The sequence below is a fragment of the Gopherus evgoodei genome, unplaced genomic scaffold (genome assembly GCF_007399415.2).
Source record: "Gopherus evgoodei ecotype Sinaloan lineage unplaced genomic scaffold, rGopEvg1_v1.p scaffold_94_arrow_ctg1, whole genome shotgun sequence".
NCBI lineage: Eukaryota > Metazoa > Chordata > Testudines > Testudinidae > Gopherus > Gopherus evgoodei.
Genome location: NW_022060115.1, coordinates 178 through 70,200, shown reverse-complemented (window position 1 = coordinate 70,200; position 70,023 = coordinate 178). Strand labels below are relative to the sequence as shown.

Sequence of the window (70,023 nt, the reverse complement as noted above, 5' to 3'; positions counted from 1 at the left end):
TACCAACTGGAAGAGGCTAATTAATTAAGAGAAGCTATTATCATCAGGGGAGAAAAAGTGATAAGCAAGATGGCCCGCTTCGGACAGTTGACACGAAGGTGTGATGATACTGTAATATGGGGGAATAGGTTCAATTAGTGTAACGACCAAGCCACTCCCAGTCTCTGTTCCAACCTAAATTAATGGTATCTAGTTTGCATATTAATTCAAGTCCAGCAGCTTCTCATTGGAGTCTGTGTTTTTGAAGCTCTTCTGTTGCAAAATTGCCACCTTCACGTCAAGTTTAAGGATCACCCCGGGACCCGTGTGTAATAGAAACCTCTCAGAGCTACACAATGGGAACTGTTTGACCCAGGTCACCACAAAAAAAGCTTTCCAGCAAAGAGGGACCATGACAAAATGAAGGGGCCTCACTCGCCCTACAACAAGACACCTGGAAACACTGGAGGAACAAAGACTGACCTTTGGGAAGGGACGGTCCCAGGCTGGAAGGATTTTCAGCCTGTGTATGAAAACCTGGGAACACCAAGGCAGCTTGTGCCTTAAGAATATGCCAGCCTGTTTATCACTCAGGGTGAGAATTTGCTAATTTGCATCCTAACTGTCTAGTGTGTTATCATAACATCATAGAACTGGAAGGGACCTTGAGAGGTCCTCTAGGCCAGTCCCCTGCACTCAAGGCAGGACGAAGTATTATCTAGACAATCCCTGACAGGTGTTTGTCCAGCCTGCTCTTAAAAATCCCCAGTGATGGAAATTCCACAACCTCCCTAGGCAATTTATTCCAGTGCTTAAACACCCTGACAGGTAGGAAGTTTTTCCTAATGTCCAACCTAAACCTCCCTGTGACGGGTTGGATCACTGGAACCCCCCTGGGAGCTGCCACCTGATGTGCCAAGACTACCTCTGCCCCCTGCATTCCCTGCCAGCTCGAGGCCCCAGCACCCTGTCTTGCTGAGCCAGACACTCCCGTCTGCTCCAGCACAGACCCAGGGTCTGAATTACCTGCCCCAAAGCTGCAGGTTTACCGGAGAGCAGCTCACAGAAATGTGCTTGTCCTTAGCACTCAGACGCCCAACTCCCAGTGGGGTCTAAACCCAAATAAATCTGTTTTACCCGGTATAAAGCTTATGCAGGGTAAACTCATCAATTGTCCGCCCCTATAACACTGATAGATAGAGACACACAGCTGTTTGCTCCCCTAGGTACTCAGACACACTCTGGGTCAATTTATGAGTAAGAAGTGATTTTATTAAATACAGAAAGTAGGATTGAAGTGGTTCCAAGTAGTAACAGACAGACCAAAGTAAGTCACCAAGCAAAATATATATCTTTTGCATAAGGCGGGAACCTTTGTCCCTCTGGGTTCCCACCCCCTCTTCTCAGTGGAAAGGCACCAGGTTAAAGATGGATTCCAGTTCAGGTGACATGACCTTCATTCCTCCTGCCCGCAAACGCAGCCATCCCGTCAATCTCCCCGGTTAATGGGAGCCATCAAGATTCCAAACCACCACTAATGGCCCACACTTTGCATCATTACACCAGGCCCTCAGAGTTATAGTTTATACTTCTAGCTTCAGCTACAAGACTGGTACATTTATACAAATAGGATGACCACACTCAGTAGGTTATAAGCTTTGTAATGATACCTTACACGAGACCTTTTGCATGAAGCATGTTCCCATGACATTAAATTCACTCATTAGCATATTTTTATAAAATCATATCAGCTGCAACGTCACACTCCCTTGCTGCAATTTAAGCCCATTGCTTCTTGTCCTGTCCTGAGAGGTTAAGAAGAACAATTTTTTTCCCTCCTCCTTGTAACAACCTTTTATGCACTTGAAAACTGTGATCATGTCCCCTCTCAGGCTTCTCTTCTCCAGACTAAACAAATCCAGTTTTTTCAATCTTCCCTCATAGCTCATGTTTTCTAGACCTTTCATCATTTTTGTTGCTCTTCTCTGGACTCTCTCCAATTTGTCCACATCCTTCCTGAAATGTGGCCTCCAGAACTGAACACAACACTCCAGCTGAGGACTAATCAAGATTACTTCTCGTGTCTTGCTTACAATACTCCGGCTAATACATCCCAGGAGGATGTTCACTTCTTTTGCAACAGCGTTACACTGTTGACTCATATTTCGCTTGTGATCCACTATGACCCCCCAATCCCTTTCTGCAGCACTTCAGCCTAGGCAGTCATTTCCCATTTTGTATGGGTGCAACTGCTTGTTCCTTCCTAAATGAAGCACTTTGCATTTGTCCTCATTGAATTTCATCCTCTTTACTTCAGACTATTTCTCCAGTTTGTCCAGATCATTTTGAATTTTAATCCTCTCCTCCAAAACACTTGCAACCCCTCCCAGCTTGGTATCGTCTGCAAACTTTATGTGTCCTCTCTATGCCGTTATGCTCAGCGGTCCAGCTTTTGTTTATTGACTAAGGTAATCTGCTTTGTTCTCTTTGCTATCCCTTGAAATCTACCTTTTGTAGTTAATGCATTTATTTTGTTTATTATTAAACCCAGTTTATGTAATTTCTAATTGGGGAGGGAGGGGGATGAAGTCATGCATGGCTCTCTTCACACTGAGGAAGAGGGCAGATTTTTATGAGCTTGCGCTGTGCAGATTTTTCTATGCAGTGCAAGACAGCATTATTTTGGGTGTATCTCCCAAAAAGGGGAGTACCAGGGAAGTCCTCTCACACCGAGTCCTCACACTTCAGTCTGTGTTTGCAGCTGGGTGTGGCCCTACCTGCGTGTGAGGGCTGCTAGAGGCCAGCGTGCTTACTTCAGCAGGAGTGGGAACCCAGGCTGGTGCAGCAAGAGAGGCTCAGTGAAATCCCAGTACATCAGGTGGTGCCCCAGAAGCGGGGCTCCAACCCGTCACAGATGTGTTTGTTTTAAGAAAGCCTCTGCTGATGGGCATTTGCCCTGTTTCCTTCCCAACTATCTAGCCTTGCAGTAGGCCTTAATAGCTGGTTAATATCCAGTTGGCACGCAGGACCTCCCCTGCTTCTACTAATTAAAGGTCAAAAAACTTGGTCAATGCCTAGCTGAGTTTGCCTGGTGAGATGTTGTTCCTTTCAGAACCTCATCTTCAGCAAAATCCAAACTTTTGAAATCCAGCAAATGCACAGTTAAGGTTGTCCACATAACCTTAACTCTGCCTTTTTTCAGAAATGGCCCGATATGCTCTATTAACACATATTCATTTACTTTACCAGCACCATATTCACGGAACCGTACAAGCTCTTCACCTCCATTAACAACTCTTCAGATAAGACCTTCAACATCAGCTGGGCCTGACCAGGCACAGTCAGCCAGCCAGGGCCACAGGCTGGGCCTAGCTATGACGGAGACTGCAGAGAAGCCACCATCACCTGCCACTATTGACAGACTCTTCCCACCTCACTCATCCACATTACCCCACCCAAAAACCTGGGAGAGGGAGCTCATTTTCCCGTGGGATGCCCACAGCTCCTCCAGTTGCAGCTGGAGTGGAGATGGATGGTCGCTTAGGCCGCTCCCCTGTGAGAACCAAAAGGTTAATTGAGATGGAAATTCAAGGTCAACCCGCTGATCTCCACCCTGATTTTCGGCCGTTCTGGCCCACGTTGCTTATTGAAATATACGGCTCCAGATTCCCCCTTTTATACATTTTATTAAAATGAAAAAAAACCAAAAATCAGGAAGACGCATCCCTAAGACTAAACTACCGTATTCATGACTAAACTAACCGCTGGGTGAACACGCTTACGTTAAGGTCAAACCCAGTATGTTAACAATCCTAGTGCATTGCAATCATGTTGTCAGTTTAGCCAATACAAGGGATCATCACCCTTATAAATCCTAAAACGGGAAGCCAAAGACGCTGGTGTCCATTTAGTTGTAAACCTCAGAGAACTTCACCCCGGCCGGGCAATTCACGCTGAGCTTGGTAGCTATTTCAATACTGAAACCAAAGGATTGTTTGTGCAACCTCAAACCCAATCAAAGCTTCCTCCTTCGACTGAACTCTTGTGTGGTAATTCCTTCTCTTTCACCCCCCTAACACTGACACAGCCCTTAACGAGGCTTAACCGCATCCACGTGTGCCCACCTACTAGCCGCCGGACAAGCAGCCGCCGAAACGTGGCAACGTCAAGAAACGCTACCGCCTAAATCCCGCTGAATTCTGGCGGCATTTCAGCGGCGACGCCTCTTGCTGACTATTCTTCATGGCAGGATTTCGGTGGCAACGTCTTTTGACGATGCCGCATCACGGCGGCATTTTGGCGGCTGCTTGTCCGGCAGCCGTGGTCCTCGGCAGCTAGTCGTCTGGCGCCTGCCTCACTGAAAAGGTTGGGGACCACTGGTCTAAACAGATCTCAATGAACAGTTTATAGCATCTAAGGATGTGCTGTTGATCAGAGTTTCAGAGTGGAGATTTATAACCACTAACTCTTTCTCTTTGTGAGCAGAGCCAATAGCTTGGAGCATTCCCTCAGGTTGATTGACCTGCACTTGAATTTTCTCCACGTCATCATGGCAGGATAGGATAATAGCCAAAGCAAAAATAATAATAATTAAAACTAAATAGAGACTATTTTACCAAGTGGTCATTTCGCTCAAAGTCCCCGGTAAATCGATCACATTCAATCAAACAAAACCAATATCCATTTATGTAACCAACATCTTTGGGAGAGAGAGAAACCCACCTCCCACACAACTGTAAGACAATTTTGATGTCACAGAAAGTTAAATTCCAGAGCAGGATACACCTGATGACTCAGAATCAGGACAACAGATTCTCCCATCCGCTTCGCCTCTCATCCTTTGAAACCTGCTTCACTCCATGTTGTCTCACAAATACTGAGTCATGTTTCTTAGGAAAGTTTTAACATCAGCGTAATGCAAAAAAAACCCAGCCAGTTTTCCCATCCAAAACCAGTCCCAACTCAGAAGGAAAAAGACAGGAAGTGGCTTTGCCAATAGACAAAAAAATGGGGTTTAAACTAAGAATGATCCACTGAACATTCTCCTTCTGGGTCTGGGACTCTTTCACCTCCAAACCTAATGACTCTGATTTAGGCTCAAACAAATCATACCATGGTTTCCAAGCAGGGAGAGCTCAAAACCCTATGTCTTGGGGAACTACAGGAGGTGGAAGGATAGATTGTGAAGAAGATAAACTCTACACAGCTGAGACAGAAGGAAACAATGCTGGGATGATGGAAAGGAGGGAATCCCTCTGACATGCCCTACTGTCTTTGGGCATCACCGAATTTGCTATAATTCAATATTTTTTAAGTGTGAGAATGGTACAAAAAATAACTGAGGTTCAGCACACCCCCCGGCGATGCGAGAACAAACGGGGATGAGGGAATCAGTGCCCAAAGGGGAAATTGGTGACTCTAACAATCACGTTGCAGCGGGAGCCACAGTAGAAATGTGACCCTACAGGTTTGTTTAGACAAGGAAAACTGATGAAGCACCGGTGAAGGGCAGAGTAAACCTGTTAGATACCCCTAGAGACTTTTCATACATGAGATATGTCTCTACTGCAAGAACAGTTGTTGTTTTACATCAAGCCAGTCATGGAAAATCCAAGCGGAGACGCGGTCCTGGTAATTTTATATCGACGGAGCTAGTTTAGGTCACCTGTGTCCCCTGGTGCTCATGGACGTTCCTGGTAGGAGGGAGATGTGCTCCCAAGACTCAGAAGAAAGGAGGTGACAGAAAGCGGCGCCGGATTCGCTCCAAAGAACCTCAGCTACAAAAGAGAAAATCAGGCAACTCACCCAGGGGACCCGAGAGACCACGTGATGCAAATACCATATACACTCGTTCATTAGCCCGTTCGTTTATAAGCCGACCCCCAAGATGGTTGGGTAAAAACAGCAAAAACTGTCTGACCCTTACATAAGCCGACCCTATATTTCAGGGGTTGGCAAACTTTGCTCCCAGCCGTCAGGGTAAGCCGCTGGCGGGTCGGGACATTTTGTTTACTTGGAGCTTCTGCAGGCAGGGAGTCTCTCAGCTCCCTGCGGCCGTGGTTCGCCATTCCCAGCCAATGGGACCTGCGGGAAGTCTGCAGCCACGGGGAGTCGAAGGGCTCCATGCCTGCAGACCCTCCAGGTAAACAAAACGACAATCTATTAGATATTCAATTCTATCATTCCATAGAGTTTAAAATCCTCAAATTTTGGTGTGTAGACCCATCAATAAGCCGACCCCCATTCTTTGATGTGTCACTTTTTTACCAAAAAGATTCAGCTTGTAAACGAGTATATACTGTAGTTCAAAAAGTCTTTAAGAGGGAATTAGGAAAAAAAAATAACTAAGAACAGTCAGCCTTAAATAAGGTTTTATGGCGTTTGTTTCCCTTGCAAATTCTCCGGTGAGAAGTAAGGGCTGAGTTTTCCCACACTCAGAGCATCGAGAGCGTCTCTAGGCCGGGTGGAGCCTCTGATGTCTAATGAGGTTCGAGCTGCGAGTAAAGGTTTTCCCGCACTCACCACACTGATACGGTCTGGCTCCAATGTGGATTCGCTGATGTTCCCGGAGCGCTGAGCTGACAAAGAATCTTTTCCCGCACTCCCGGCACCCATAGGGTCTCTCTTCCGTGTGGAATCTCTGATGTGTGATTAGGCTCGAGCGCCAAATGAAGGCTTTCCCGCACTCGCCGCACCGGTAGGGCCGCTCGCCCGTGTGGATTCTCTGATGTTTAATGAGGTCCGAGCTCTGAGTGAAGCTTTTCCCGCACTCGCAGCATTCGTGGGGTCTCTCGCCCGTGTGGATTCTCTGATGCGTCATAAGGGCTGAGCTGTGAGTGAAGGTTTTCCCGCACTCGCCGCATTCATAGGGTCTTTCCCCTGTGTGGATTCGCTGATGCTTGGTAAGGTCTGAGCTGTCCATGAAGCTTTTCCCGCACTCGCCGCATTCATAGGGTCTCTCTCCCGTGTGGATCCTCTGATGCTTGATAAGGTCTGAACTATCCGTGAAGCTTTTCCCACACTCACCGCATTCATAGGGTCTCTCTCCGGTGTGGATTCTCTGATGCGCGATGAGGTGCGAGCTGCGAGTGAAGGTTTTCCCGCACTCACGGCATTCGTACGGTCTGGCTCCCGTGTGGATTCGCTGATGTTTCATTAGCGAGGAGCTGTTGGTGAAGTTTTTCGCACACTCGCAGCATTGGTAGGGTCTCTCTCCGGTGTGGATTCGTTGATGTACGATCAGGTTTGAGCGTCGGGTGAAGTTTTCTCCGCATTCAGCGCACGTGTAGGATTGCGCCCCTGTGTGGATCCTCTGATGTGTAATGAGGGATGATCTCTGAGTGAAGCTTTTCCCACACTCACAGCATGCATAGGGTCTCTCTCCTGTGTGTATCCGCCGATGTTTAATAAGGGTTGATCTCTGAGTGAAGCTTTTCCCACACTCACAGCACCCATAGGGTCTCTCTCCCGTGTGTATTCGCCGATGTTTAATAAGGGACGATCTCTGAGTGAAGGTTTTCCCACACTCATGGCATTCATAGGGTCTTTCCCCTGTGTGGGTGCTCTGATGTTTAAGAAGAACTGAGTGCCTACTGAAATTTTTCCCACACTCAAAGCATGTGTTGTTTCTCAATCCTGCCTGGATTTTCAGCTGGGCTGTGGTTTCCTTGACGTATTTGTGAGGTCCCCAACTATTAATGGATTTATTCAATTTCTTCCCTGGCTGGTTTTCCTGCTTCCTCTCTGGCCTGTGTTGACTCTGACGACCTTCTCTCTGCTCACGACTCCTGGAATTGTCCTCCTCAGATATTTGCAATAATGTCCTGTGTGGTTCATCTTGCTCAGCATCTTCCAGCTGAGGTTGGTGCTCCTCCTTCTCACTCGGCATCCCATCACCTGTTGGCAGAAAAAGGGGAGAACCAACCATGATGCAAACTAGCTGCAGTGGAAGAGGCCAGAAGCTCCTCATGTTCTGGCAATCCCTGTTCCCTAGAGTTTCAATGAGACCACTCACATAGAATCAGACTTGTCGAATCTCAGGGTTGGAAGGGACCTCAGGAGGTATCTAGTCCAGCCCCCTGCTCAAAGCAGGACCAATCCCCAACTAAATTTTTAATGTGCTTTCAATTAAGCACATACTTCGGTGGATTCAGGCTTGGAAGGATTAGATTTTTATCAATAAATATCAATTTCACTGCAAACACACAAACCAACCAAAAATATTTCCATCAACAATCAAACTTGCAGCTAGGAAAAATAAGAAAAATGCTGTTGGAGAACGCAGAGCTTTGTTTAAGGACTGAATTTATATAATTTTGACGTGTGATGGTGACAGTTTGTTTTATCGGTTATAAAGCTGTAACGTTTTGGATCTCAACATCTCCTGCCATTATAGAATTGTTGTCTGACTTCCCCGCATAATTTCCTGCGACTGAAAATGTAAATCGATAAAAAATTGAAAAAAAAAGAGTCAAACCTTTAATTTTGTACAATTCTGAAAATCCGAGCGGAGATGCTGCCCAGATAATTTTATATCGATGGAGCTAGTTCAGGTCACCCGTGTCCCCTGGCGCTCATAAAAATTGACCAAAAAAAAGCTTAAATAATTTGAAGTTATGAAAAATAATGAGAGCTTTCAATTGCAGTTAACTCACACAATTAACTCAAAAATATTACTTGCGATTAACCACACTGTTAAATGTTAGAATACCAACTGAAATTTAATTAAATATTTTTGGATGTTTTTACTACATTTTCAAACATATTGATTTCTATGACAACACAGACTACAATGTGTACAGTGCTCACTTTATATTTTTATTATAAATATTTGCTCTGTAAAAATGATCAAAGAAATGGTATTTTTCAATTTGCCTCGTACAAGGACTACAGTGCAATCTCTTTATCGTGAAAGTGGAACTTACAAATGTAGATTTTTTTTGGTTCGTTACATCACTGCGCTCCAAAACAAAACAACGTAAAACTTTAAAGCCTCCAAGTCCACTCAGTCCAACTTCTTGTTCAGCCAATTGCTAAAACTAACAAGTTTGTTTACATTTGCAGGCGATGCTGCTGCCTGCTTCTCATTTTACTATGTCACCTGAACGTGAGAACAGGCACTCACGTGGCACTTTTGTAGCCGGCGTTGCAAAGTATTTATGTTCCAGATATGCTAAACATTCGTATGCCCCTTCATACTTCAGCCACCATTCCAGAGGACATGCTTCCCTGCTGATGATGTTCGTTAAAAAATGAGTTAATTAAATTTGTGACTGAACTCCTTGAGGGAGAACTACATGTCTTCAGCTCTGTTTTAACTGCATTCTGCAATATACTTCATGTTATCGCAGTCAGATGATGACCCAGCACATGTTCGTTTTAAGAACACTTTCACAGCAGAGTTGACAAAAACACAAAGAAGGTCCCAGTGTGAGATTTCTAACAATAGCTACAGCACTCGACCCAAGGTTTAAGAATCTGAAGTGCCGTCCAAAATCTGAGAGGGACGAGGGGTGGAGCATGCTTTCAGAAGTCTTCCAAGAGCAACACTCAGAAGCTGAAACGACAGAACCCGAACCACTAAAAAAAGAAAATCAACCTTCTGCTGGTGGCATCTGACTCAGATGATGAAAATGAACATGCATCGGTCCGCTCTGCTTTGGATCGTTATTGAGCAGAACCCGTCATCAGCATGGACACATGTCCCTTGGAATGGTGGTTGAAGCACGAAGGGACATGTGAATCTTTAGCGCATTTGGCATGTAAATACCTTGCCACGCTGGCTACAACAGTGCCATGCAAACGTCCGTTCGCACTTTCAAGTGACGTGAGCAAGAAGCGGGCAGCATTATCTCCTGCAAATTGTAACCAAGATTGGTTTTTTGCAGTGCAAATATTTGTAATAAAAAATAAATACAAAGCAAGCACTGTCGACGCTGTATTCTGTGTCGCAATTGAAATCAATATATTTGAAAATGTAGGCAACATCCACAAATAGTTAAAGAGATGATATCCCATTACTGTTTAACAGCGTGATTAATTACGATTAATTTTTTCAATCGCTTGACAGCCCTAATAAAAAATCAAATTCTGCCAAGCCTACAAGTTAACGACCTAAAGGTAAAGTGCCTTTACACCAGGGGTTCTCAAACTAGAGGTTGGGACCCTGAAGGGGGTCGTGAGGTTATTATGTGGGGGGTCGCGAGCTGTCAGCCTCCACCCCAAACCCCGCTTTGCCTCCAGCATTTATAATGGTGTTAAACATATTAAAAAATGTTTTTAATTTATAAGCGGAGGTCACACTCAGAGGCTTGTTGTGTGAAAGGGGTCACCACTACAAAAGTTTGAGAATCACTGCTTTATACCATTGCTAATCATCTGAGCTGTCTAGTCATGTACCTTCATAGTTTAATACATTTTAACTTGTGGTTTATTCATCAAATTCTAGACCACATCCCTCAGCGTCTAGAATATTTTAGAGTGACGTGGGAGGCATGTAAAACACGTTTTCCCTCTTTCAGTCCTTTTCTAAGGGTACATCTATACTACCCGCCGATCCGGGTAGTGTTCAATGTATCGGGGATCGATTTATCGTGTCTAGTCTGGATGCGAAAAATCGATCTGCTAATCAATATCCGTACTCTACGTCGGCAGGAGGAGAAAGCGGTGTTGACAGGGGAGCTGCGGCAGTCGACTCACCGCTGTGAGGACGGCCAGGTAAGTCGAACTAAGATAGTTCAACTTCAGCTACGTGAATAGCGTAGCTGAAGTTGCATATCTTAGTTCGAACCCCCTCCCTTGCTAGTTTAGCCCAGGCCTTAACCGTTCTGGCTCTGAGTTTTCTTCAGAGATCCCAAATTTTAGATTTAAAAAAAAATGTTAATCCAGAGATCTTGTTCTATATATAACTTTATATCGCAATGTGACACTTTTTTTACCTTCAGTCAGCACCCGGGAACCCCCATAGTCACCACTGGCGTGTCATTCTGATCTGTTTTGTACGAAATATGCCTTGTAAGATATCACAGGAAAGGTCATGACCCGCTGAAAGCCACTGCTCTGTCAAAGGACGGACGTTGCCAATGTGTATCAAGTTATGAAATTTTGCTGTATGTTTGTTTGTTTAAAAAAAACGGCAAACGACTCCCAACAGGAAAGTTGTAATCAAGGGATTTACAAGTCAGTGAGGGCTGCCCAACAACCACACAGTGGGAACTGCCCAACGGGGTGGGAGCGATCGCTCAGTGGTTTGAGCATTAGCCTGCTAAACCCAGGGTTGTGAGTTCAGTCCTTGAGTGGGCCATTTAGGGATCTGGGGCAAAAAATAGTTGGAGATTGGCCCTGCTTTGAGCAGGTGGTTGGACTAGATACCTCCTGAGATCCCTTCCAACCCTGATATTCTATGATTCAGCTGCACAAGACCACACCAGGGGGATTGCTCAACCCTTTAATTCAGCAAAGACCACCCAGCCACATCTGGGCTCATATTTTCCAGGCATATGGACTGAGGGTATAAAATAAGGGACAGTGGAATCATTCCTTGACCTTCCACCAACGCTAGAAACAACAAGAACTCTGAGAAGATGAAGGCTTCATGGGAGCAGACTGGGCCAGGCTCCAGGGAGCAGGCTATTTATTAAGAACTGTAATTTTGGTGACAAAACTTTCCAGTGTAGACAACAGGATGACCAGACAGGAAGTGTGAAAAATCAGGACAGGAGGGTGGCGGGGGAATAGGAGGCTATATCAGAGAAAGACCCAAAGGTCAGGACTGTCCCTATAAAATCAGGACATCTGGTCACCCTAGTAGACAAGGCCTAACTTTTTCTGGTGTGTTTAGGACTTAACTGTCTGGAGTAAATTTGTATCATCTGGAAATCTTGGCAACTTGCTGTTTATCCCTTTTTCCAGATCATTTGTATGTCTGCTGAACAGTGCAAGTACAATACAGACCTTGGGAGGGCACCACTATTTACCTCTCTCCATTCTCAAAACGGAACATTTATTCCTCTAGTTTGTTTCCTATCTTTTAACCAGTTGCTGATCCATGAGGTGCTCTTCCCTCTTATCCCCTGACAGGTTACTTTGTTTAAGAGCCTTTGAGGGACTTTGTCAAAGGCTTTCTGAAAATCTAAGCACATTATATCCAATGGATCCCCTTGGTCCCCATATTTGTTGACCCTGTCAAATAAATCTAGTAGATTGGTGAGGCGTGATTTTCCTTTACAAAAGCCATGTTAACTGCTCCCCAACAAATTATGTTCATCCATGTGTCTGACAATTCTGTTCTTTAGTAGACTTTTGAAACAATTTGCCTGGTACTGAAGTTAGGTTTACCAACTTGTAAATGCCAAGATTGCTTCTGGAGCCTTTTATAAATATTGACATTGCATTAGCTGTCCTCTGATCATCTGGTACAGAAGCTGATTTAAATGATAGCTTACAAACGATAGTTAGCAGTTCTGCAATTTCACATTTGAGTTCCTTCAGGACTCTTAGGTGAATCCCACCTGGTCCTGGTGATTTATTACTGGTTAATTTGTCAGTTTGTTCCAAAATCACTTCTAATGACACCTCAATCTGGGACAGTTCATCGCATTTGTCACCTAAAAAGAATGGCTCAGGTTTGGAAATCTCCCTCACATCCTCAGCCGTGAAGACCGATGCAAAGAATTAATTTAGTTTCTCTGCAATGACCTTATCAGCCTTGAGTGCCCCTTTAGCACGTCGATCGTCCAGTGGCCCCACTGGTTGTTTAGCAAGCTTCATGCTACTGAAAAATTTTGTTCTGGTTACTTTTTGAAGCTTTGGCAAGTTCCTCTTCAAATTCTTTTTTGACCTGCCTGATTGCACATGGCTTTCTACCATTTTGCACATGGCTTTCTACCATTTCTGTTCCTTTCTATTTTCCTCAGCAGGATTTAACTTTCAATTTTTAAAGGATGCCTTTTTACCTCTAAACGCTTCTTTTACTTGGGGTTGAGCCACGGTGGCACATTTTGGGCCTCTTACTATGTTTTTTAATTTGGGATCTACATTTAATTTGAGCCTCTGTTGTGTTGTGTTTTTTTTTAAAAAAGCTTCCATGCAGCTTGCGGGGATTTCACTTTTGAGGTTGTTTCTTTTAATTTCTGTTTAACTAACATCCTCATTTGGGTGTCGGTCCCCTTTCTGAAATTAAATGTTACTGTGGTGGGGTTCTTTGGTGTTCTTCCCCTTCCGCAGGGATGTTAAATTTAATTATATTGTGGGTGCTATTAGCAAGCGGTCCAGCTACATTCACCTCTTGGACCAGATCCTTGGCTCCACTTAGGACTAAATCAAGGATTGCCTCTTCTCTGGTGGGTTCCAGGACTAGCTGCTCCAAGAAACAGTCATTTATAGTGTCCAGAAACTTTATCTCTGCATACCTGTCCTGTGGTGACATGGACCCAGTCAATATGGGGATACTCGAAATCCCCCATTATTATTACAGTTTTTATTTGTATAGCCTCTCTAATCTCCCTGATCATTTTATGGTCACTACCACTATTGTGGTCAACGAAATAAGTGCTAGAGAAATGGACATATATCAGGGGCTGAATTTCCCCAAATTCTGTCCTTCAGAGGTAAGGGGATCAATTCTGCCTGTAAATCCCGTCCAAACACTCAGGGGGAAGGGAGGTGAAGGAGGGAGCTACTGCCAGGTATCACGATGGGTAGGAACAGGGCCGACGATTGGGGGGAAGCCGGGATAAATTACGGGGGCCCAGCAGTCTGGAAGGGAGCCCGGGGCTCGACTATGTTGCATATGTTTTTGTCTTTCTCGGTAGTATTATTTGTTGATTGTTTTTTACATCCATTGTAAAAAAATCGGTGAATTTCAAAGAAAATAATAATGATATGCAAAATTCTGTCTATCGGCCAGTATAGACTCTAATCAACCAAAGAACTACCGTAGGAAGTCATGAGCGACATCTGCCCTGAGGATACACACCTGCTGAGGACAATCCTGAACTCGGAGAACTCACAAGGTCTCTGTCGCAAATCCCAGCTGTTTCCTTCAGACACGGACAGGTTTCAAATTGACTGAATGATTCCTCCCTTGTGCAGGTACCTCCCAGGATCTCTGAGTCATGGAGATCTGGGACCCACGGGTCTTTGTCTTGTTCCAGATGGGAGATCACAGCAGGTGTGAAAACTGGAAACTCTGCATGGGGAAAGAAAAGCAGGTGGGTTCAAGGCGATTTCTCACCATTTTTTTTAATTTTATTAACCCCAGCCTATTTTGACACAGCAATACGCTGAGGGTAGCTCCCCAGATGTTCAAATGTGTAGGACATTCTGCTTCAAGGTTTTTTGACAGCCGCTGCACGTTGAGTGGATGTTTTCAGAGAACTATCCACAATGACTCCAAGATCTCTCTCTTGAGCGGTAACAGCCAATTTAGACCCCATCATTTTATATGTAAAATCGGGATTAGGTTTCCCAATGTGCATTACTTTGCATTTACCAACATTGAATTTCGTCTGCCATTTTGTCGCCCAGTCACCCAGTTTTGAGAGATCCTTTTGTAGCTCTTTGCTGTCTGCCTGGGACTTGAGTGGTTTTGTATCATCTGCAAACTTTGCCAACTCACTGTTTACCCCTTTTTCCAGATGGTTTATAAATATGTTGAATAGGACAGGGCCCAGTACATAACCCTGGGGGACACCCCTATTTACCTCTCTCCATTCTGAAAACTGATAATTTATTCCTACCCTTTGTTCCCTGTCTTTTAACCAGTTACCGATCCATGAGAGGACCTTACCTCTTATCCCATGACAGCTCACTTTGCTTAAGAGCCTTTGGTGAGGGATCTTGTCAAAGGCTTTCTGAAAATCTAAGTACACTATATCCACTGGATCCCCCTTGTCCACATGTTTGACCCCCTCAAAGAATTCTAGTAGATTGGTGAGGCGTGATTTCCCTTTACAAAAACCATGTTGACTCTTCCCCAATAAATCATGTCCGTCTCTGAGTTTGATAATTCTATTCTTTACCAGAGTTTCAACCAATTTGCTTGGTATGGAAATCAGGCTTCCCGGCTTGTGATTGCCAGGATCGCTTCTGGAGCTTTTTATAAAAAAGGGCATCACATTAGCTATCCTCTAGTCATCTGGTACAGTAGCTGATTTAAATGACAGGTTACATACCACAGTAAGTAGTTCTGCATTTTCACATTTGAGTTCCTTCAGAACTCTTGGGTGAATCCCATCTGGTCCTGGTGACTTGTTACTGTTTAATGTATAAGTTTGTTCCAAAACCACCTCTAATGACATTTCAATCTGAGAAAGTTCCTCAGATTTGTCACCTAAAAAGAATGGCTCAGGTTGGGGTACCTCCCTCACATCCTCAGCCCTGAAGATTGATGCAAAGAATTTGTTCAGATTCACTGCAATGGCCTGATCTACCCTGAGTGCTCCATCAGCATCTCAATACAGAGATTCCAGAAGAATGGAAAAGAGCAAATATGGTGCCAATCTATGAAAAGGGGAATAAGGCCAACCCGGGGAATTACAGACCAGTCAGCTTAACTTGTCTACCCAGAAAGATAATGGAGCAAATAATTAAGCAATCAATTTGCAAACATCTAGAAGATAATAAGGTGATAAGTAACAGTCTGCATGGATTTGCTGAAAACAAATTGTGTCAGACCAACCTGATATCTTTCTTCGACAGGGTAACAAGCCTTGTGGATGGGGGGGAAGCAGTAGACGTGGTATATCTTGATTTTACTAAAGCTTTAGATACTGTCTCACATGCTCTTCTCATAAACAAACTAGGGAAATGCAACCTAGATGGAGCTACTATAAACTTATTCAAAAACCATTTCCAGAGAGTAGTTATCAGTGGTTCTGTGCCATGCTGGAAGGGTGTAATGAGCGGGGTCCTGCAGGGATCAGTTCTGGGTCCAGTTCTGTTCAATATCTTCCTCTATGATTTAGATAATGGCATAGAGAGGACACCTACAAAATTTTCGGACGATACCAAGCTGGGAGGGGATGCAAGTGCTTTGGAGGAGAGGATTAAAATTCAAAATGATCTGCACAAACTGGAGAAATGGTCTGAAGTAAATAGGATGAAATTCAATAAGGACAAATCCAAAGTACTTCACTTAGGAAGGAACAATCAGTTGCACACATACAAAATGGGAAATGACTGCCTAGGAAGGAGAACTGAGGAAACCGATCTGGGGGTCAGAGTGGACCACAAGCTAAATATGAGTCAACAGTGTAATGCTGTTGCAAAAGAAGCGAACATCATTCTGGGATGTATTAGCAGGAGTATTGTAAGCAACACACAAGAAGTAATTCTTCCGCTCTACTCCACGCTGATTAGTCCTCAGCTGGAGTGTTGTGTCCAATTCTGGGTGCCACATGTCAGGAAGGATGTGGACAAACTGGAGAAAGTCCAGAGAAGAGCAACAAAAATGATTAAAGGTCCAGAAAACAAGATCTATGAGCTGAGAGTCCCTAAGGGTGCGGACATTCCAGGTGAGGAAATTCATTGTCTTGTATCTCTTGTTTCGGGCATGGCATTGAGCGATCCCACTGGACGCGGCCCTCCAGTTGGAAGAGTGTGAGACCGCCGATGTTTGGAGCACCTTTTCCGGCGAGCAGAAGAGATCCTAAAAGAGGCCCGCTCTGTCACAGCCGCTGCTGCCGAAATGGACTTCTGTCTCATCCAGATGCAAGACGGCCATCATGCAGCTGCCACCAGCTTGCAGTTTTGAGACGAAAGACTCCCAGAGCTCACGGCTCCTGTCTTCTCTGCCACTCACACGTCACCACACGGCTCTATGCGGCTGTGAGGCCTGCGTGTGAAATCGTTTTAACATGAGGAAACCAGCATGCAGGCGGTAACCGCACGAGACTTGACAGGAGGAAAACCCTGACCCAGTGGCAAGGAGATCCCAGACCACCAGGGGCCTTCTTCTTGCTGCAGCCCCCATCCGTCTTCACAGCTGCACAGCACTAGAAGATCTTCTATATGTGCCTGACCCATCGCTGGGGTCTAGGTGATGTTTGGGCCATGGTAAGTCAGGAGCCTTGCCTCAGACCTGCTTGCCAAGGGGGAACCCTACCAGGAGTAGGAAAGCTCAGAACGACGTCGTTCTGAGGGTCTTTACACCCCCGCAAGCCTTCCCACCGCGGCGAGGTGGCGGTCCATAAGAGAGGGTGGAGGGATTCGTGGACAATAAACATGTAGAAAGCTGTGTTCTTACCATGAGCATTGTTGGCACTCATGGATAGCCATCTCCAGGGTTTAGAGAAGGGTAATCGAAGGCAACGGCTCCGAGGGACTCACTCGCCAGAGGCTGGAAATGGGCGGCAGGGGATGGATCACTTGACTGTGACCTGTTCTGTTCACTCCCTCTGGGGCACCTGGCATTGACCAGTGATACTAGACTTGAGGAATCTTTGGTCTGACCCAGTGTGGCTGTTCTTAACCCTCAGGGGCGAAGAGGTGGGGATATTTTGCAAGTCTGTGATGGTTTGTGTGGCACTGGCTCCATCTGAGGGCCGGCCAGGTGTCAGAAACTTCTCTTCGCCACGCCGGACCTAAACCCAAGTTTCGCCTGAGCAAAGAGAAGACGTTAGACTTTCTGAAGGACTGCTCTGTTCCCAGAGCGTTGTGTAGCGGGGAGAGCAGAGGGCTGGTGTGTGTGTCGCTGGCATGTCGGGGTGTTGCTGAAACAGGGCAGAGTTAAGGATACATCGCAGGATGTGGTGAACCTTAACTCCGCATTTCCCCTTCCAAGAACCGAGGGGACGGGAATCCTTACCCAGCGAGGTCACATTCTCATAGTTTTCCTGCATGACGTCTCTGTAGAGGGCTCTCTGAGCGGGGTCCAGCAGAGCCCACTCTTCCCTGGTGAAATACACAGCCACCTCCTCGAAGGTCACCGGCCCCTGAAAGAGCAAGAGTCCAATATTCAGTACCTGCTGGCCCACTGACAGCCCCACTATTCCTGGGGTAGCAGGGCCAATCACATGGCTACACAGTCAGCAAAGACCCACCCGTCCTCTGCTCAGCGCATCCAGGAGGCATTAGGGTGAGGGGAGATAGACAGAGCCCCTCGTCCTTCCCAGCAGGTAGCGGGGAAAGGGTCTTCCCTTTCATCACACACCAGCTAGTCAGCGGCTGAACTGGAGATAAAGCCCTTCCTTGTAGGAATCCCAACACCCTCCCCACTGCCAGCAGCTGGAGGACAGGGGATGGGGGCATCTTCCCTAAGCGTCAGTGGTGGGTGCCTCCTTCATAGGTCAGAGCAACCTCTGGTTAGTGGGTTCACGCTCCAACACGGGGAGTCTGGGAAGTTTTCACAGGTTTGTTTCCTGTTCTGTTCCACAAACAAGGGAATTTCCACACCCAGCCCCTAAGGGTCTATTCCTAGAATCTCGGCCCCAGGTTTACCAAGTCCCAGCAGGTCCATCACACCTCGTCCCCCTCCCTTTCTCCACCCCGTGCACGGCCTGCATCCTTAGATCAAACTCCCACTTCCCGTGTCTTCCCTGTCCCTCTGGCTCCTGCGGGAACCTCCCAGCACATCCTCAGCATCCTTACCTGAACCAGGTCTGCTGCCTCCATTTCCCTTCCCCGGGCAGGCTGGGAGAATCTGGAGGGACCCGGGGATATTATTCTGCAGCCTGTCGGGGGGAGAAAGGTTATTGGGGGGAGTTTGGATCAGACTTTGTCATTTCACATTCTCACTGGCTTTTTCTCGGCATAGACATAGACTCTCATGGTGGGAAAATGCTCAGCGTAGACCCATCCCCTCCCACCAGGATTAAACCCCCCATATCTCAAAGTCGCACCCTGTACACCCCAGACTCACAATTCATAGGGGGCTGTGATATTTCATACAAAGCAGGCCACGTAAGTGATCATCGGAAAGCTCACGATCTGCCAAAACCCACTATGCTGTCCCAATAGGAATATTTGTTCGTGGGTAGGAAGTGACGAACTTTGGTTACCGAAATACGCCATAAGTTTGAGCATACAAAGGGGAGGGCTCTCCGCCCAGGCGGGTGTTCAGTGATCACTAATCAGCTGGAGAGCGGTTAGCAAGGGATTTACAAGTCAACGAGCACCACGCAATGGGGACCGCTCCACTCTCTGACTCAGTTGCTCAAGACCACACTGGGGGGATTGCTCAGCCCTGTGACTCAGCAAAGCCCACCAGGAAATGTCTGGGCTGGTATTTTCCAGGCACATGGACTGCAGGTATAAAATAAGAGACAGTGGCATCGTGCCTTGAACTTTCTCCTCCCCGACCTACGCCGGAAGCAACAAGAACGCCGAAAGGACAAAAACTTTATCTGAGGGGATTGGTCCCAGGCTTCAGGGAGAAGTCTGTGTATTAAGATCCATAACATCTAGTGGGGTGGAAAAAAATTGCTAGATTGAAATATTGTCTAGTGGAGTAAGGTTTAAGATTTTGATTGTGCCCCTATGTTTTATTTTCTTTGGTAACTAGCTCTGGCCTTTTATGACTCTCACTTATAACCGATCTTTCTGTAGTTAATAAATCTGTTTTACACTTTCCCTAAAACGGTGCATTTTGCTTGAAGTGCTTGGGCAATCTCAACTCAGTTTACAAAGGCTGCTGCCTGCCCTCTCCACATCGAGGAAGGGGAGATTGGGTAACAAACGTACATGGGTCAGACTTCTGACCAGGGCAAGACGGTACAGCTCTGCGGTGTAAGGCTGGGGAGAACTGGCTGGTGCCTTTCTCTGTGTGATTCTGGGAGTGTTCATGCAATAGAGCTGAGTGATCGCAGCACCTGGAGGGGTTTGCTGCTTGTCACTAGCAAAGCATTGAGAGAGACAGCCCAGGCTGGAGAGACAAAGGGTCACTGTGGTACCCCAGTTCCAGGTTCTACACCGGGAGGAAATGCCCCGCTTGCTGTTTGGAGGGAGGTTTGCACTTCAGACACTGGGACAGAGATTTTAAGTGTGGTGGCTGAGAGGAGGATACGGGTTGTTATTTTCTGTCTGCTTATTTTGGGAAAGGGAAGCTCAAAGATGAGCGAAGGCAGCGAAGCAATTGCAGAACTGGAGCGGCACAGACGGCAGGTGGCAGAAAAAGAGAGTGTGTGTGAGCGTCCGCTGAGAATGGAAGAACTGGAGCTAAGAGAGGAAGAAGCAGCACATCAGGGAACCTCAGACCCGAAGCAGCGGCACAGGCAAGGAATCTGAGGAAACAGAGGGAAAGCAGAGACACCAACTGGAACTGCTAGAAAAGGAGAACCAGCAGCCACCCACCCACCCCCCTCTGATTCGCACCTCCACAAAAATTCACAATTGGGCTCACCTACGTCCTGCATCCAACAAAGCAGGTGATATTACTGAATATCTTTCCACGTCTGAAAGGCTGCATGCAGGGCAGGAAATCCCAGATGCCAAGAGAGTTTCTACCCTGACTGCAAAACTAATTGGTAAAGCTGAAAACGTATTCAATGCAATATCAGTCGAAGATGCTTTAGACTCCTGTAAATTTAAAAGCAATCTTGTTCTGTAAAGGTTTCAAATTAACCCTGATGCATACAGAGTGGAATTTAGAAATCTTAAGAGGGGGTGAGTGAATATTTAGACAGAATGAAAGATTTACTGGGAAAGTGAGTGAGAGGCAAAGGGGTGGGAATTTCTGAACCAATCTTTGCTCGAGAACAGTCCTTAAATATACGTAAAGATGAGGCCTGGGATAAAAACGTGACGATGGTGGAAGAGACGGCGTCTCGAGCAGCTGCTTTCTTTCAGCAGCCCCAGGCATCTATTGTGAATAAACCAGAGAATGAGGGGTTTTAAAGCTGGTGGGAAGCGGGGTTCCTGTTTGACTCCTGGGGAAGAAAGAGGGTGGCTGGGCTGCTGGGCCCTCACCTCCCCCAAAACCATTCCTCTAATCCTCGTCCCAAATCCCCCGTGAAAACGGAAGAGCCCAAAAAGGTTCCATCGCCGTAATTCCACTGATCACCTGAGGAATAAATGCCCTCCGCTGGGAGGAACCGGGCAACAAAGCACTCACGTAGGTTCTGCTGCCCTCAACACAGGAATCTCCCAGGCAACTGAGACATAGTGTATTTGTTTTTGTGGGATTCGCATCTGCAGGGCCAGACACAAAGCACGTTTTGGCAGGATTAACGGCAGGGAACCCCTTGGGTGGGAAGACACAGGTGCAGAAATCTCTGCGATCAAGTGGAGTATAATTCACGGTGACATACTGCCAGGACAGATAGAAAAATATTAGAATATATGGAGAGGTACCTATCTCACAGAGCTGGAAGGGACCCTGAGAGGTCATCGTGTCCAGCCCCCTGCCTTCACTAGCAGGACCAAGGGCTGATTTTTGCCCCAGATCCCTAAGCGGCTGTCTCAAGGATTGAACTCCCAACCCTGGGTTTAGCAGGCCAGTGCTCAAACCGCTGAGCGATCCCTCCCCCTGGAGCTTTTAGTAACAGGATTCTTGTGCCTTCGGCAAAAATGCACCTAGAAACGGGTGGTTTTGAAAGTTTATTAACGGGGGGTGGATGACAGAAGGAATGAGAGAGTCTCATGCTTCCAGCTGGGAATGTGGCATCTCCTCAGGGAGGGAGGAGCGCGTATCGCCCGCAGTCCGTGAGAGAACTGTCCCGGTTGCTAGCTGGCAGCCTTTTGCAGCTGAACAGGGGACAGATCTCCCTCTAGAGCAGCGGTTCTCAAACTTTAACATCCCGTGAACCCCTTTGATTAAAATGTCAAGTCTCAAGAACCCACTCCTAAAAATGAACATTTACAGGGATTTTTTCCTTTACCGGAGTATAAATTATAAAAGCAGCGAGCTTGGAAATATAAACTTTGTTTTTATGACATGCTTATCACACATTATTTAATATTAATTACTATTTTTCACTACAGTATTTTTAGTCCATTATGAAAACGGCGACACTCTGCCAAGATCTCACTTTCGTAGTTTGTATCACTGTGATTAAGCCTGTTACAAGACAAGGCTCCTACGTTTCATCACGGAGTATCAGCCATGAAACAGCAAGAAGGGATTTAAGAAGCTGACTCATAGAAGGGACCATTATAATCGTCTAGTCCAGGGGTAGGCAACTTATGGCACGGGTGCTGAAGGCGGCACGCAAGCTGATTTTCAGTGGCATTCACACTGCCTGGGTCCTGGCCACCGGTCCGGGGTGCTCTGCATTTTAATTTCATTTTAACTGAAGTTTCTTAAACACTCTAAAAACCTTATTTACTTTACATACAACAATAGCTTAGTTTTATATTACAGACTTATAAAAAGAGACCTTCTAAAAACGTTAAAACGTATGACTGGCATGCCAAACCTTAAATTAGAGTGAATAAATGAAAACTTGGCACCCCACTTCTGAAAGGTTGCCGACCCCTGATCTAGTCCGACCTCCTGCACAATGCAGGCCGCAGAATCTCACCCACCCACTTCTATAACAAACCCCTGACCTATGTCTGAGTTATTGCAGTCCTCTGATTGTGGTTTAAAGACCTCAAACTGCAGAGAATCCTCCAGGAAGAGTTCCTCCTACTCAAACATTCAGGGCTTGCGCAGCCCAGGCAAACAACGCGCCTCACAACAAAGCTTAAACTTCTTGTTCATCATTATTTTAAAAACAATCCTCACTGCCTATTTAATTTTAAAAACAGCCACAAATATCCACCTCCTTTTCCATGTCGTATAAGCAGCCTTGAAGTTGAAATCTCCTCAGTGTGACAGAGATGTTTGCTTTGATCTGTTTAGCTCTTCGAAGTCCAGGGGCTGCAGGCTGCTGGCCCCAGGGTCCCTATGGACAGCTCTGTCTGCCATTAGGGAATTTTTTCCCGAGAACCCCCTGGAACTTTTTGCAAACCCCAGTTTGGGAACCTTTGCTCTAGAGGGGCTCCAGAGGGGGAAACCAGGGAAGGAATAGTGGGAATACAGCAGGTAAGTATGCTCAGTGGTCTGCGATGGGATGTTAGATGCGATGGGATCTGAGTTACTACAGAAAATTCTTTCCTGGGTGCTGGCAGGTGAGTCTTGTCCACATGCTCAGGGTTTAACTCATCGCCATATTTGGGGTCGGGAAGGAATTTTCCTCCAGGGCGGATTGGCAGAGGCCCTGGAGGTTTTTCGCCTTCATCTGCAGCATGGGGCACAGATCACTTGCTGGAGGATTCTCTGCACCTTGAGGTCTTTAAACCACAATTTGAAGACTTCAATAACTCAGGCATAGGTTAGGGGTTTGTTACAGGAGTAGGTGGGTGAGATTCTGTGGCCTGCATTGTGCAGGAGGTCAGACTAGATGATCATAATGGTCCCTTCTGGCCTTAAAGTCTATGAGTCTCCTCACAGGTCACTTGGGAGAGGATGTCCAGGACAGAATGGCTGATTCAGCCTCTGTGCACCCAGGCATTCAGGTTTTGAGAGGGAAAGGTGGAACTGACATCCCGGAGGGCAGCGGTCACACAACTGACCTCTCGAGGAGAGAGAGAGGAGTAACGGAGGGTACCTCAATCCAAGTCCCAGTTTTTTTGGATGTTGTTCCTGATATTAAAATTAAAAAGGTTGTAGAGTAGTTTTTCAACTAAGGGCTAGGGGAAAACCGACAGGTGTGGAGGAGCACGTGGTTTGGACAGAGACAGCCCTTAGGGGAGGACCTATTAATGGAGATTCTCTCTATCCTAGTAAGGAGGAGAGGATGGAAGATGATAAAATACAGGTAGGATCTGATGAGAAACAGTGAAATGAAAAACAATCCCATTCAGACAGCTAAAAAGTGACACGTTTTTAAAGTACTTACAGGTCTGTCACATCTTACGCACATTTAACCTGCACAATTTCAGCTTTACATGGTCGGCAAAAACCAGAGAAAAATAACAATTTTAACACTGTACCTGTAGTGCAGGTGATTGTGCCCACCGTTCCACTCAATGTAATTTTGACTCTACGCGATTTTCGCTCTACGTGCTGACTGCGGAACGTAACCCCAGCGTAAGATGCGACAGACCCGCATATACCAGTGCTAGGGTGAACTCGAGTGCCTCGTATTCAATGAGGAGATTGATATAACGAGCATCACAGAAACTTGGTGGAATGAGGATAATCAATGGGACGCAGTAATACTAGGGTACAAAATATATCGGAAGGACAGAACAGGTCGTGCTGGTGGGGGAGTGGTATGATACGTGAAAAAAAGTGTAGAATCAAATTAAGTAAAAATCTTAAATGAAGCAAGTGGTACCATAGGATCTCTATGGATAGTAATTCCATGCTCGAATAATACTACAGCAGTGGGGATATATTACCGACCCCCTAACCAGGATGGTGATAGTGACTGTGAAATGCTCAGAGATTAGAGAGACTAATAAAATGCAAAACTCCATAATGGGGCATTTCAACTGGACGATCGAGGTGCTTAAAGAGCACTCAAGGACGATCAGGTCATTGAGGAGAAACTAAATGAATTCTTTCCATCAGTCTTCACGGCTGAGGATGTGAGGGAGATTCCCAGATCTGAGCCATTCTTTTTACGTGACAAATGTGAGGAACTGTCCCAAATCGAGGTGTCGTTAGAGGAGGTTTTGGAACAAACAGATAAACTTAACAGTAATAAAAACCACCAGGTCCAGACGGGATTCACCCAAGAGTTCTGAAGGAACTCAAATGTGAAACTGCAGGACTGCTAACTGTCGTCTGTAACCTATCATTTAAATCAGCTTCTGTACCAAATGGAGAACGCCAATTTTTAAAAAGGGCTCCAGAGGTGATCCCAGCAATTACAGGCCAGTAAGCCTCACTTCAGTACCGGGCAAACTTGTTTGAAATTATAGTAAATCACAGAATTGTCAGACACATAGATGAACAAAATTTGTTGGGGAAGAGGCAACGTGGTTTTGTAAAGGGAAATCATGCCTCACCAATCTACTAGAATTCTTTGAGGGGCTCAACAAACATGTGGGCAAGGGGGACCCAGTGGATATAGTGTACTTAGATTTTCAGAAAGCCTTTGACAAGGTCCCTCACCAAAGGCTCTTAAGCAAAGGAAGCTGTCATGGGATAAGAGGGAAGGTTCTCTCATGGATTGGTAACTGGTTAAAAGGTAGGAAATATAGGGTAGGAATAAATGGTCAATTTTCAAAATGGAGAGAGGTAAATAGTGGTGTCGCCCAGGGGTCTGTACTGGGCCCCGTCCTATGCAACATATTCATAAATGATCTGGAAAAAGGAGTAAACAGTGAGGTGGCAAAATTTTCAGATGATACCAAACTACTTAAGATTGTTAAGTCCCAGGCAGACTGCGAAGAGCTACAAAAGGATCTCACAAAACTGGGTGACTGGGCAACAAAATGGCAGATGAAATTCAATGTTGATAAACGCAAAGTAACACACACTGGAAAACATAATCCCAACCATAGATATTCGATAGGGTCTAAATTGGCTGTTACCGCTCAAGAGAGAGATCTTGGAGTCACTGTGGACAGTTCTCTGAAAATATCCACTCAGTGTGCAGTGGCCGTCAGAAAAGTCAGTGTTGGGAATCAAGAAAGGGATAGATAATGAGAGAAAATATCATGTTGCCTCTCTATAAATCCATGGTACCCCCATACCTTGAATACTGCGAGCAGATGGGGTCGCCCTGTCTCCAAAAAGATCTGTTGGAGTTGGAAAAGGTTCAGAAAAGGGCAACAAAAATGATTCGGGGTCTGGAACAGCAGTTGTATGAGGAGAGATTAACAAGACTAGGACTTTTCAGCTTCGACAAGAGAGAACTAAGGGGGGATATGATAGAGGGCTATAAACTCATGACGGGGGTGGAGAAAGTAAATAAGGAAGTGTTAGTTACTCCTCACAACACAAGAACTAGGGGTCACCAAATGAAATGACTAGGCAGCAGGTTTAAAACAAACAAAAGGAAGTATTTCCTCACACAACATACAGTTAACCTGTGGAACTCCTTGCCGCAGGATGTTGTGAAGGCCAAGACCATAACAGGGTTCAAAAAAGAGCTAGAGAAGTGCATGGAGGACAGGTCCATGAGTGGCTACTAGCCAGGCTGGGCAGGGATGGTGTCTCTAGCCTCTGTTTGCCAGAAGCTGGGAATGGGCGACAGGGGATGGGTCACTTGATGATTCCCTGTTCTGTTCATTCCCTCTGGGAATTGGTCACTGTCGGCAGACAGGACACTGGGCTAGGTGGACCTTTGGTCTGATCCAGTCTGACCGTTCTTATAGGTTTGTGGAAATTAACTGTGTCTTTTTCAGAGAGGATGCAGCTCCTACTGAAGGACTGGCTGTCTGTGAGAATGGAGATGACCCCACTGGCAGAAGGAAGGAGGGATTTCCCCAAGCTGGTGAGACACAGAAAAACTATGGAACAGTTTCTGGGACAAGGTGAATCTGAATCAAGAGTAGACATTCTTAACCCAAAGAGAATAAATCAAAACCCTTTAGGAAAAGCAGGTGGGGAAGGACTCCGTGCTGGGACTGGGGAACACAGGGTAACCCCCCAAAAGGGTTACAAAATAATGAAGCATTTCTCACCCCTGAGATCTGGATTCACTCTGAATCCCCGTCACAGCAGGAGTGAATCAGTCACAGGGGTCACCCGGCTTCACATTGTTCCACCATTTCCAGCTGCACATGGGGGCTGGAGGCCGTGATGCCCCGTCGTTAACATGGTTATGGGGCTGAAATCTCCCCCTGGCCGGTCAGAGACAGACACGTACCTGTGTCGCTCCCCAGCTCCCGTCGCAGCGTCTCTAGGGGAAGGAGAAGATGGGAGAGGTGAGAATTCAGGCCCTCGCATTCATGGAGAAATCCCCATTGCTTATTAACGGAACTGCTGTTAACTACGAGATGGTGACAGAGATCAGACAGAGCCAGCCCCACAGGGCTGCTCCATGGGAAGGGCGACTCGCTGAGCTGGGCTGTGGGAGGGAGCCCATGATCAGTGAGATCACTCGAGCCCCCGACTCCTCCCCAGGGTCTGGAGAGGCCCCCCCTAGACTCCAACTTACCTTTGAATCCCAGCAGCACCTCCTGCAGCATGGCACTTTTCAGAGAGAAATCGCTGAGTCTCTTCTCCAGCTCCGCAAACGACGGCTCTGGCTTCCGAAACGTCCCGTCCTCCCTGCTGGGGGAAGGAGGGGTGAGAAATAGGCCTGAGCCCCCGACCCTGAGCCCAGCAGCCCCCAAACTCCAGGATCCCTGGATCTGAGCTTTGCAGCCTGAGATTGTCTCTGTTACGGAGAGTCACCTGCCCTCAGCCCCGTGCTCGCCATGGGACCAGAGAGACGGGACACTGGGGAAACTCGGGGGCAAGGAACAGAGACGGGCTTGGGAGCTTTCTGTGGGACGCTCTGGTTCTGTGGGTTCTGACTGCGTGCAGATGTGCTCGCCCGATCTCGGAAAAAATATACTGGAATAGGAAAAATGCAACAAAAACGACGAGGGGTCTGAGACAGGATCTGTACGAGGAGAGAGATGTAAGATTGGGACTTTTCAGCTTGAGAAAGACAATGAAGAGGGGATCTCACAGAGGTCTGCGAAAGCATGACTGGTGTGGAGAAAGTAAATGAGGACGTGTTAGTTACTCCTTCTCATACCACAAGAACTAGGGGTCACCCCATGAAATGAATAGGCAGCAAGTTTAGAAGGAAAAAAAAAGAATTATTTCCTCACACAACCTGTGGAACTCCTTGCCACAGGATGCTGTGAAGGCCAAGACTATAACAAGGTTCAAAAGAGAGCTAGAGAAGTGCATGGAGGACAGGTCCATCAGTGGCTACTAGCCAGGCTGGGCAGGGATGGTGTCTCTAGCCTCTGTTTGCCAGAAGCTGGGAATGGGCGACAGGAGATGGGTCACTTGATGATTCCCTGCTCTGTTCATTCCCCCGGGGCACCTGGCACTGGCGGCTGGCGGCAGACAGGACACTGGGCTAGATGGACAGTTTGATCTGACTCAGTCTGGCCGCAGTTATGTTCGCAGCCACCTCCCACTCTGGGATATTCCAGCAGCCAGGGGCCCCGGCACCGGCATTACGTGGAAAGGGAGGAGACGCAGACCAAAGAGTGGGCAGGTCCCAGCTGCTCAGACAGAGCCCAGGGCTCCGGCAGAGGACGAACGTGGGCCCTGAACACCAAAAGCCCTGAGCCCTTCCGCAGGAGCAGCAACCGGGGGTGCCTGGCTCAGATGGGGGGTGGGGGGACGTCCTCCACTTTCTGGTACATTCAGGAGGCCAGGGCATCAATTTAAGACTCTGCACGCCACCTCCCTTCACAGGACACCCACATATTTCAGTGGGACAACAAAGGGGAGACTCGGGGACCAAGCACACACACACACCCCCTCCCGGGAACAAAGGAAGTCAGCGTCTATGCGGACGCTCCAATGAGATTAACGGAGGCCGAGGGCCTTCACACCCCTCTGAGCCGCTGTTTCAGGCTGTCTGCAGACTCAGGAAGGCGCCGCTGTCTCCCCGTGTCCATCGGGGAGGGTTTCTTTGCAACCAGGAGGGCTAGAAACTTACTTTAAAAAATATAAATGGAAAGCTGAGATTCTGCACACCCTGAACACATGAGGTGGCCACGTGAATACGTCAGCCAGGCCCGGCCTGGCCCCTGGCCCACGTCTGACAGCCCTGGGGGGACCGTATCAGCTGTCCGAGAGGAGGCAGAATCCCAGGCTCGGAGCTGGCGGGTCGCACGGCAGGGGCAGGGCCCAGCGCCGAATTCAGCCCTATCGCACCACGAGGGGAGCGAGACGGAGCCCAGCACTCACCTGCCCCCACAGCTCCCGGCGCCCTAGAGAGGGAGAGAAAGATGAGGCCGTCAGAGGACGTGTCCCAGGCTGGGGGAGCCTCCTGCTCTGCAGGGGAATCGCCAGGGGAGCCTCTGGGGTTTAGGGGAATTGCAGACACTCAGGCTCTTGTGCAGACAGCAGGGGCCAGTTTTGTAAATTGTATAGAGGGCTGGTTAGGGGAGGGTGTCGTGGCCTGGCCCGCACCTCCTATCTGCCGCCCCCGGACCCCTGCCCCATCCACACCCCCCGGCTCCCTGTCCCCTGACTGCCCCCAGACCCCTGCCGCCCCATCCAACCCCTCCTCCTTCCTGACTGCCCCCTCCCCCCCAGGACCCCTGTCCCCATTCAACACCCTGTTCCCCCCCCCGACCACCGTCCACACCCCCGCCCTCTGGCCACCACCCCAAACTCCCTTGCCCTCTATCCAAGCCCCCCTTGCTCCCTGCCCCCTTACTGCCCCCAGGAGCTCACAGCCCCGCCGCCCCATCCAACCCCTCCTCTCATTCCTGACTGCCCCGCTGGGACCGCTGCCGCCCCATCCTACCCCTCCTGTCATTCCTGATGGCCCCCCAGGACCCCTGCCCCATCTAACCACCCCTTCTCCCTGTCCCCTCATCACCCCCAGAACCCCTGCCCCTGACTGTCCCCCGTCGCCCCATCCAACCCCCGTCCTTCCTGACTGCCCCCCCAGGACCCTTGCCCCCACTCAACCCCCTGTTCCCACCCCAACCACCCCGAGCCCTGTCCTCACCCCTGCCCTCTGACCACCACCCCGAACTCCCCTGCCCCATCCAACCCCCCCTCCTTCCTGACTGCCCCCCCAGGACCCCTGCCCCCATTCAACACCCTGTTTCCCCGCAACTCCCCTGCCCCCGACCACCACCCCAAACTCCCCTGCCCTCTTTCCAACCCTCCCCCCCTGCTCCCTGCCCCCTTACCGCGCTGCCTGGAGCCACCCCCACGCAGCCGTGGGGCGAGCGAGCTGAGGCTGCGGGAGAGGGGGGGCAGCGGGGGAGGGGCCGGGGCCAGGCGCTCGGGGGGCCGAGCAGGACGGTCCCGTGGGCGGCTGCAGTTTGCCCGTCTCCGTCTCTGTCCCTTCTCCGGACGATGGCTCTCTCCAGCTCCTGCAGCCGGGCCAGCAGCCGCTGCTCCTGCTCCTCCAGAAACCCTCGCAGCTCCCGCCACTCCCAGCCGATCTGCCGCCTCTCGGCTGCCCCCTGCTCCTGCAGCCACAGGGCGAGGGCGGCTGGGCAGCGGGGAGACCCGGAAAGGCACCGCCCGGCGGGTGCGGGATTTCCTCCCCGCTGCGGGACCTCCTGTGCGGGGGGACGTGGGGTCATTCACCCCTGGAGGGGAGGGGGGTCAGGGCCGGGGTGAGCGGGACACGGCTCACGGGGGGGGACTGTTCTCCCCAAAATCTCATCAACCTGCACCGAGCCAAACCCTCCATCTCTGCAGCCCCCAGTTCATCTCCTTCCCCCCCATCCCCCTGGTCACTGCGACGTCCAGCCAGCCCGTGGGCAGGGGCTCTGGGCTCATACAGCCGGACCCTCTCCTGCCCGGCAGCCCCCTGCCCCCTAAGGGCATCGCACCCCCGTGTCGGACCCTCTCCTGCCCAGCAGCCCCCTGCCCCCTAAGGGCATCGCACCCCCATGTCGGACCCTCTCCTGCCCGGCAGCCCCCTGCCCCCTAAGAGCATCGCCCCCCCGTGTCGGACCCTCTCCTGCCCAGCAGCCCCCTGCCCCCTAAGAGCATCGCCCCCCCGTGTCGGACCCTCTCCTGCCCAGCAGCCCCCTGCCCCCTAAGGGCATCACCCCCCCGTGTCGGACCCTCTCCTGCCCAGCAGCCCCCTGCCCCCTAAGGGCATCACCCCCCCGTGTCGGACCCTCTCCTGCCCAGCAGCCCCCTGCCCCCTAAGGGCATCGCGCCCCCGTGTCAGACCCTCTCCTGCCCGGCAGCCCCCTGCCCCCTAAGGGCATCGCCCCCCCCGTGTCGGACCCTCTCCTGCCCGGCAGCCCCCTGCCCCCTAAGAGCATCACCCCCCGTGTCGGACCCTCTCCTGCCCAGCAGCCCCCTGCCCCCTAAGAGCATCGCCCCCCCGTGTCGGACCCTCTCCTGCCCGGCAGCCCCCTGCCCCCTAAGAGCATCACCCCCCCGTGTCGGACCCTCTCCTGCCCAGCAGCCCCCTGCCCCCTAAGAGCATCGCCCCCCCGTGTCGGACCCTCTCCTGCCCAGCAGCCCCCTGCCCCCTAAGGGCATCGCCCCCCCGTGTCGGACCCTCTCCTGCCCGGCAGCCCCCTGCCCCCTAAGGGCATCACCCCCCCGTGTCGGACCCTCTCCTGCCCGGCAGCCCCCTGCCCCCTAAGAGCATCGCCCCCCCCGTGTCAGACCCTCTCCTGCCCGGCAGCCCCCTGCCCCCTAAGAGCATCGCCCCCCCGTGTCGGACCCTCTCCTGCCCAGCAGCCCCCTGCCCCCTAAGAGCATCGCCCCCCCGTGTCGGACCCTCTCCTGCCCAGCAGCCCCCTGCCCCCTAAGAGCATCGCCCCCCCGTGTCGGACCCTCTCCTGCCCAGCAGCCCCCTGCCCCCTAAGGGCATCACCCCCCCGTGTCGGACCCTCTCCTGCCCAGCAGCCCCCTGCCCCCTAAGAGCATCGCCCCCCCGTGTCGGACCCTCTCCTGCCTGGCAGCCCCCTGCCCGCTAAGAGCATCGCCCCCCCATGTCGGACCCTCTCCTGCCCAGCAGCCCCCTGCCCCCTAAGAGCATCGCCCCCCCGTGTCGGACCCTCTCCTGCCCGGCAGCCCCCTGCCCCCTCAGGGCATCATCCCCCCATGTCGGACCCTCTCCTGCCCAGCAGCCCCCTGCCCCCTAAGAGCATCGCACCCCCCCCATGTCAGACCCTCTCCTGCCCGGCAGCCCCCTGCCCCATAAGAGCATCATCCCCCCATGTCGGACCCTCTCCTGCCCAGCAGCCCCCTGCCCCCTAAGAGCATCACCCCCCCGTGTCGGACCCTCTCCTGCCCGGCAGCCCCCTGCCCCCTAAGGGCATCGCACCCCCATGTCGGACCCTCTCCTGCCCACCAGCCCCCTACCCCCTCAGGGCATCATCCCCCCATGTCGGACCCTCTCCTACCCAGCAGCTCCCTGCCCCCTAAGGGCATCACCCCCCCCCCGTGTCTGACCCTCTCCCGCCCGGCAGCCCCTTGCCCCCTAAGAGCATCACTCCCCCTGTGTGGGACCCTCTCCTCCCCAGCAGCCCCCTGCCCCCTAAGAGTATCGCACCCCCTATGTTGGACCCTCTCCTGCCCAGCAGCCCCCTGCCCCCTAAGAGCATCACCCCCCCGTGTCGGACCCTCTCCTGCCCAGCAGCCCCTGCCCCATAAGAGCATCGCACCCCCATGTCGGACCCTCTCCTGCCCAGCAGCCCCCTGCCCCCTAAGAGCATCACCCCCCCGTGTCGGACCCTCTCCTGCCCAGAAGCCCCCTGCCCCCTAAGGGAATCGTGCCCCACCCTGTGTCTGACCCTCTCCTGCCCAGCAGCCCCCTGCCCCCTAAGGGAATCGTGCCCCACCCTGTGTCTGACCCTCTCCCGCTCGGCAGCCCCCTGCCTCGTAAGGGCATCACCCCCCTGTGTCTGACCCTCTCCCACCCAGCAGCCCCCTGCTCCCTAAGGGCATCACCCCCCCATGTCTGACCCTCTCCCGCCCGGCAGCCCCCTGCCCCCTAAGGACATCGAACCCCCCATGTCAGACCCTCTCCTGCCCAGCAGCCCCCTGCCCCCTAAGAGCATCGGACACCCCCCCTTGTCGGACCCTCTCCTGCGCAGCAGCCCCCTGCCCCCTAAGAGCATCGGACACTCCCCCCTTGTCGGACCCTCTCCTACCCAGCAGCCCCTGCCCCCTAAGAGCATCACCCCCCGTGTCAGACCATCTCCTGCCCAGCAGCCCCCTTCCCCCTAAGAGCATCGCATCCCCATGTCGGACCCTCTCCTGCCCAGCAGCCCCCTGCCCCCTAAGAGCATCACCCCCCCATGTCTGACCCTTTCCTGCCCAGCAGCCCCCTGCCCCCTAAGCGCATCACCCCCCTGTGTCTGACCCTCTCCCGCCCGGCAGCTCCCTGCCCCCTAAGGGCATCACCCCCCCCGTGTCTGACCCTCTCCCGCCCAGCAGCCCCCTGCCACATAAGGGCATCACCTCCTCTGTGTGGGACCCTCTCCTGCCCAGCAGCCCCCTGCCCCCTAAGAGCATCACCCCCCCCGTGTCTGACCCTCTCCTGCCCAGCAGCCCCCTTCCCCCTAAGAGCATCGTCACCCCCGTGTCAGACCCTCTCCTGCCGAGCAGCCCCCAGCCCCCTAAGGGCATCACCCCCCCCATGTCGGACCTTCTCCTGCCCAGCAGCCCCTGCCCCCTAAGGGCATCGCACCCCCCATGTCGGACCTTCTCCTGCCCAGCAGCCCCCTGCCCCCTAAGGGCATCGCACCCCCCATGTCGGACCTTCTCCTGCCCAGCAGCCCCCTGCCCCCTAAGGGCATCGCACCCCCCATGTCGGACCTTCTCCTGCCCAGCAGCCTCCTGCCCCCTAAGGGCATCGCGCCACCCCCGTGTCGGACCCTCTCCTGCCCAGCAGCCCCCTGCCCCCTAAGAGCATCGCACCCCCCGTGTCGGACCCTCTCCTGTTCACCAGCCCCCTTCCCCCTAAGGGCATCACCCCCCCATGTCCGACCCTCTCCTGCCCGGCAGCCCCCTGCCCCCAGGGGCATCCTCCCCCTCCCGTGTCAGACCCTCTCCTGCCCGGCAGCCTCCTGCCCCCTAAGGGCATCGCGCCCCCACCCGTGTCGGACCCTCTCCTGCCCGGCAGCTCCCTGCCCCCTAAGGGCATCAAACCCCCACGTCGGACCCTCTCCTGCCCGGCAGCCTCCTGTCCCCTGAGAGCATCACCCCCCGTGTCTGACCCTCTCCTGCCCAGCAGCTCCCTGCCCCCTAAGCGCATCACCCCCCTGTGTCTGACCCTCTCCTGCCCAGCAGCTCCCTGCCCCCTAAGGGCATCACCCCCCCCGTGTCTGACCCTCTCCCGCCCGGCAGCCCCCTGCCACATAAGGGCATCACCCCCTCTGTGTGGGACCCTCTCCTGCCCAGCAGCCCCCTGCCCCCTAAGAGCATCGCCACCCCCTGTGTCTGACCCTCTCCTGCCCGGCAGCCCCCTGCCCCCTAAGAGCATCACCCCCCCCGTGTCTGACCCTCTCCTGCCCAGCAGCCCCCTGCCCCCTAAGAGCATCGCACCCCCGTGTCAGACCCTCTCCTGCCCAGCAGCCCCCAGCCCCCTAAGGGCATCACCCCCCCCATGTCGGACCTTCTCCTGCCCAGCAGCCCACTGCCCCGTAAGGGCATCGCACCCCCCATGTCGGACCTTCTCCTGCCCAGCAGCCCCCTGCCCCGTAAGGGCATCGCACCCCCCATGTCGGACCTTCTCCTGCCCAGCAGCCTCCTGCCCCCTAAGGGCATCGCGCCACCCCCGTGTTGGACCCTCTCCTACCCAGCAGCCCCCTGCCCCCTAAGGGCATCACCCCCCCGTGTCCGACCCTCTCCTGCCTAGCAGCCCCCTGCCCCCTAGGGGCATCCTCCCCCCCCCGTGTCAGACCCTCTCCTGCCCGGCAGCCTCCTGCCCCCTAAGGGCATCGCGCCCCCACCCGTGTCGGACCCTCTCCTGCCCGGCAGCTCCCTGCCCCCTAAGGGCATCAAACCCCCACGTCGGACCCTCTCCTGCCCAGCACCCCCTGCCCCCTAAGGGCATCGCACACCCCGTGTCTGACCCTCTCCCGCCCAGCAGCCCCCTGCCCCTTAAGGACATCGCACCCCCCGTGTCGGACCCTCTCCTGCCCAGCAGCTTCCTGCCCCCTAAGGGCATCATCCCCCCATGTTGGACCCTCTCCCGCCCAGCAGCCCCCTGCCCCCTAAGGGCATCACCCCCCCGTGTCGGACCCTCTCCTGCCCAGCAGCCTCCTGCCCCCTAAGGGCATCGCCACCCCCTGTGTCTGACCCTCTCCCACCCAGAAACCTCCTGCCCCCTAAGGGCATCGCGCCCCCCGTGTTGGACCCTCCCCTGTCCAGCAGCCTCCTGCTCCCTAAGGGCATCGCGCCCCCCCCATGTCCAACCTCTCCCACCTGGCAGCCCCCTGCCCCCTAAGGGCATCGCGCCCCCTCATGTCAGACCCTCTCCTGCCCAGCAGCCCCCTGCCCCCTAAGGGCATCGCACTCCCCCGTTTGACTCTTTCCTGCCCAGCAGCCTCCTGCCCCCTAAGGGCATCACCCTCCCCCATGTCAGACCCTCTCCTGTCCACCAGCCTCCTGCCCCCTAAGGGCATCACCCCCCCCATGACTGACCCTTTCCCGCCCAGCAGCCCCCTGCCCCCTAAGGCCATCGCGCCACCCCATGTCAGACCCTCTCCTGTCCACCAGCCTCCTGCCCCCTAAGGGCATCACCCCCCCCATGACTGACCCTCTCCTGCCCAGCAGCCCCCTGCCCCCTAAGGGCATCACCCCCCCCCCGTGTCAGACCCTCTCCTGCCCAGCAGCCCCCTGCCCCCTAAGGCCATCGCGCCCCCCCACGTCTGGCCCCGCCTCTCCCTGGGCTCCCGGGGGGTGGGTCCCCGGCTGAGGCCGGCAGGTTGGGCCCTGCATTCACCGGCACTCGGGGCTCTGGGACCCCCGGCAAACCCCAGGGGTGGGGGGCCCTGGGCACCTACCAGCAGCTCCTCGCTTAGCCGCTGCCCCTCGGCTTCGGCGGCTTCTCCCTGGGCTCGCAGGGGGGCCGGACGCTCTGCTGGGGGGGCCTGGAAGAGGCAGGAGGGGGTTACAAACCGCTGCAAACCCCCCCAGCTGCCAGATTTCAGGGTCCCCCCCACCCTGCAGAGCCCCCAGGACCCACAGAGACTTCCCCCCCAGGTCTAGTTCAGTCTCAGCCAGGACGATGTGGGAGCTGATGGTGAAGGGGGGGCAGGTTTTCCCGAGAAAACACAGAACCCCCCGGGGAAGGGACGGGGTGCAGCCCCCTGCCCCCCCAAGCCCCCAGCTTTGGGTATTGGCTGACTCCATCCAAATCCTAAGCAACCAACTTCAGACACTGCCCCCCCCCACAGACCCCAAGCGCCAGATGTGAACATGGAGCCCCCCAACTGAATATCCCCCAAACCCCAGCTCTGATCCCCCATGGACACCCCCAAACTCCCTGCTCTTCCCCCCCACTTACACCCTGAAACTCCTCACATGTCCCCCCCGACACCCCCCAACTCCCCGCTTGTCCCCCCAGTGATACCCAACACCTCCCTCTTCCCCCCACTGACACCCCCAAACTCCCCGCTTTTCCTCCAATCTCCCTGCTTTGCCCCCCCACTGATACCCGCAAACCACCAGCCTTGCCCCCCAACCGCCCCACGACCCCCCCCAGCCCCGCTCTGACCCCCCAGCCCCGCAGGCTGCCCCCCTCCCGGGCCCCGCCTGGGCTCCGAGCTCCGCAGCCGAGCCGCGCTCCGGGCCCCTCCCCGCGTGTCCGCACCACGCGTGTCCCCGGCCCACGCGCGTCCCCGGGCCCCACCGCGCTGCCCCGCGGGCTGCAGGGCTGGAGCAGCCCCCGCGCTGCGCTCCCGGCCCCGGCCATGGCCCCGCTGCCGGTGCAAAGAGCGGGGGCCGGGCCAGGGGGGGCAGGAAGGGGCGGCTCCTCCCCGGACCTGGCCCCGCCCCCGCCCCCGCCCCCGGGTCCCACGCAGGGGGTTTGGGACACGCAGGGAACCCAGCTCTGGGCTGGCTGGGAACCGCCCCCCCCGCAGCCTGCAGGATCAGACCGGGATGCAATGGGATTGGGGGGGGCTGCTTGCAGAAACTGGGGGTGTCTGAGGGGGGGAGAGGCGGCAGGGGGAGGCTGCAGTGGGAGAGTGAGGGGGGGAGCAATGGGAGGCTGTCTTGGCTCCGCTGACCCCACTCCAAATTTCAAGGCCTTTGTCCCGCAGAGGACCTGGCCATGGGGTGACCAGACCCCAAATGTGGAAATTCAGCACAGGGGTGTGGGGGGTAATAGGAGTCTATATAAGAAAAAGACCCCAAAATCGGGACGGTCCCTATAAAATCAGGCCATCTGGTCCCCCTAGATGCCCCAGTTTTAACACATGGGGCTGGGGGGAGGGAATGTTTGTTATTAGAAAGACTTGAATCGTAAAGCAAAGTTTAGGGTGACCAGATGTCCTGATTTTATAGGGACCGTCCCGATATCTGGGGCTTTTTCTTATAGAGACGTCTCTTACCCCCCACGCCCTGTCCTGATTTTTCACCCTTGCCATCTGGTCACCCTACCAAAGGCCTGAAAATGTTTCGCTCGTTTGTCACAACCAATCTGAATACCCTTTGCCAATGCCAAGTTAAATTCAAGTCTGAAAACAGTTGCCTGGAAGTGTCAAGTTGACATTTTCTTTTTTTTCTACGTCCTTGCTCCAAAGCTCAAGCCGTGTCTACACCAGCACTTTTGTCGGTATAATTTAGCTCACTCAGGGGTGTGGAAACCCCCCCTCTGCATGACGTAAGTTACACCTAGGGTGACCAAATGTCCCGATTCCATAGGGACCGTCCCGATTTTGGGAGCTTTTTCTTCTATAGCCTCCTATTACCCTCCCACCCCCGTCCCAATTTTTCACACTTGCTGTCTGGTCACCCTAGTTACACCAACCAAAGCGCTGGAGTAAACAGCAGCCTGTGTAGACATGGCTTTAGATGTCATTGATTACATCAGGGGTCGGCAGCCTTTCAGAAGCGGTGTGCCGAGTCTTCGTTTATTCACTCTAATTTAAGGTTTCGTGTGCCAGTCATACATTTTAACCTCTTTAGAAGGTCTCTTTCTATAAGTCTGTAATATAGAACTAAACTACCGTTGTATGTAAAGGAAACAAGTTTTTGTAAATGTTTAAGAGGCTTCATTTAAAATTAAATTAAAATGCAGAGCCCCCTGGACTGGAGGCCAGGACCTGGGCAGTGTGAGTGCCACTGAAAATCAGCTCGCCTGCCGCCGTTGGTACACGCACCATAGGTTGCCTACCCCTGGATTAATTACATCTTGCTTGGAGGTTATTTTTACGTTAGACCAGGGGTGGGCAACCTATGACGTGGCACAGGAGAGGATTTTCAGTGGCACTCACACTGCCTGGGTCCTGGCCACTGGTCCGGAGGGGCTCTGCATTTTAATTTAATTTTAAATGAAGCTTCTTAATCATTTTAAAAACCTTATTTACTTTACATACAACCATAGTTTAGCTCTATATTATAGCCTTATAGAAAGAGACCTTCTAAAAGCGTTAAATTGTATTACTGGGCACGTAAAACCTTAAAGCAGAGTGAATAAATGAAGACTCAGCACAGCACGTCTGAAAGGTGGCCGTGCTTTGATTTTATTTGTCATGTCATGCGCTAGAAATCTAAACAGTAGGCCCCGGGGTGTGTTACTAAGACACAGCTTTGTGTGTGTTTGTGGAACAGGGACACTTGCGTTGCGGAAGAGGTTTCTCTGGATTCTGGACCTTGACCAAGCAATCTGAACCTTGACCAAAAAATAATAATTGACTACCTCTCGTCCTCTCCCCCCGCACCGCTTCTCCTTTGTTTCCACAGACGTTTAAATTTGCTTTCAAGTCTGAGAACTCCCCATCACTAGCTTTATTGCATGAATGAGAGAGACGTTTTCTTCTTTTTCACTATTACATTGCTATTGCAATCAACACCTAGAATGGAAACTCCCCATGGGCACTGTGCACCTTGATGCTTTTCAATACAGTTTTTCAGAAAAGAGAGCTAATAAATACAACCCTGAACACCCAGGGACCACACACTGGTAGCGGATTGTGGTCGAAACACGGCAGATTTCACCAGTTAGCTAAGGTCCCATCTTGGCCTAAATTCCAGGGAACCAGGAGCTTGCCCGAAATCATTCACGAGCTTAAAATAGTTCAGCTGCTTTAGAAAAGTGGAATTGCCCATTGGAAAAATATCCAATAATCAGTGAACTCCCTTTGGACGCTCTGGGATTGCATTTCACGGAACAAAACTGGCTCTGGAAAAATCGACAGGCCTATGTAAAACGCTCAGCGCTCTCTCGCTGAGCGAGGTATTGACACTTGGCCGCAAACCGGCTTTTGGAATCCGTTGTCGGAAGCCAGAGTTGGTTCCAACCCAGATGAGCTGAAGAAACACGTTTTAAATGTTTCCTAATAAACGACATAAAAACGATTCACGCTTCGTTCCCGTTCAGCACAAGGTTTTCAGCCAGCTGAATGTGTCTTGCCCACAGAAAAGCGAGGGGGGGATAGGATGTTTGTTAGCCTGAAGCAAACAGCAATTGGCTGCAATCGGAGCGGATTTCAGTTCCTTAGTTTGTAGCTGAAAAGAATCCGTGCAAAATGACCTGCTTGAAAAGATTGTACAAGTCCCTTGTGATCTCCTGTCTGTCACCAGTTCAGGGCTCACATGCACGGCAGAGCAAAGAGGAACCTTCTGAACACGTCAGATTTGAAAAAAAGCCTCACCCAGCAGAGTGGCGCAGCGGAAGCGTGCTGGGCCCATAACCCAGAGGTCGATGGATCGAAACCATCCTCTGCTAGTTACCATTTTCCCCCCCCCCACACGTGTAGCCCTGGAAATAATTCATGCGGCTTTTACTTTATCCACCTAGGAAAGAGGAACCAAGTCTCTTGCATTTACTTTTTCACAGCGATTCAACAAAGGGAGAAAGCCCCAGAGCGGCCCCTCCTCTAAGGAGACAGAAGTGCTGGGACCCCCATCACATACAACCGCAGGACTGGAAGGGACCTCCAGCGCTCAGCTAGTCCAGTCCCTGGCACTGTGACAGGACTAAGTATTATCTAGACCTTCCCCGACAGGGGTTTGTCCAACCTGCTCTTAAAAACTCCTATGATGGAGATTCCACATCCTCCCTGGGCAATTTATTCCAGTGCGTAACCGCCCTGACAGTTAGGGAGTTCTTCCTAATGTCCAACCTAAACCTCCCTTGCTGCAAAGTGCTTCTTGTCCTATCCTCAGAGGTTAAAAAGAACCATTTTTCTCCGCCCTTCTTTGAACAACCTTCTATGTACTTGTATATTGCCATCATGTTCCCCCCCCACCCGGCAGCCTTCTCTTCCCCAGACTAAACAAACCCAACGTTGTTGGTTTTTTTCCCCCCACCTGCCCTCACAAGTCATGTGTTCTACAGCTTTAACCATTTTTGTTGCTCTTCGCTGGCCCTTCTCCAGTTTCAGCATTACAATCAATATCTAGCATGGAAACGCGTCATTTCAAATCAACATTCACTCTTCCTCCCTTATCAGCGCTCTTTTCTTAAACTCGACCTATTAGCCTTAACTTTTGCAGCACGTGTGGGTAGGTCTTGTCCCACCCTGACTTCTGCGAAACCAAGGGTTAAGGATTGTCGTCAGTTTAACAATGTCTTAAACTTGTTATTTTCTCTATTTTTTGACAGGGGAAAATCCACGTAAAGAATGGACAGACCAGGGGTCATCAACCTTTCAGAAGTGCTGTGCTGAGTCTTCATTTATTCACTGTAATTTAAGGTTTCACGTGCCGGTCATACAGTTTAACGTTTTCAGAAGGTCTCTTTCTATAAGTCTATAATATAGAACTAAACTACTGTTGTATGTAAAGTAAATAAGGTTTTTAAAATGTTTAAGAGACTTCATTTAAAATTAAATTAAAATGCAGAGCCCCCCAGACCGGTGGCCAGGACCCGGGCAGTGTGAGTGCCAGTGAAAATCACACGTGCCATGGGTTGCCTCCCCCGGGTTAGAATAACATGTTATACGCTGAACAATTACACTGTAGTACGTAAACGCACGTTTAGCCATTTTTAAATATGTGTCTCAGGTAAACATTTGAGAACTTTAACTACACGGGCTGTTCACACGACAGCCTGCGAGAGTTGCAACATCGGTAACGATTTTTAATGCAGCATTAAACCAGTGCAATGGCTATTCCTTGACTTATCTCCCATTTCCTCTTCCAAAAGAGTGCGTTTACGGAAGGAGGTATCAGTTCAACTCCCTTGTGTAACAGGGCTGCTACCGTGAAAAGCTCTGTAACCGTTCTGGTTAGTACGGCTCATTAGGACGTTCTCTTTTAGGCACGGATTTTTCCTTCAGGATGTATTTTTGGATTGAAGACTCTTAGCCCAAGCGATGGTTTTGGTACGGTTTCTCAAAATAAACGGGGGGGGGGTAGGATTAAATTGGTTTTGAGAGCTTTGGCGTCTTTCGTGGAGGTGGAGTCCTTATGTCGGTGGAGCAGGCTGCGTCCTTCTCCGGAAGCGGCCTCCTGGAGTAGACACGGATGCAATCCTAGATGCTTTGACAAGTAGACCCGGCCTTAGATTGGGAAGAGCGGCCTTGTCCTGGGGGTCTACAGACTAGCCTGAAGGGGTCCACAAAACGTTGTCATTACCATGGCTTTCAACCTGTGGGGAGCTATGATTTCCAAAGGGGTCCGCCCCTCCCTTCAAAAACTCCTTTCAGGGTCCGCAAATGAAAACTGGCCAAGGCAAGGGGGATGCCTGGTGCCTTTAGGGACACGGCCCTGGGAGGCAGGGGGTTGAGACGTCCAATCCTGCGAGTGGGGGAAACAGAAAAGGTCCCTTTGGCCCCCACCCAATTTTGGCAACCGAGGCTCAGCCCATCAGGGGTAACTTTGATCCTGTCTACCCGAGGTGTTGCCCTCTGCCACCTTCTCAACCGGGGGTGGTCTTAGGGGAAATGGAGCCCTGGGCAAACTTGTATTTTGATGCCCCGGCGGGCTCGGTGCCCCCCCATTGCCCCTGGCCCCCCCAGGTTCCCCACACCCCCATCTCCACTGCCTCCCCCAGTGTTTAATTTGTAGTGAAAGAGCTGTATTGCCACACTTACTTGGTGCTGCAATGTGTCCCCTCCTGTGCTCCTAAACCCTGCAACCCCCCATGCCCACATGACCTGGGGCTCGCTTCCCCGTCCGTCCCGTCCCCCCCACATTCCTCTGCACCCCATAGGGGTGAGCAAGAAGCCACCCAGTTGGGGAAACGACCTGGATGCCCAGAGCGCTTGGTTTCGCCTCTTGTTTCCCCCCCGCCCCCCGTAGCTCTCTACGGGGGTGCGCGGCATCTGTGCATCAACCCCTCACCCTCCCACCCGTCCTTAAAAGGGAGGTTAATAAATACAACCCTGAACACCCCAGGGACCATGCAGCGGTAGGGGATTGTGGTCGAAACACGGCAGATTTCACTGGTTAGCTAAGGTCCCATCTTGGCCTAACTTCCAGGGAGCCAGGATCCTGCCCTAAATCATTCGCGAGCTTAAAAATAGTACGGCCGCTTTAGAAAACTGGAATTGCCCATTGGAAAAAATAAAATAAAATAAGCAGCCAGCTGCATTTGCCTGTCGGTTTAACAGACGCTCTGGGTTTGCGTTTCACGGGCTTGGGAAAAATCGACAGGCCTCTGCGAAATGCTCGGCTCCCTCTCGCTGAGCGAGGTATTGAAACGTGGCCGCAAACCGGCTTTTGGAATCCGTTGTCGGATGCCAGAGTTGGTTCCAAGCCAGATGAGCTGAAGAAACACGTTTTAAACGTTTCCTAGTAAACGACATAAAAACGATTCAGTTTGTTCCCGTTCAGCACGAGGTTTTCTGCCAGCTGAATGTGTCTTGCCCACAGAAAAGCGAGGGGGGGACAGGATGTTTTTGCCGGATTGTTAGATGTAAAGCAAACAGCAACTAGCTGCATTGGATCAGATTTCAGTTCCTTAGTTTGTAGCTGAAAAGAATCCGTGCAAACGGACCTGCTTGAAAAGATTGTACAAGTCCCTTGTGATCTCCTGTCTGTCACCAGTTCAGGGCTCACATGCACGGCAGAGCAAAGAGAAACCTTCTGAATATGTGAGATTTGGAAAAACCCACCCAGCAGAGTGGCGCAGCGGAAGCGTGCTGGGCCCATAACCCAGAGGTCGATGGATCGAAACCATCCTCTGCTAGTTACCTTTTTTTCCCCCCACTTGTAGCCCTGGAAATAATTCATGCGGCTTTTACTTTATCCACCTAGGAAAGAGGAACCAAGTCTCTTGCATTTACTTTTTCACAGCGATTCAACGAAGGGAGAAAGCCACAGAGCGGCCCCTCCTCTAAGGAGACAGAAGTGCTGGGACCCCCATCACATACAACCGCAGGACTGGAAGGGACCTCCAGCGCTTCGCTAGTCCAGTCCCCGGCACTGTGACAGGACTAAGTATTATCTAGACCTTCCCCGACAGGGGTTTGTCCAACCTGCTCTTAAAAATCCCCAACGATGGAGATTCCACAACCTCCCTGGGCAATTTATTCCAGTGCGTAACCGCCCTGACAGTTAGGGAGTTCTTCCTAATGTCCAACCTAAACCTCCCTTGCTGCAAAGTGCTTCTTGTCCTATCCTCAGAGGTTAAAAAGAACCATTTTTCTCCGCCCTTCTTTTAACAACCTTCTATGTACTTGTATATTGCCATCATGTTCCCCCCCACCCGGCAGCCTTCTCTTCCCCAGACTAAACAAACCCAACCTTGTTGGGTTTTTTCCCCCCACCTGCCCTCACAAGTCATGTGTTCTACAGCTTTAACCATTTTTGTTGCTCTTCGCTGGCCCTTCTCCAGTTTCAGCATTACAATCAATATCTAGCATGGAAACGCATCATTTCAAATCAACATTCACTCTTCCTCCCTTATCAGCGCTCTTTTCTTAAACTCGACCTATTAGCCTTAACTTTTGCAGCACGTGTGGGTAGGTCTTGTCCCACCCTGATCTCTGCGAAACCAAGGGTTGAGGATTGTCGTCAGTTTAACAATGTCTTAAACTTGTTATTTTCTCTATTTTTTGACAGGGGAAAATCCACGTAAAGAATGGACAGACCAGGGGTCGTCAACCTTTCAGAAGTGCTGTGCTGAGTCTTCATTTATTCACTTAATTTAAGGTTTCACGTGCCGGTCATACAGTTTAACGTTTTCAGAAGGTCTCTTTCTATAAGTCTATAATATAGAACTAAACTACTGTTGTATGTAAAGTAAATAAGGTTTTTAAAATGTTTAAGAGACTTCATTTAAAATTAAATTAAAATGCAGAGCCCCCAGACCGGTGGCCAGGACCCGGGCAGTGTGAGTGCTAGTGAAAATCACACGTGCCATGGGTTGCCTCCCCCGGGTTAGAATAACATGTTATACGCTGAACAATTACACTGTAGTACGTAAACACACGTTTACCCATTTTTAAATATGTGTCTCAGGTAAACGTTTGAGAACTTTAACTACACGGGCTGTTCACACGACAGCCTGCGAGAGTTGCAACGTCTGTAACGATTTTTAATGCAGCATTAAACCAGTGCAATGGCTATTCCTCGACTTATCTCCCATTTCCTCTTCCAAAAGAGTGAGTTTACGGAAGGAGGTATTAGTTCAACTCCCTTGCGTAACAGGGCTGCTACCGTGAAAAGCTCTGTAACCGTTCTGGTTCGTACAGCTCAGCCATTAGGACGTTCTCTTTTAGGCACAGATTTTTCCTTCAGGATGTATTTTCGGATTGAAGACTCTTAGCCCAAGAGATGGTTTTGGTACGGTTTCTCAAAATAAACAGGGCAGGTAGGATTAAATTGGTTTTGAGAGTTTTGGCATCTTTCGTGGAGGTGGAGTCCTTATGTCGGTGGAGCAGGCTGCTTCCTTCACCGGAAGGGGCCTCCTGGAGTAGACACGGATGCAACCCTAGATGCTTTGACGAGTAGACCCGGCCTTAGATTGGGAAGAGCGGCCTTGTCCTGGGGGTCTGCAGACTACCCTGAACGGGACCACGAAATGTTGTTGTTACCACGGCTTTCAACCTGTGGGGAGCTATGATTTCCAAAGTCCGCTCTTCCCTTCAAAAACTCCTTTCAGGGTCCACAAATGAAAACTGGCCCAGGCAAGGGGGATGCCTGGTGCCTTTAGGGACACGGCCCTGGGAGGCAGGGGGTTGAGACGTCCAATCCTGCGAGTGGGGGAAACAGAAAAGGTCCCTTTGGCCCCCACCCAATTTCGGCAACCGAGGCTCAGCCCATCAGGGGTAACTTTGATCCTGTCTGCCCGAGGTGTTGCCCTCTGCCACCTTCTCCATCGGGGCTGGTCTTAAGGGAAATGGAGCCCTGGGCAAACTTGTATTTTGATGCCCCGGTGGGCTCGGTGCACCCCCCATTGCCCCTGGCCCCCGCAGGCTCCCCACACCCCCATCTCCACTGCCTCCCCCAGTGTTTAATTTGTAGTGAAAGAGCTGTATTGCCACATTTACTTGATGCTGCAATGTGTCCCCCCTGTGCTCCTAAATCCTGCACCCCCTCATGCCCACATGACCTGGGGCTCACTTCCCCATCTGTCCCGTCCCCCCCCGCCGTTCCTCCGCACCCCCATAGGGGTGAGCAAGAAGCCACCCAGTTGGGGAAAGTGACCTGGATGCCCAGAGCGCTTGGTTTCGCCTCTTGTTTCCCCCCCCCCCATAGCTCTCTAGGGGGGTGCGCGGCATCTGTGTGTCAACCCCTCACCCTCCCACCCGTCCTTAAAAGGGAGGTTAATAAATACAACCCTGAACGCCCCAGGGACCATGCAGCGGTAGGGGATTGTGGTCGAAACACGGCAGATTTCACTGGTTAGCTAAGGTCCCATCTTGGCCTAACTTCCAGGGAGCCAGGATCCTGCCCTAAATCATTCATGAGCTTAAAAATAGTTCGGCCGCTTTAGAAAACTGGAATTGCCCATTGGAAAAAAATAATAAAATAAGCAGCCAGCTCCATTCGCCTGTCGGTTTAACAGACGCTCTGGGTTTGCGTTTCACGGGCTTGGGAAAAATCGACAGGCCTCTGCGAAATGCTCGGCTCCCTCTCGCTGAGCAAGGTATTGAAACGTGGCCGCAAACCGGCTTTTGGAATCCGTTGTCGGAAGCCAGAGTTGGTTCCAACCCAGATGAGCTGAAGAAACACGTTTTAAATGTTTCCTAGTAAACGACATAAAAACGATTCAGTTTGTTCCCGTTCAGCACGAGGTTTTCTGCCAGCTGAATGTGTCTTGCCCACAGAAAAGCGAGGGGGGGGGACAGGATGTTTTTGCCGGATTGTTTAGCTAAAGCAAACAGCAATTAGCTGCAATCGGAGCGGATTTCAGTTCCTTAGTTTGTAGCTGAAAAGAATCCGTGCAAACGGACCTGCTTGAAAAGATTGTACAAGTCCCTTGTGATCTCCTCTCTGTCACCAGTTCAGGGCTCACATGCACGGCAGAGCAAAGAGGAACCTTCTGAACATGTCAGATTTGGAAAAACCCACCCAGCAGAGTGGCGCAGCGGAAGCGTGCTGGGCCCATAACCCAGAGGTCGATGGATTGAAACCATCCTCTGCTAGTTCCCATTTTCCCCCCCCCACTTGTAGCCCTGGAAATAATTAATGCAGCTTTTACTTTATCCACCTAGGAAAGAGGAACCAAGTCTCTTCCATTTACTTTTTCACAGCGATTCAACGAAGGGAGAAAGCCACAGAGCGGCCCCTTCTCTAAGGAGACAGAAGTGCTGGGACCCCAATCACATACAACCGCAGGACTGGAAGGGACCTCCAGCACTTAGCTAGTCCAGTCCCCGGCACTGTGACAGGACTAAGTATTATCTACACCTTCCCCGACAGGGGTTTGTCCAACCTGCTCTTAAAAATCCCCAACGATGGAGATTCCACAACCTCCCTGGGCAATTTATTCCAGTGCGTAACCGCCCTGACAGTTAGGGAGTTCTTCCTAATGTCCAACCTAAACCTCCCTTGCTGCAAAGTGCTTCTTGTCCTATCCTCAGAGGTTCAAAAGAACCATTTTTCTCCGCCCTTCTTTTAACAACCTTCTATGTACTTGTATATTGCCATCATGTTCCCCCCCCACCCGGCAGCCTTCTCTTCCCCAGACTAAACAAACCCAACCTTGTTGGGTTTTTTCCCCCCACCTGCCCTCACAAGTCATGTGTTCTACAGCTTTAACCATTTTTGTTGCTCTTCGCTGGCCCTTCTCCAGTTTCAGCATTACAATCAATATCTAGCATGGAAACGCATCATTTCAAATCAACATTCACTCTTCCTCCCTTATCAGCGCTCTTTTCTTAAACTCGACCTATTAGCCTTAACTTTTGCAGCACGTGTGGGTAGGTCTTGTCCCACCCTGACCTCTGCGAAACCAAGGGTTGAGGATTGTCGTCAGTTTAACAATGTCTTAAACTTGTTATTTTCTCTATTTTTTGACAGGGGAAAATCCACGTAAAGAATGGACAGACCAGGGGTCGTCAACCTTTCAGAAGTGCTGTGCTGAGTCTTCATTTATTCACTGTAATTTAAGGTTTCACGTGCCGGTCATACAGTTTAAGGTTTTCAGAAGGTCTCTTTCTATAAGTCTATAATATAGAACTAAACTGCTGTTGTATGTAAAGTAAATAAGGTTTTTAAAATGTTTAAGAGACTTCATTTAAAATTAAATTAAAATGCAGAGCCCCCCAGACCGGTGGCCAGGACCCGGGCAGTGTGAGTGCCAGTGAAAATCACACGTGCCATGGGTTGCCTCCCCCGGGTTAGAATAACATGTTATACGCTGAACAATTACACTGTAGTACGTAAACGCACGTTTACCCATTTTTAAATATGTGTCTCAGGTAAACGTTTGAGAACTTTAACTACACGGGCTGTTCACACGACAGCCTGCGAGAGTTGCAATGTCGGTAACGATTTTTAATGCAGCATTAAACCAGTGCAATGGCTATTCCTCGACTTATCTCCCATTTCCTCTTCCAGAAGAGTGAGTTTACGGAAGGAGATATCAGTTCAACTCCCTTGCGTAACAGGGCTGCTACTGTGAAAAGCTCTGTAACCGTTCTGGTTAGTACGGCTCATTAGTACGTTCTCTTTTAGGCACAGATTTTTCCTTCAGGATGTATTTTTGGATTGAAGACTCTTAGCCCAAGCGATGGTTTTGGTTCGGTTTCTCAAAATAAACGGGGGGGGGGTAGGATTAAATTGGTTTTGAGAGCTTTGGCGTCTTTCGTGGAGGTGGAGTTCTTATGTCGGTGGAGCAGGCTGCTTCCTTCCCCGGAAGGGGCCTCCTGGAGTAGACACGGATGCAACCCTAGATGCTTTGACGAGTAGACCCGGCCTTAGATTGGGAAGAGCGGCCTTGTCCTGGGGGTCTGCAGACTAGCCTGAAGGGGTCCACAAAACGTTGTCTTTACCATGGCTTTCAACCTGTGGGGAGCTATGATTTCCAAAGGGGTCCGCCCCTCCCTTCAAAAACTCCTTTCGGGGTCCACAAATGAAAACTGGCCCAGGCAAGGGGGATGCCTGGTGCCTTTAGGGACACGGCCCTGGGAGGCAGGGGGTTAAGACGTCCAGTCCTGCGAGTGGGGGAAACAGAAAAGGTCCCTTTGGCCCCCACCCAATTTCGGCAACCGAGGCTCAGCCCATCAGGGGTAACTTTGATCCTGTCTGCCCGAGGTGTTGCCCTCTGCCACCTTCTCAATCGGGGCTGGTCTTAGGGGAAATGGAGCCCTGGGCAAACTTGTATTTTGATGCCCTGGCGGGCTCGGTGCACCCCCCATTGCCCCTGGCCCCCACAGGCTCCCCACACCCCCATCTCCACTGCCTCCCCCAGTGTTTAATTTGTAGTGAAAGAGCTGTATTGCCACACTTACTTGGTGCTGCAATGTGTCCCCCCTGTGCTCCTAAACCCTACACCCCCCCATGCCCACATGACCTGGGGCTCACTTCCCCGTCCGTCCCATCCCCCCCGTGCCTCCGCACCCCCATAGGGGTGAGCAAGAAGCCACCCAATTGGGGAAAGTGACCTGGATGCCCAGAGCGCTTGGTTTCACCTCGTTTCCCCCCCCTGTAGCTCTCTAGGGGAGTGCGCGGCATCTGTGCGTCAACCCCTCGCCCTCCCACCCGTCCTTAAAAGGGAGGTTAATAAATACAACCCTGAACGCCCCAGGGACCATGCAGTTGTAGGGGATTGTGGTCGAAACATGGCAGTTTTACTGGTTAGCTAAGGTCCCATCTTGGCCTAACTTCCAGGGAGCCAGGATCTTGGCCTAACTTCCAGGGAGCCAGGATCCTGCCCTAAATCATTCGCGAGCTTAAAAATAGTTCGGCCGCTTTAGAAAACTGGAATTGCCCATTGGAAAAAATAAAATAAAATAAGCAGCCAGCTCCATTCGCCTGTCGGTTTAACAGACGCTCTGGGTTTGCGTTTCACGGGCTTGGGAAAAATCGACAGGCCTCTGCGAAATGCTCGGCTCCCTCTCGCTGAGCAAGGTATTGAAACGTGGCCGCAAACCGGCTTTTGGAATCCGTTGTCGGAAGCCAGAGTTGGTTCCAAGCCAGATGAGCTGAAGAAACTCGTTTTAAACGTTTCCTAGTAAACGACATAAAAACGATTCAGTTTGTTCCCGTTCAGCATGAGGTTTTCTGCCAGCTGAATGTGTCTTGCCCACAGAAAAGCGAAGGGGGGACAGGATGTTTTTGCCGGATTGTTTAGCTAAAGCAAACAGCAACTAGCTGCATTGGATCAGATTTCAGTTTCTTAGTTTGTAGCTGAAAAGAATCTGTGCAAAAGGACCTGCTTGAAAAGATTGTACAAGTCCCTTGTGATCTCCTGTCTGTCACCAGTTCAGGGCTCACATGCACGGCAGAGCAAAGAGGAACCTTCTGAACATGTCAGATTTGGAAAAATCCACCCAGCAGAGTGGCGCAGCGGAAGCGTGCTGGGCCCATAACCCAGAGGTCGATGGATCGAAACCATCCTCTGCTAGTTCCCATTTTTTCCCCCCACTTGTAGCCCTGGAAATAATTAATGCGGCTTTTACTTTATCCGCCTAGGAAAGAGGAACCAAGTCTCTTGCATTTAATTTTTCACAGCAATTCAACGAAGGGAGAAAGCCCCAGACGGATGTGTGAGGACTCTAGTCACGTACAACCACAGGCCTGGAAGGGACCTTGAGGAAAACGGCAGCCAGTGGGCCCCCCACACATCCCGAAAACCTCCAGTCCACTGGTGGACCCCTTGATCAACTCCCCCCTCCCTCCCTGCGCCTCCCACCCACTGCAATCAGCTGTTTTGTATTATGCAGAAGTGCTGGGGTGGGGGGAAGGGGGCAGAATTGGGTTGGAAGAGGTCGGGGGGGTGGCCTGGAGCAGGGGTGGGAGGAGGTGGCATGGGAGTGAGGGCTTGGGGGAAGGGCAGGCCTGGGGGCAGAGTGGGAAGAGGTGGGGGCTTGTGGGGGTGGGGGCGGGGAGAGGTGGGATGGAGTGGAGACTTGGGGGGTAGGGGTGCCATGGGGATGGAGTGGGGGTGTGAAGAGGTGGGGGAAGGGGCTGGGGGGGCAGAGCAGGATTGGGGGCTGGGGGAACGGTAGGGACGAGACCTGGAGCGGAGCAGAGGTGGGAAGAGGCGGTGGATGGGGGTGAGAGCTCGGGGGAAGGAGTAGGAGTGGGTTTGGGGGCAGAGGAGGGGTGGGAAGAGGTGGGGGGTTGGGAGAAGGGGTGGGGTGGGCCTGGCAGCAGAGAAGGGATGGGGGCTTTGGGGAAGGGGTGGGGGTAGGAAGAGGTGGGGCTGGGGGCAGAGCAGGGGTGGGAAGAGGGGGTGGATGGGGGTGAGAGCTTGGGGGAAGAAGTGGGAGCGGGTTTGGGGGCAGAGCAGGGGTGGGAAGAGGTGGGGGTTTGGGGTGTGGGCAGGAAGAGGTGGGGCTGGGGGCAGAGCAGAGGTGGGAAGAGGCGGTGGATGGGGGTGAGAACTCAGGGGAAGGAGTGGGAGTGGGTTTGGGGGCAGAGCAGGGGTGGGAAGAGGTGGGAGTTTGGGAGAAGGGGTGGGGTGGGCCTGGCAGCAGAGAAGGGATGGGGGCTTTGGGGAAGGGGTGGGGGTAGGAAGAGGTGGGGCTGGGGGCAGAGCAGGGGTGGGAAGAGGGGGTGGATGGGGGTGAGAACTCAGGGGAAGGAGTGGGAGTGGGTTTGGGGGCAGAGCAGGGGTGGGAAGAGGTGGGGGTTTGGGGGGTGGGGTGGGCCTGGCAGCAGAGCATGGGTGGGGGCTTAAGGGACAGGGGTGAGGGTTTGGGAGAAGGGGTCGGGGTGGACCGGGGGCAGGAACAGGCGAGAGAGAGCTGGGGGCAGAGCAGGGGTGGGGGGTTGGGAGAAGGGGTTGGGGCAGACCAGAGGTGGGGGATGGGGGTGAGAACTTGGGGGAAGGAGTGAGGTCAGGTTTGGGGGCAGGGCTTGGGTGGGGTGGGCCTGAGGGCAGAGGAGGGGTGGGAAGAGGTGGGGGGGGGAGCAGGTTTGGGGGCAGGAGGGGCGGGCCTGGTGGTGGAAAGAGGCGAGAGTGGCAGCTGGTTTGGGGGCAGGGGTGTCAAGAGGCTGCACAGGGGTGGGGGGTTGGGTCTGTGTAACCCCCCCCGTGCGCTGCTCTCCCGGCCCACGCCTGGCCACCCCACCCCGTGTGGACGCTCCGGCGCCGGGCGGACACGTGCGCCAGCCAGGCCACGGGACCGGGTTTGCGGCTCGGCCTGTGTGGACCAAACCCCCCGGGGGGCAGAGACCGCGCCGGAGCTCAGGGCAGCCCGGTCTCCTGCAGCGGAGCCCGCCCTTGCCCGGGCTGCAGGGGGAGCACCCCTGGGTGGCAGCCGCAGCTCGGGGGGGGCCCGGCCCTGCCCAGCTCCGCCCCCGCCGGAACCAGGGTGATGTGCCCCTCCCCAGCCAGCGCCGCAGCTGCGGGACATGATTTGCAGGGCACAGGAAGGGGCTGGAGTAGCTGGGAGCGCGGGGGGGGAGCAGGAGGAAGGAGTGGGGGGGGTTGCAGGCACAAGAAGGGGCTGGAGGAGCGGGGGGGGGCAGGAGCCGGGAGAACAAAGAACCGAGAGCATCAGCCACTGGGCGAGTCTGTGCTAGGGGGGCGTCATTAACCCCTCCCTGCCCGGCCGGGGGGGGGGATTTCTCCAGCTGGGACCAGCCCCCCCGGGCTCTGCCCGCATCCGCTCCGGAGCCAGGTAATGGACAGAGACCGTGGGAACGTGCGGGGGGCGGGGAAGTGACTCTCTGCCCCAGGGGACCTGGGGGCATTAAATCTCCCAGCCCCCCCCGCCCGGAATCTGCCCCTTGCTGCTAATGCACTGTGGGGCAGGGCTGCCCCGGGGGGGGGCAAGTGGGGCAATTTGCCCCAAGCCTCACAGGGGCCCCCACGATAATTTAGTTTTTATAATATTGTAACTTTTTTATTTATGGAAGGGGCCCCCGAATTTGCCTTTCTCCCGGTGCCCTGAATCCTCTGGGCGGCCCTGCTGTGGGGGCAGGACCGGAGCTGGTGCCCAGGGCTGGATCTGCTCCTGGTGGGGGGACAGAGCCCCCCCTAGTTTCTCAAATGTGTTGCCTTTTTCTCCTCCACCTTCTCGATATGTGGCTCATGGACTTAGGTTAGCTGGGAGACCCACTAATCCCCTTCTCGTTTGGGGTAGCTTGCGGCTGGCTCTGGGGTGGAGACGAGGGGGAGATTCCCTGCCAGCAGCAGGGTGTGGGAGGGGCACAGGAGGGGAAGGGGAGAGCAGGAATCCCCCACGCGCCCAGCCCCAGGGGACCCAGTCACAGCTGCTGTATCCTCAGCGGCCCCAAACAACTCCCCCCTTGCCTCCCTCCCGCTGCCAGCCACCATCTGCTGCCCCAGGTAACCCTTCCTGCGCCAAACCTGCTGCTTGCCCTCGTAAAGCCGCTTTGCAAAGGGCACCTTGCTGCCCATGGGTGGGGAGTGAGGGATCCGGGACCCGGTTATTGAACGTTCATCTTAAAATCCGTTCCCACGGGCCCACTTTCCCCTCCATTCTTTCTTTAATGTGGCTATAAAATCCCCTCCCATCTCGGGGGTTTTTCCCTCCGTGTCATCAGCATTTGATCAAAATACAGAACCATTTGGGACCTGGTTTGTCTGCGCGTCACGCAGAGCGCTCCGAAATGCCCTAAAAACGTGCCTTTGTTTCTCTTTGGGATGCTGACACTTTCCCGTCGCTGACTATAAAATACGAACATCAAATCTCCGCTTTCCCCGTCACATTCTTTAATATGGACCTAAACAGGACGACGCATCTTCTGGAGATGTGCCCGCCCCCCCTCACATCCAGCGGCTGGCAGTGGAATCTGTACTGGGGGAGGCTCTCCACGGACTCTGCCGGGGCCTCTAAACCACTGTAGGAGACTAGTGGGTTTGTGAGGACTATTAAGACGCTGGGGGAGACAAGGGGCCCCCTCTTCCTCCCCTACATCTGAGCTCCGCAGGGTGGGGGTGGGACTCTGTTGAGTGGGATCCACCCAGAGTTTCCATTTGATGGGTCCTGTCCCCATGAATGGTGGGGCTGTGACTGGGGCAGTAGGTCCTGAGTGTTGGACTCTTGCTCTTTCAGGGGCCGGTGACCTTCGAGGAGGTGGCTGTGTATTTCACCAGGGACGTGTATTTCAGAGAACCCTCTGCAGAGCCGTCATGCAGGAGAACTGCGAGAATGTGACCTCTCTAGGTAAGGATCCCCGTCCCCTCGGTTCTTAGACGGGGAAATGACTAGTTAAGGTTCACGTCACCCCCGCACCACCACCTTAACTCTGCCCTGTTTCAGCAGCGTGCCAGCAACGCGCACGCTAACGCTCTGCCCTCCCCGGCTACAGAGCGCACTGGGAACACGTGCGGTACAGCACGACCGGCTAACGTCTTCCCTTTGCTAAGGCAAAACTTGGGATCAGGTCCAGTGGAGCGAATAGAAACTTCCTACCCCCGGCCTGCACTCGTGGCACTGAATCTGCTGCACGCAGTCCAGAACAGACTCGCAACGTGTTACTAAGCCCGTCACCCTCAGGGTTCCTTCTGAGTCAAGGCCTCCACTTACCACTGCTTTCCTGGTAGTTTGTTAACCTTTACACTGCCCTTCCTGAACTCTTCTGGGTGGCTATTGCCAGCGGCAGTGCTCGTGGATGGGAGGGCAGAGTTAAGGTTGTGTGGCGTACTTTTCCTCTCCTGGTTTTCAGAGGTTTTGGTGCAGCCACGCTGGAAGGAGACAGACCCCAGTTGTCGGCGGGCAGGATCAAACCGGGGAACCTCTGGAGCTCAGGGCATGAGCTGAAAGCCGACTGGCCATTAAGCAAACGCCTTAAGCTCTCTCTTGAAGTGGTGTCGTTGCCGGGCCGGAACACCACACCCAGAAGGCGTGTGGGTTACGGTACAACTCGGCAACCTCAACTCTGCATTAATGTACGGCCACCCAGAGGATTCAGGGGGCCTAGGGTCTTCAGCGGCTGGGGCGGTAATTCGGCAGCGGGGGGTCCTTCCGCTCCGGGAACCGCTGCCGAAGTGCCCCGAAGACCCACGGCGGGGGCCCCCCACTGCCGAATTACCGCTGAAGACCCCGCACTTCGGCAGCAGGGGGTCCTTCCACCCCAGCCACCGAAGACCCGGAGCGGAAGAGGCTCTGGGGGCCCGGGCCCCTCGAGAGTTTTCCGGGGCCCCTGGAGCGAGTGAAGGACCCCACTCCAGGAGCCCCGAAAAACTCTTGTGGGGGGCCCTGTGGGGTCCAGGGCAAATTGCCCCTCTCCCCCCTCCCCCGAGCGGCCTTGCATTAATGCAGCTATGGGCATTTCAGTTTTTAATGGACTTTTCTGCTCCTGTTAAGTGTGTCTATGCAAGAGATCTGCTGGCATACCCGCCTCGGTTAGGGGCATGGGTCTGCATGTGGGTTTTTGAGAACACTGAAATATGGTTTTTCATCTGGAAAGTTCGATATTAGGGCAAAACTTCCAGAAGAAACTCCTGCCTATCACCTGTTGTCTGGAAGTTGGTATGGTGCGGCTCCAACTCAACAGCCTACACCCTGGAGCAAACCGATCTTTGTGATTGCCGGGAACCTCTGGCTATTAACAGAGCCTTAATCTCACTGCATTTCATGTTCTTTTGATGTCCTCAGGTTTCCTTGGCAATCTGAAATTGCAAACTATACAGTTATAATCTCTTTCCCAAAGAGGCGATGGGTGCCCTGGACTATCTGAGATAAAGGCTAAGCGACTGCGATCGGTCGGGACGATTTCAACCTTTGTTTCAGCCTACGGTCTGCACTGAAAATATTATCCGAGCAAGGAGATTTTGTAAAAAGCTGCATTTGGGCCAGTCTGTATTTCAGAAGCACCTTGATCAGATAACCCCAAATCTGGCCCACCAACCCTGCTCCACACTCCCCTGGTGCACAGTGAATTTGAAGACAATCCAAATAAGCATGTGGATTTTAGAGTAGTTAGAATATTTGGCTTTTAAACAGAAAGTAATGCTGAACGTAACCATGGCCAGGCAGAATTAGATTTTTATTTTTATACTTTGGATAAGATCAATGTTTATTTTTAAGCTTTCCCCCTCCAATTTTTATCAATTTAATGTTTCGCGGTTGCTCAAAGCGGTGGGTTTTAAGCATATTTTTTTCAGTTTTTATCGTAAGAACAGCCTTACTGGTCAGACCAATGGTCCATCTAGCCCAGCATCCTCTCTTCCGACTGTGGCCTGTGTCTGAGCTCGAGAGGGAAGGTACAAGACAGGCGGAGTGATCGACACGTCTTCTCCTCCTGGCTTCTGGCAGTCAGAAGTTTAGGGTTGCCTCTAGCATGGGGTTGTATCCCCTGCCCATCCTGGCTAGTAGCCATTGATGGACCCATCCTCCATCAACTTATCTAGTTCTTTTTTAAGCCAAGTATATTTTTGGCCGACATAACATCCCACGAGAATAAGCTCCAGAGCAGGGGGGGAAAAATACTTTTGTTTGTATTAAACCTGCTACCTATTAATTTCATCAGGTGACGTCTGCTTTTGGTACTGCAGGACAGCAAAAATAACACTTATGGACTCGTAGAACTGGAAGGGACCTCGAGAGGTCATCTAGTCCCGTCCTCTGCACTCATGGCAGGACTTGGTATTATCTAGACCATCCCTGAGAGGTGTTTGTCCAGCCTGCTCTTAAAAGTCCCCAATGATGGAACTTCTCTGTTCACCTTCTCCGCACCATTCATGGTTGCATAGACCCCTCTCATATCGTCCTTTAGTCACTTCTCTTTTTAAGGGTATGTGTGATGTTTCGCACTGTAGCGTAGACTCTTACAACACTGATGGAGAGGTGGTATCGTAGTTGAAAGAATTCTTCCATAGACCCAGCAATATTTAGGTTCAGCTTCATTAAATTGCCCAGGGTGTGACATTTTCACAGGCTTCAGCGACGTCATTGATCCAGCCTAAATTTGCGTAGACCAGCCCTAAATCGACCAGCTCAGATAAATACATTTTAATCTCTCCTCCTGCGGAAGCCGTTCCATACCCCTCATCATTTTTTGTGGCCCTTTTCTGAACCTTTTCCAAGTCCGATAGATCTTTTTTGAGATGGGGCGACCACATCTGCACGCAGTATTCAAGGTGTGGACGTCCCATGGATTTGTAGAGAGGCAACATGACATTTTCTGTCCTATTATATATCCCTTTCTTAATGATTCCCAACATTCTGAGTTTTTTTTTTCACTGCCGCTGCACGTTGAGTGGATATTTTCAGAGAATTATCCACCGTGACGCCAAGATCCATCTCTTGAGTGGAAACAACTAATTTAGACCCTGTCATTTTATATGTATAGCTGGGATTAATTTTTTCAATTTTTTTTTTCAATTTTTTCCCTTACCAGGTTTGAATTTCATCTGCCAATTTCGTTGCCCAGTCACCCGGTTTGGTGAGATCCCTTTGTAACTCTTCGCTGTCTGCTTTGGACTTAACGCTTAAGGTTTTAGGGTGGTTTTTTTGGCCACCTCACTGTTTCCCCATTTTTCCAGATCATTTATGAACATGTCGAACAGTTCTGGTCCCAGTGCAGATCCTCGGGGAACCCTGCCATTTAACTCTCTCCATTCTGAAAACTATTTATTCCTGCCCCTTGATTTTCTGCCTTTTAACCAGTCACTGATCCATGCGAGGACCTTCCCTCTTATCCCATGGCTGCTTACTTTGCTTAAGAGCCTTTGGTGAGGGACCTTGTCAAAGTCTTTCTGAAAGTCTAAGTACGCTATATCCACTGGATCCCCCTTGTCCACATGCTTGTTGACACCCGCAAAGAGTTCTAATAGATTGGTGAGGCGTGGCTTTCCTTTCCAAATGCCAGGATCACTTCTGGAATACTTTTTAAAAATCGGTGTGACATTAGTAAGCATGCGAGTCGGTCATGGAAGGCCGTGACTTCTGCAGCAGTTTGGGTGGGTGGGAGGGGGAGGAGGGTTGAAGGGGCACTTACCTTGGGGTTGGGGGCTCTCTGGCTCCCACGGCCCTGCAGCTTCTAGGTGGCGAAGGGACCGGGGGTTGTTCTTTCACAGTTGCTAATAAACTGAAATCCCTCCTCCCTCCACCGTTGTCTCATCCACACAAGGAGCGTTTTCAGTTCTGCTCTCTTACTAGCCCTGCGCATGGGACAGGAACCATTTCTGAGAATAGTGGCATGGAGGTCCTGGACATTAAATGATTTTAAAAGGTTACCCAGGGAGGTGGTGGCATCCTCCTTAGAGTTTATTAAGGTTGGACTAGATGACCTCCTGAGGTCCCTTCCAACCCTGATATTTTATGATTCTAAGGTCAGGCTTGACAAAGCCCTGGCTGGGATGATTTAGTTGGGGATTGGTCCTGCTTTGAGCAGGGGGTTGGACGAGACACCTCCTGAGATCCCTTCCAACCCTGATAGTCTATGATTCAAATTTTCACCATTTCAGGAAATTATGCGGGGGAGGGGAGAGGCCAAACAATTATTTTATGACCACAGATGTCGATACCGGAAAAAGTGAAGGCTTTATATCTGTTAAAACACAAATACCAAGTAAATAGCCTTACATCAAACCCTAATAAGTTCTCATGCAGCATTTTTTCGTAGTTTGCCCAGCTGGAAATATCGATCATTTATCGATAGAAATAATCTTTCATCAGGATGTAAATGTCCGGTGCAATCACTGTTTGTCGGTATGTACCGTTACAAATCTGATCTTTCCAAGCCCAACTATCACCAATCTGCCCATCTGCTAGTGCTTGGAGGCTGTGGCAGTCAGGGGGGACCATCTGCTGACAGGAGACCGTGTGGGGTTCCTCTCCAGGAGTCCTTGGGAGAAGGGACGGCAGGAAGCAGTAGGAGGGAAGACGATGATGGGGAGCTGGTGTTCATGGGGTGCCACTAACAGGGAGAGGTCTTAAGCACCAAGGGCTCTTAAGCAAAGGAAGCTGTCATGGATAAGAGGGAAGGTCTTCTCATGGATCAGTATCTGGTTAAAAGATAGGACACAAAGGGTAGGAATAAATAGTCAGTTTTCAGAATGGAGAGAGGTGACTAGTGGTGTCCCCCAGGGGTCTGTACTGGACCCAGTCCTATTCAACATATTCATAAATGATCTGGATAAAGGGATGAACAGTGAGGTGACAACATGATACAAAACTACTCCAGATAGTTACGTCCCAGACAGACTGCGAAGAGCTACAACAGGATCTTCCAAAATTGGGTGACTAGGCACCAAAATGGCAGATAAAATTCAGTGTTGATAAATGCAAAGTAACGCACATTGGAAACCATAATCCCAACTATACGTATGAAATGATGGGTTCTAAATTAGCTGTTACCACTCAAGAAAGACATCTTGGAGTCATCATGGCTAGTTCTCTGAAAACATCCACTCAACGTGCAGCGGCAGCCAAAAAAGCAAACAGGATGTTGGGAATCATTAAGAAAGGGATAGATAATAAGACAGAAAATATATTGCCTCTGTATTAATCCATGGTCCACCCATATCTCGAATACGGCGTACAGATGTGGTCGCCCCATCTCAGAAAAAATCTATTGGAATTGGAAAAGGTTCAGAAAAGGGCAACAAAAATGATTCGGGGTCTGGAACGGCTGCTGTATGAGGAGAGGTTAATAAATCTGGGACTTTTCAGCTTGGAAAAGAGGCGACTAAGGGGGGGATGTGCTAGAAGTCTGTAAAATCATGACTGGTGTGGAGAAAGTCAATAAGGAAGTGCTATTTCCTCTTTCTCATAACACAAGAACTAGGGGTCAGCCAATGAAATGACTAGGCAGCAGGTTTAAAACAAACAAAAGGAAGTATTTCTTCACACAACGCACAGCCAACCTATGGAACTCCTTGCCAGAGGATGTTGTAAAGGCCAAGACTATAACAGAGTTTAAAAAAAGACCATGATAAATTCATGGAGGACAGGTCCATCAGTGGCTATTAGCCAGGCTGGGCAGGGATGGTGTCTCTAGCCTCTGTTTGCCAGAAGCTGGGAATGGGCGATAGGGGATGGATCACTAGATGATTCCCTGTTCTGTTCATTCCCTCTGCGGCACCTGGCATTGGCCATGGCTGGAAGGCAGGACACTGGGCTCGATGGACCCAGTATGGCCATTCTTATGAGGGCTGAGAGCAGTGAGAGGAAGGGAAGGGCTGTGTGGAAGAACAGGACTTAGAGGGAATCGGGGAGGGTTGGTTGAAGAAGAGGAGGGAGGGAGTCAGGGAGATGAGCTCCTGAGGACAGGTAGAGGGGTTGGCTGCCGTTGAGGAAGATGGGGAACGGGGTGGAGAGCCCAGCAGCGCAGTGGGAGGATTGGGCAGGAGATCTGGGTTACCCGGGAGCGGGGAGGGAAGGTTTCAGGGAGTCAGAGATTTGGCGCAGTCCCCTGAGGTCTCTAATGACCTCTCCCTCGGCAAAGCTCAGAGCCAGCACTTCCTCCTCCTCCTCGACCTCTCAGCTGCTTTTGACACCCCGTGATCCTGCCTTTCATTTTGAAATCTTGTCTTCCCTTGTCCTCTCCTGGTTCCCCTCCTACCAGTCTAATCACTTCCTCGGCGTGTCCTTCAGAGGATCCTCCACACCCCCACTCCAAATTTCCGTGGGGATTCCCCAGGGCTTCGCCCCCATCCCCTTCTCTTCCTCCTTTGCACCTGCTGTCTGGGTGATCTCCAGCCGCGCGCACGCATTCGGCTACCATCTCCGCACGGGTGACTCACAGATCTGCCGCTTCTGGTCCAGAGCCAACGAAAACCTCCGCTTGTCTCTGACCTCTCCTCCTGGATCTCTCGCCATCAGCTCAAGACCAACCGTGAAAATCCCCCCCCAAGCCATCCCATCACCTCCTTTCTCTGTCGCTTTCAGACACCACCACCGTCTCGCTTGTCTCCCAGGCCTGTAAGCCCAGCCGCATCTTTGACGCAAACCTCTCACTAGGTCTTCATAGCCAGGCCGCGTCTACATCTTGCGTTTTCTTTCTGCATCATGTCCTCAAGATCTGGCCTCTCCTGTCCTTTCGCACAGCTAAAAACTCTTGTCCAAGCTCACGTCTTCTCCTCTCTGAAGTACCGTCATGCCTTTTTTCTCTGGCCTTGGCAAATGCAACCTTGCCCTGCTTCGAATTCACTCAGAAGTAGACATCCACAGAGCTACCTCGTTATCCTCAGACATGACCTCTGAAAGGTCCTGAGTGGGGGACCCGAGTCCTGTTATAAAGATAACAGATGATCAATTATTCTCCATGTCCACTGAGGTCGGACCGAAGTAATTGGCTTCATCTGCAGCAACCAGGATTTAGTACGGATATGAGAAAAAATTTCTAGCTTGGGACAAAGGTTACGGACCGCCTGGGCTTTCAATCTGCTGCTTGTGTCCACGAAACTTGTCGCTCATGGGGTATGGAAAAAAAAACACCCCCTCCCCGAGCGACAGACATTTGGCTGGCATAAGTGGGAGGCGCTGGTTTTATTATGCCAGGAGGAGAGCTCTCGCCTGTCAGCGTAACACGGCTACACGAGCGGTCTCATGGCGGTCCAGCTGGGCCTCTGTACGCTCGTAAGCATAGATGTGACGAAGTGGGAATGTTCTTAATGGTTTCTCTGAATACAGTGTGGGTGCCTCAGTTTCCCCTGTGCAGTTCTTAGGTATCTAGGTGGAGGGAGAAGGGGGTGTGATTGGTGCAGAGCCTGAGAGGGCCAGTGTGATGGGTCTGCACAGAGAATGGCGACGCCCTGTCTCCTGGAAATTGATGGCCTGAGCCCTCCCCTGCAAGGTGCCAACTGAAGCGGTTGGAGAACAAAGAGACCAGGGGCCTCCTGGCCCGGAAAGGGAACAAAGGCCAGAGGAGGGGCTGGCGAGTTCCAGTTTGGCGCTGGCTGGGGAAATGGAGGGGGGCTCAGACAGGGCTCTGGCCTCCCTGCCCCCCAAGATGGACCTGACTGAGGGGTCCTATTCTCTGTACCTACAAGCTCTGGGTTGGACTGGGCTCCTGTCGACTGATAAACCTTCTGTGTTACCGGCTGGCTGAGAGTCCCGGGGAATCGCAGAAAGAGGGGTGCTGGCCCTGACTCCCCCACACTCTGTGACAGTGGACACAGCCTAAGTTGGGGGGCTTTGGGAAAAGCTGGGCAGATGTTTCGCTTTACCAGACTAACCTAGTGACCCTTAAATATTGTATTCCGGTTGTCCACCTCCGCGCCGCCCGCCACAGCCCCCAAGACCACCCCCTCTCACCTCACCATAACATCCCCCACAACTCTCCCACGCTCTCCTCTGACCCCATAGCCCCACACCAACAGCCTCGGATGCTTTCTCTCTACTGGAGCTTCCCTGCGTTTTCTTTATATTCCCTCCACCAGACCCACCCTCCCAGTTCCCTGCAGCCCCGCCGTCCGCTCTCGTCCTCAGCCCTTTCACCATCCTGAGATCATACTTCTTCCCGGGGTCTGCTGGCTGCCCCTGGCCATTCCTCGCAGCTGCTTTCTGTTGTCAGACGCCACCGGTGTGGTGCTCTGCTCTATTCAATGTTGATATCAGTCGGCTGCGTGCATGTGTTTCCTCTGTGTGCTGCCCCGGCTCTGCAGATCGCTGGCACAGCAGACCCCGAGAGAACCCCCCCAATGACCAGCGGCTGCGATAAGGAACGAAGGCACCCGGCCATTGTCACATGAAGCACAGTAATAGTTCCCCCACAGACTCTGCAGGACATACTACGAATTTGTGCCCCCCGGCTCAGTAAGTGGCGGGACTCTCCACTGCCCCCTCGGCCAGACAAAGACGTCCGCACAGGGATGCGTTTTTAGACACAGGTACGAACAGGTGACACATCCCTCCTGACGCATTGAGGTGCAGCCCCTCTACGCATTAGGGTGCTGTGTATACGTGCTTTAAGCAGCTGCCTTCTTGCCAACTTCTGTGAGCCGGGCCTGCCTCTGGCTCACAGCTGAACTTTGCTTTATGTTAGCAAAATCATGACCCTGACGTCTGCTCAGGCTTCATACCGGGCCTCTGGTACAAGTAGGGTGACCCCACAGCAAGTGTGAAAAACTGGGACGGGAGTGGGGCGTAATAGGAGCAAAGCCCCCAAAATCAGGACTGTCCCTATAAAATCAGGACATCTGGTCACCCTAGATACAAGGCTTCTGTTTCAGGGCCTCGTCTTACTACACGTTCTAACGACCCTCTCAGCAAATGAGATCACCAGCTCCTTAGCTCATCAGCCCTCCCGCCCCCCGGCCTGGGCGGGTAATTAACAACTCCACTCCTTGGCCTCATTCAGGCTTCCGCGTTCAGGTCCCCTATTAGTGCTCGGTGTTTCGTCACCGAGCAAACACAAGGAGCGGGTGCTCCTGGGGGTCCCAGGAGGTGGGGTGGCCTGAGAGTGGGGGGATGAAGGGAAGTGGGTGTCCTAGTGCTGGTTTCACCTCTGTCTGTTCCAGTGTCTCTGAGTGCCCCCCCCCCCTCCGTCTCCCCATCACGCACCAGGCCTCCTCCGGGAATAAAATTCTGCAAGTCTCCGGCTCCTCGACTGGCCTCTGGACTAAATACCCTGTGTATCGACTGCGTTTACCCAGACCGTGCAGATACCCGCGGCTCGTCCCTTCGGGTGTCCGGGATCAGCATGCAGAGTGACAAACACAGTAATGTTTATTCTGCGGTGGCGGGGGGGGGGGAAGGATAAGAGGGGAAAAAGGATTTTTAAAATAGCCGTCTTCACACCTGCCTTTCTTATCCGAAGGCCTGCCGTCCCCTGATGGTCAGCTAGGCAGGCCTTGCTTCTTCAGACATCTCAATGGGGTCCCCCTGTCTGTCCCCCCCCCCCCAAACAATTACATGAACTGCCATCCCCGTCCTGAAAAGGAATCACTTCTTAAACTGCTCCAGTCCTTTTTAGGGTGACCAGATGTCCTGATTTTATAGGGACAGTCCTGATTTTGGGGTATTTTTTTTTAATATAGGCTCCTATTTCCCCACCACCACCCCCATCCTGATTTTTCACATATGCTGTCTGGTCACCCTCGTCCTTTTGATCTTATGGGTCCCAGGCCTCGGCCCGGTTCATCAAACCCCGTTCTGTAAGCTGATTGGCGCAAGCTGGCAAAATACACTAACAGGTCAGGCGTTGTCTCTTCACAGCCCTTAGGTGTTTACCAAGAGGTGGCTTTCTGCTTGGTTTTTCACAAGCCCCTGTTCAACGAAACCAGCATATTCATGAATGTGTTTTTCTATGGAGCACGAGATGTGTGTGTGCGGGGGGCAGGGGGTTAGTGATACCTGGAGGAGAAGACAGGGGATGGTTAGGGGACAGATGCAGCCATGTGACTGAGGAACAGATGGATGAGAGACAGATGGAGAGAAACTGAGAGAAACAGGGAGAGGGGAGAAGAGAAACTGGAACAGAAAAATTCCAGAGAGACTGAAATGGAGCAGGACAGACAGACGTGCAGCAAAAAGTCCCTTTAGTCTAAAGCCGGCTCATCAAGTCAGTCTATGTTTGACGGCCGTCTTCCTGAGCATCCGTTTCTGTCTATTCCTGACCGTCGGTTCCCGCTGTCTCTTATCACTGATTCGCATGGTCCCGGGAGAGCCGGAACAGGAGTACCAATGGTTTTGGTCTAATGTTCTCCCCACTGAGCAGGCATCGCTGGAGTTGAGTGTATTTCTTCAGGAAGGCACTCACGGCTCAAAGACTGACCTGGGTGTTACACTGCACCCAGCGAGATATTTGGGGAAAGGGGAACCTATGAGATAATCTAGAAATCTGGCACTAGAAAAGGTTCAGAAAAGGGCAACTAAAATGATTAGGGGTTTGGAGAGGGTCCCCTATGAGGAGAGATTAAAGAGGCTAGGCCTCTTCAGCTTGGAAAAGAGGAGACTAAGGGGGGATCTGATAGAGGTCTATAAAATCAAGAGTGATGTGGAGAAAGTGGATAAGGAAAAGTTATTTACTTATTCCCATAATACAAGAACTAGGGATCACCAAATGAAATGAATGGGGAAGCAGGTTTAAAACAAATACAAGAAAGTTCTTCTTCACGCAGCGCACGGTCAACTTGTGGAACTCCTTGCCTGAGGAGGTTGTGAAGGCTAGGACTATAACAGTGTTTACAAGAGAACTAGATAAATTAATGAAGGTTAAGTCCATGAATGGCTATTAGCCAGGCTGGGTAAGGAATGGTGTCCCTAGCCTCTGTTTGTCAGAGGATGGAGATGGATGGCAGGAGAGAGATCACTTGATCGTTGCCTGTTAGGTTCATTCCCTCTGGGGCACCTGGCACTGACCACTGTCGGCAGACAGGATACTGGGCTAGATGGACCTTTGGTCTGACCCGGTATGGCCGTTCTTATGTTAATCGCCTGTGCGTACCGAGATAGATATATTTCTTTATTTAGAAGGTTATACGTAGTAGTAAGTTTTATAGGGTGACTGTGTATATATGTACCATTTTTATTATATATATTCATATATTTAATGTAATTGTAGAATCAAGTTCCATTCTCGTTTCAATAAAATCCCCATTATGTTCTTTTGGACAACGCGTTGTATTATCTCAGCTACCCCGAAACAACCTTTTATCCCAGTGTAACACGCCCCCACCGGAAAAATGACACCACCGCTGTGCTGAAATGTTACTAAATCTTGGCTGGAGGCTTGGAGAGGGGGAGATTGGTCCTGCTTTGAGCAGGGGGTTGGACTAGATGACCACCTGAGGTCCCTTCCAACCTTGATATTCTATGAGTCTATGACCCTTGGATGTATTTTAAATTACAACCCGATAACCCTACTTGGAGAGCTCTGTTTACGTTGACATGCCTAGTTTAAATGCCCATTAACCACAGACTTCAAAGCACAAATGTTGCGAGTATGTATAATTTCACTATATTACGTATAGTTTGCAATAATATTATTGGTTAGTATGTTGTCATTTTCAAACGATACCCCACAAGGCATATTGTCTGCACACACAAAAATCATGGCGGTTGTGTGTAGGGTGCGAAGACCCAGGTGTTTGGCGTCACCCTTCTCCCTTCCTGTTTCTGAGGTTTCTCTCTCTGTCCCAGCAGGTGATGGGATGGTGAGTGAGAATGAGGAGCAGACCCCTCAGCAGGAAGACGCTGAGCCCGTGGAAGTATATGGGGCGTTATCGCAAAGCTCTGAAGGGATTGTGTCCATGAGTTGTGAGCAGGGAAAAGGTTGTGAGGCTCAGCACAGGCCAGAAAGGGAGCAGGGAACTGAGCCGAGGGAGAAAGAGGGTAATTGTCAGGAAAGTCACAAGGAAACCACAGCCCAGCAGAGCAACCTCACAAGCAAGAGAAGCCACACGCGCCCTGAGCGGGGAGAAAACGTCAGTAGCCCTTCGGCTGTTCTTCGACACGAGAGAATCCGCACCGGAGATCCACCCCACCAATGTGGCGAGTGCGGGAAGACCTTCCGTCGGAACTCGCACCTTGTTCGCCACCAGAGCGTGCACACGGGAAACCGACCCTTCCGATGCTCGGAGTGTGGGAAAAGCTTCAGCGTGAGCTCCAACCTGATGGCCCATGAGACCATCCACACGGGCAGTCGCCCCTTTTCCTGCTCCGAGTGCGGGAAGAGCTTCAACCGACGTGCCAACCTGATGACGCACTGGAGAATTCACGTGGGAAAGAAGCCCTTCATGTGCTCGGAGTGTGGGAAAAGCTTCACGGACAGCTCGAACCTCATCCGGCACCAGCGAACCCACACGGGGGAGCGACCCTACGCGTGCTGCGAGTGCGGGAAAAGCTTCCCGGACAGTTCCGACCTTATCCGGCACCAGCGAACCCACACGGGGGAGCGACCCTACGCGTGCTGCGAGTGCGGGAAAAGCTTCAGTCGGAGCTCCACCCTCATTCGGCATCAGAGGATCCACACGGGAGAGACGCCCTATAAGTGCCACGAATGCGGGAAAAGCTTCAGCGTGAGTTCCAACCTTATCACGCATTGGCGAATTCACACGGGGCATCGGCCCTTCACCTGCTCCGACTGCGGGAAGAGTTTCACGGACAGCTCCAACCTCACTCAGCATCAGAGAATACACAGGGGGGAGAACCCCTATAGCTGCCCCGAGTGCGGGAAAAGCTTCACTCAGAGCTCGGCTCTTCTTGCACATCAGCGGATCCACACGGGAGAGCGACCCTACGAATGCTGCGAGTGCGGGAAAACCTTCAGCGTGAGCTCAGCCCTCGTCGCGCATCAGAGACTCCACACGGGGGAGAGACCCTTTAAATGTTCTGAGTGCGGGAAGAGCTTCAGCGTGAGCTCAACCCTCATCATACATCAGCGAATCCACACGGGGGAAAGGCCGTATCGATGCTCGGAGTGTGGGAAAAGCTTCAATCAGAGCTCCCACCTGGTTAGGCACCAGAGTCTCCACGGGGGAGATAAGCACCATAAAAACTTTGTCTAAGGCTGTCAAAAAAAAACCACCAAGTTTTTTTTAATACGTTTCTAATTCCCACCTAGTGACTTTCCAGGCTCTTTGCATCACTCGCAGCTCCCCCGAGATGAGTAACACACTGTTGGAGTGAATCCCTTGGTCCTTTCTATCCGCTCCTTCGTCCTGAGTCCTGAGAATGTATGTCCCTCCTACCGGGAATGTCCATCACCTTATAGAATCACAGAATACCAGGGTTGGAAGGGACCTCAGGAGGTATCTAGGCCAACCCTTTGCTCAAAGCAGGACCAATCCCCAAATAAATCATCCCAGCCAGGGCTCTGTCAAGCCTGACCTTAAAAACCTCTAAGGGAGGAGATTCCACCACCTCCCTAGGAAACCCATTTCAGTGCTTCACCACCCTCCTAGTGAAAAAGTGTTTCCTAATATCCAACCTAAACATCCCCCACTGCAACTTTGCTTGCTACATTGAAGTAAAATCCCTCTGGGCCTTGTCTCCTCTGGGATTTTCCCAGGGGTTAGCTAGCTTGAGGTAGCTATCCTCATGTAAAAAGACAACTATATTTGCAGCACCGACGTAGGCTGGGTATAATAGTCAGGGTTAACGAAGATATTTCCCCTTGACCTGTCCTCATCGACACCACTTTCTAGTCTAGACAAAACTCCGAGTGTCACATTTCGACTTCTACTCCCATTAGCGGAACGATTGGTAGAGTCACGGAGTTCCCCCTTTGGTGACCGATTGTCTCATTCCCAGGTGCCCTGGGTTATATTGTTCCTACCATTTTTCTCATTTAAAAATATACCAAAGATCTGGAGCAGGGAGAGGATGAAAGTGTCATTTCAGCCACCGTGACACGGGAAGGGTATAGGGTGGTCTTGATGGATTCCCTCCTTCTCCATCACCGTTCAATCTCCCCCTCAACCCAGCTGAGTTAGCTTCTGTGGGAGCAACAGTGGAGCGTAACTTCCCTTCCACCTCCCAAAGTTTCACATGATGCAGACTTCTCAGCTCTCCGTGCTTACGAATCACAGTTTGATCTTAAATCAGGCTCACAAGGGCTGGAGACGAAAGTGTCAGAGACCCGGAGGGGGGATTTGAATGGATCACAAAAACAGAGTGGCAGTTCTGTGTTTTCTTCCCTTTATCTATCGGCAAAGCTTTCTCTGGGCTTTTCGCTGCTAAGCTGGGATTGTTTCCAGAGGAGAAGACCGGATGTTCTAGCGTCATCGAAATGGGGAAAAAGTTTGTAAATAACTTGTCTCAGTAATAACGAAGTGGTGCTGACTGAAGCAGGTTTGCACGGATGAGAGGAGACGGCAGTGCGGGAACCTGTTCTCCTGATTTTTGAGTTCTCAGATGTTACCTGCTTTTGGAATTTCATTTCACATGAAACTGAAAGGGTCTGTGATGTGGATTTTTCTTTCTTGCTTGAAGCCCATTGAGTCGCGTAACCGAATGTCGTTTTCGTTACCAGGATGTAGCTCAGATTTGGGGACTTTGAGACAAAGAACCATGTGCTAAAATGGTCATTTGTTATTTGATTTTTGCTTTCCCTCTGCTCCTTCATGATGACATGGAGGAATCTCACGTGCAATTTCAGTCCACCGTTCAAGATAAATTGAGTCCCACCACAGGGCTGCTCACTGCAATTACCACCAATCAGCGTGAGTTTATGGAAAATAGATCCTGTCAAACTAACATGATAACTTTTTTGTTGAGGTTACAAGTTGGGTTGAGGATAAGAGTACTGATATAAAATACGTAACTTCGATAGGGCATTTGACTTGACACTGCAAGATATTTTGATTAAAAAACTAGAATGCTATAATATGAACATGGTGCTGTAATATTGCGGTTCTGGCGGGACCCAGCTGAGCACACCAATTCAGGACCAATTGCTTAAACAGGGCAGTTACAGCCCTAGGCTGGGGTTTTTCCACCTCTAAGGCAAACCAAATCAGCCTAACAGGGAAGACTTTGGTCTCACCCCACTGGTTAACCACAAGTCACACAAACAATTCCCTTAGACACTTCAGTTTCCCAGTATCCCCACCAGCGCCACTCACCCTGGGGATGAATGGTTATGAAAACCAACATCCCAATAAAAGAAAAAAAAGGTTCTCTCGATCCCAAAGGATCAAGCCCCACACCCAGGTCAAGATACAAGTTAGATCTTACCCACAAATGACGCTGTTGCCAATCCTTTAGAATCTAAAATCTAAAGGTTTATTCATAAAAGGGAAAAGATAGAGATAAGAGCTAGAATTGGTTAAATGGAATCAATTACATACAGAGATGGCAAAATTCTTAGTTCAGGCTCGTAGCAGTGATGGAGTAAACTGCAGGTTTAAATCAAGTCTCTGGAGTCCATCCCCCTCTGGGATGGGTCAGTCAGTCCTTTCTTCAGAGCTTCAGCTTGTAGCAAAGTCCCTCCAGAGATACGAAGCAGGATTGAAGACAAGATGGAGATGGGGCATCAGTCTTTTATAGGCTTTTCCAGGTGTAAGAACCTCTTTGTCCTTACTGTGGAAAATTACAGCAAAATGGAGTCTGGAGTCACATGGGCAAGTCCTTGCATACTTTGCTGAGTCACAAGACATATCTGCCTCCTCTCAATGGGTCAGTTGTGTAGCTGATGGTCCTTAATGGGCCATCAAGCAGGCTAGGCAGAGCTAACACCATCTTGTCTGGGATGTCTCCCAGAAGCACAGCACAAGTTTGAAATAGAGACAGTCTAGAGCCAATACTCATAACTTCAACTACAAAAATGATACATGCACACAGACAGCCTAATCATAACCAGCAGCCCGTAACCTTTCCGTAGATACCTCACTCGACAACCTTTGTACAATATTTTCTGCAAATATAGAATAGTGGTCGCAACCGTGATCTCTCCGGTTATAGATTATGTCAATAAACGTCACAGGCACATATTACGTGGATTAAAAACAGGCTAACAACTAGGTCCCAACATGTAATTATAAAAGGGAAATCGCCATCAATTGGGTCTGTTTCCAGTGGGGCCCCAACATGGACGTGTTGTTGACCGGACACTAATTAACATTTTTATCAGTGAGCTGGAGGAAAGCATAAAATCATCGCTGGTAAAGTTTGCAGATGACAAAGATTTGGGGGAGTGCTCAGTACCGAAGAGGACAGGTCACTGATTCAGAGCAATTTGGGTTGCTTAGTAAGCTAAGCCCAGGCAAACAATGGGTGTTTTAATACAGCTACATGTGAATGTACGCGTCTAGGAGGACAGAATGGAGGCCGTACGTACAGAATGAGGGACGCAGTGATTCTGGAAGAGATTTGGGGGTCGTGGTAGATAATCAGCTGATCATGAGCTTCCAGTGTGATGCTGTGGCCAACAGAGCTAATCATCAAATCATAGAA

General features: G+C 51.5%; 2 protein-coding genes and 4 non-coding genes across 8 annotated transcripts; 5 read left to right on the top strand and 1 right to left on the bottom strand.

Moving 5' to 3' along the window:
- Positions 1-5,999: 5,999 nt before the first annotated feature.
- Positions 6,000-17,820, bottom strand: LOC115644176 (zinc finger protein 883-like). The gene is made up of 3 exons (XM_030548300.1): positions 17,786-17,820; positions 13,955-14,167; positions 6,000-7,875 (listed from the first exon to the last, which is right to left on the bottom strand). Exons 1-3 carry the CDS (start codon positions 17,817-17,819, stop codon positions 6,434-6,436), a joined length of 1,689 nt encoding a protein of 562 aa, XP_030404160.1. The 5' UTR covers position 17,820; the 3' UTR covers positions 6,000-6,433.
- Positions 17,821-39,356: 21,536 nt separating this feature from the next.
- Positions 39,357-39,428, top strand: TRNAM-CAU. Its single transcript has one exon. It is a non-coding gene; the product is annotated as a tRNA-Met (tRNA).
- Positions 39,429-42,764: 3,336 nt separating this feature from the next.
- TRNAM-CAU lies at positions 42,765-42,836 on the top strand. Its single transcript has one exon. It is a non-coding gene; the product is annotated as a tRNA-Met (tRNA).
- A 3,331-nt stretch (positions 42,837-46,167) lies between these two features.
- Positions 46,168-46,239, top strand: TRNAM-CAU. The gene has a single exon. It is a non-coding gene; the product is annotated as a tRNA-Met (tRNA).
- Positions 46,240-49,592: 3,353 nt separating this feature from the next.
- TRNAM-CAU lies at positions 49,593-49,664 on the top strand. The gene has a single exon. It is a non-coding gene; the product is annotated as a tRNA-Met (tRNA).
- Positions 49,665-51,669: 2,005 nt separating this feature from the next.
- On the top strand, positions 51,670-66,905 carry LOC115644177 (zinc finger protein OZF-like). 3 transcript variants are annotated; one of them, XM_030548303.1, is made up of 4 exons: positions 51,670-51,888; positions 53,290-53,400; positions 54,835-55,134; positions 65,272-66,905. In XM_030548303.1, exon 4 carries the CDS (start codon positions 65,280-65,282, stop codon positions 66,633-66,635), a length of 1,356 nt encoding a protein of 451 aa, XP_030404163.1. In that variant the 5' UTR covers positions 51,670-51,888; positions 53,290-53,400; positions 54,835-55,134; positions 65,272-65,279; the 3' UTR covers positions 66,636-66,905. The 3 variants fall into 3 exon arrangements, with proteins under 3 accessions (XP_030404163.1, XP_030404162.1, XP_030404161.1); XM_030548302.1 differs by lacking the exon at positions 54,835-55,134; XM_030548301.1 differs by lacking the exon at positions 54,835-55,134 and having other exon boundaries at positions 65,269-66,905.
- Positions 66,906-70,023: the final 3,118 nt, after the last annotated feature.

Coding starts and splice junctions, on each gene's coding strand:
- LOC115644177 (XM_030548301.1), top strand. CDS start 53,367: ATGCAGGAGAACTGCGAGAATGTGACCTCTCTAG. Junction 53,401..65,268: donor CGAGAATGTGACCTCTCTAG/GTAAGGATCCCC, acceptor TCTCTGTCCCAG/CAGGTGATGGGATGGTGAGT.
- LOC115644176 (XM_030548300.1), bottom strand. CDS start 17,819: ATGCAGGAAAACTATGAGAATGTGACCTCGCTGG. Junction 14,168..17,785: donor TGAGAATGTGACCTCGCTGG/GTAAGGATTCCC, acceptor TTCCCCATGCAG/AGTTTCCAGTTTTCACACCT. Junction 7,876..13,954: donor TTCAGGATTGTCCTCAGCAG/GTGTGTATCCTC, acceptor TTCTGCCAACAG/GTGATGGGATGCCGAGTGAG.